Here is a 72,089-nt window from a genome sequence, read left to right as displayed (position 1 = left end):
TGTTTATTGGAAGTGATTTGACTGATTAACAGGCGTTTGGTTTGGTTTGGTTGGGACCCGAAAAGGGTGGCAAAGTCTGAGTTTTAGAGGAGATGTTGCCAAAATTTCATAAAAAATTGGAAGTTTCGTTTGAAGTAATCATTTAAAAAGATTTGGTTTTAAACATTATATGTTTTAAGATTGATTTATTTAAAAAAGGACTTATGTTTTGGATTGGGATCGTTGATTAATGGAATGGAAAGAAAGATGATGAGGATTGCCTTTGAAATGTGATTTTTTAATGAAATTGGAAATGAGATATGGATTGACGAATGATGATGATATTGAGAATGGCTTGGATATTGATGAATGATGAATGTATTATTCATATGGCTTATGAATTTAAATTATCTAAGACACGAGTTTTCCTGGGTAGACGCAGTGGCTTGCCACCACTTGCTCCAGGTTGAGACTCGATACTCTGTTGAACCTACGACGTAAGGGTGACCGGGCACTTATAAATTCCCAGGAATGGTACCCCCATTGAGCGATTTGATATATATATAAGAGAAAAAGTTATGCATAGACTCATGGGGATGCACGTCGGGGGACAGTCAAATGGTTTAGCAAACCGGACTTGTCGGGTTGGCTGTATAACCGACAAATGAGCTCATTAGCCATAGGACATACATGTATCTTATGCATTTGTATGCTTTGCTTGGGTTTGAATTTGTTTTGGTTTGCCTAATTGTTAAACTGTTCTTAACTGCTACCTAAACTATTTGCTGTAACTGTTACCTAAACCTGTGTTTTCCTTGTCTGTTTTGCCTGTGTTTGTCATGGTGTGCTACTTTTGAGAATGAGCCTTGGTGCTGAATTGATGATTGTATTGATTGATTGCGTGGTTGGTTTTTGATTAAGATATTCTTATAATAAAAGAAAGGTTTTGGATTATTGAAAGATTAAATATTGTTTCTTTGAAAACGTTTTGAATGATTAGCTATTGGTTTTTAAAAGATTCATAAGGCAATGATAATCACTAAACTTGAAAACAGTTTTCTTATTAAATATCTTCTTATGACAATTCTGAAACTCCGTGGTGAGACCGTGTGGTTAGGTTCTCACCCCCTACAGCTTTACCTTTTTAGGAATAGGATGAAGGAGCATTATGAAAAGTTATACTGCGTTTTGTTTTATACGATATTGTATTAATTAGATAGTTTTTCTTCCCTCGTCTTTGTTATTACAACTTTATGAGAGGGATAGGAGTTGTATGTTTTATATGTATATTACATTATAAGCTATTATGTAAGAAGTCTTGTATATGAATTTATGTCTGTTTGTTTTTTTTAGATAAAGTATTTATTTTCGGTTTTCAAAGAAATCAGCGATGCGGTGTCAAGTCAAAGGCTCCTATTTTAATATTAAGTATATAAAGTCGTCGTAATACTCCTTGCTATCAGAGTAGCGCAGCCGGAAGCGTGATATTCTGATAGTGAGGGTGTTACATCCAACCTCTTATAGTTGATGTTGTACTCCTCCACCGTCCTTGAATACCCTATGTTGACAACAAGTTTTTGCAAGTACGGGACTTTGAATGCCCTTAAGAAGTTGCTGCCGATGTGCCTTATACAAAACATTCACCATACTCTTGGAGGTTGCCAGTCACCTCCAAACGATTTACTGCTGCCCAGATCGACTTATGTCGGTCTGAGATCATACCCACACCGTCTCTTCTAACAACGTGCATTCGCAGATTCCTGAGAAAGAAGTGCCACGCATCAACTGTCTCCCCTTCCAACAAGGCAAAAGCGTTAGGCACAATATTCTGGTTCTCATCTTGTGCAACAGCAACCAGAAGTGTACCTTTGTATTTTTCGTATAGGTGTGTGCCATCAACCTAAACTAGAGTCTTGCAATGCCTGAACGCCCTAACACATGGATTGAAACTCCAAAATAAGCAATGAAGTATTTTGACACCGTGCGCCTCCTCACTCCCGTTGTATAGTGGTTGTGTTTCTATTTGGACAATTGAACCAAGCATCTTCTGAACCATGACCGAGAGCCACCATGGCAAAGCTTGGTAAGAATCCTCCCAACCACCGAAAACTTTGGCTATGGACTTCTGCTTTGCCAACTAAGCCTTTCAGTAACTGATGGTATAGTTGAACCTTGACTAGACTTCTGCTATTATAGATTTCACCTTGATTGACGGGTCAGTATCGACCAATGGCCTTATAGCCTCAGCAACTGTATCCGAGTCCAACTTGTAATGATCCTGTGAAATCATTCTCATTGTGTATGTGTGCCTACCGTTGTATCTGCGTATCTCCTAATAATCTTTTTTCCGTATCAAGTTGGCTCGGATAAACCAATCGCACCCATGCCCATACATCTTGCATTTTGCATAGAACGTCTGTGGCTCAGACTCATACACATTGTAGTTAACTCCTCTAGAAATAGTGTAACTTCTAATTGATGCGACGATCGACTTTCTAGAACTATATTCCAATCCTAAACTCTCCGTCCTTAGGATCAACAACACCTACAGAAAGCAGAAATCATCATTCATTAATCAATTCAAAATATAAATTAACAAAAACGTATTATTCACTTATCACGTACCTATATTTGCATATTCCAGAAATTCTGCTGCATGCATGGCGTCAAAATCCAAGTTACGCATAAAAGGTGGAAAGTTCATCGGTTGACTAACTGAAGGATGAACCACTACATTCTCCGCTGCTGCCTCAACTCCCACATCACCATCCTCGTCTTCATCGCCAGCTTCATAAGTGGCTTTGAAGTCTCTTCGCTGTCACTATTCATTCCTTCGTACACTGCAGCTCTATCGTCCTCTATATCTAAATCATTTTGAACCCCATCTGCCTCTACATTTTCAAACTCAACATACAGCTCAATCTGTGGCTGTCGCATCTGAGTCTGCCGGTGAATTTGGAGCATATTCTGCATACTTGCTTCGTCAATGATCGGCATGATATCAAACTGTATTAGACCACCAAAAACTACAACTAGATTTCGGTACAGAATACTGCTTACTCTTCTCAACATACCGTTCTCCATGCTTTGACAGAGACCGTTCTAAAGCTCCATTAACGTCATGGTGCATGGAGTCCCAAACGAAAATAGATTCTGACACACAAACCTCACTCCCTCATGAGTATTCCGTATAATCTCACAGTTGCGATACACTACCAATTTTGCGGTACTCTCCATTACACTACCAACACACTTAGAACACTCAAAGAACACTCCTTTTTGCAATGAAAATGGTACCAAACTTTGACTTATATAGAGGAGAGCACTCAACACGCCTTCTACCTGTTGCTTCATCAGCCAATCAGAGTGAGCTACGTGTCAACACACCCTATACGTGCTGACTCAGCACGTCCCCCACGTGCTTCAACTCCAACCAACCAGACTTCGCCACGTGTCAACATGCCCCCTGCGTGCTGACTCAGCACGCTCCCCACGTGCTGCAGACACGGCCAAGCAGACTTTGCCACGTGTCTTCCACGCCCCCACGTGCTGCATGCAACACGCCCCACGCATGTTAGACCTTGTATCTGACGCGTCCACCAAACTGTAAATACACTCACTACACCTTTTTCTAACCAAAACACCAACAATAAATCCATAATCAAATTCTTGAGCCTAATTTTGGTATTTTAATTTATTTTTTAACAAAATTAATAAAAATTTAATGATTAGATATTTTTGTTAAATGAAATTTATTTTTTATGGATATAATTTTAATTTGTTTTAATTTTAATTTTTTATAGTCAATTTTGTCAGCGTCTAAATTATTCATGGTAAAAAATAGCTATTTACTCTTATTATTTTTCCTACATCTACTTTATATTCTTCTTATGTTTAATTATTTTGTTGATTCTTATAATTTTATTAACTTTGTAATTAAATTTTTATATTTTTAATTGAGTTTTTATACTATTTTTAATTTTATAATTAACTTTCTTTTATCAAAAACGTTAAAATTAACATAATATTCTTTCTAAAAATATGTGGTCAAATATCTAATTAAATTTTTAATTATGTGTATCTTCAATCTATGAAAAAATATTCCGTTAAATCTAACATCTTTACACTAACAAGAACCTCATTATAAAATTAAAAATTGTATAAAGACCCAATTGAAAAGAAAAAATATAGACCTAATTGTAAATTTGATAAAATTATAAAGACAAACAAAGTAATTAAATCTTCTTATTATTATCAGTTGTTGTTAACCAACTCGACGCATCTATTTTATCGGGTGCATCTAAAGCGAGCCCAATAATTTTTGTGTGCATTAGATGCACCACTTTTTATGTATCATTAAATTTTATTAAATAAAAATAAAAAAATTATAAAAAAAAATATTGATAGACTTTATAAATATAGAATATATTAGTGCATACATATGTAAATATATTTTGATATATAATATTTAAAAATGGTAAGTATGACCTTTTGCTTTAAAATAAATAAATATATACAAAAATATTTTTTAGTTTTTCAGATTAATTACGATAGAGTATTATTTTTAATTAAAAAATAATTAAATTATTCGTTAGAAAAATTAAAAACATTGTAATGGTTAATTTTGTTAAAAATATATTATTATATATACAATGTTTTATTATATTATTATCATTGTATTATACTATAAAATTTATTATTATTTTAAGATCTACATATTATAATTAACTATAAAATTCAAAATTGTTCTATTATTATTTTAGTTATCTAAAAAGTTTATAACATTAGTTTTTTCATATTGTGCTGATTTAAATCTAGTTTCATATAAACCATAGTGTAATTTTTTATCAGCTATATGTTGTTACACTCAAGGTTTGTATCCAGACAACAAATATTCTGACATTTTTACCTCTAGCCTGCTATCATTGTGTTAATCGAAAAATATTCTAGATTAGGACGAGTTAATTCAAAGTATTAAAGAAACAATGAGAAGGAAAGTAGATGTCGAAAAAGCTACACGTGCAGGCATTGGTTGGAGGTACTTGACACGGACTTGATTTCAAACACCTTATTAAATCGAACGGGCTTAGGCGGACAAGTATTTGAAATGAGTAATCGAATAGTTGTTCAAATAGCAGATCGAGTAGTTACGTAAGTGGGGAAGTTAAAGGCTTTTACCACGTGAGGAATTGATGGGTAACGTTTATTGACAAAAGAACGGGAATGGTTACCTGGGAGTGTGCATACAAGACAGCACTATGTAATTAATAATCGGTTATAGAAGTAGACTATAAATACTAGAAAGGTTTAGGAAATAATGGTTGGAACTTCGCTTCAGAAATTATTCACGCACACTCACATCCCCAGAGACTTTCTGAGTCTGTTTCGAGTCAATTATCTGTAGGATTCCTTCCACATGTCTTTATGTTTTCAATTTAACTTTTTGTAAACTTTACCTTTTCAAGTAAATTTATGTTTCAAGCAATGATTTAACTTTCAAATGCAATTTATATTTCAGTACCTTTAATTTTCATGTCAAAAGCCCTTTGACCCAGTCGAAGGCATCTTTACTGCTTTCTTTTAATTTCAACGCAATCTTCTTGATTTCAGTCAATTTAGCTTTTCGAATTAACTGTTTTAAATTTCTTTCGTCCTCTTACAAATTTTCATTTACTTGTTATTTCAATACCTGTCTAATCGAAGACAATTTGATGCACTTATAGAAAACTGGTACCTGCAAAAGAGGAGTTGTTTTCGCTCCCAAACCATTAGAATCAAACCACCATCGATTTGCTAAAAATTGACAAAACAAATTGGCATGTCCGGTGGGACAGTTTTACATTGAAGTGTGTCAAATATTTTTTCGTGTCACTTGGTGTATGCGATTATGAAGTGGGAAGATCATTCACATGGCTGATGAATTGTCGAATGTGAATGGTGGTTCATCCACCAATAATAGCATACCAGTAACTGTGCAATCAGCGGACGTGACTTCACGTTTGGAAGGTGTAATTGGAAGTGGAAGTATAGCGGTTACTACTGTACAAACTGGGTGTGTCAGACGTAACATTCGTCCACGTGGTACTTTACCACCAACCCAGCCTTCATTAACTATTGGTTGGCCTCCTTATGGTCTTCCTCCTGGTTATGTGGCACCAGTGGATAATTTTATTCCTCCTGTTCAATTTGGGAGTGTAAATGGAGCGAATAATTCTCAAAACCCACAACAACATTCCAAGTATTCTTGTGATTATAATGTGGGCTCTACTTCGAATGCTGCTAATTCTATGGCAGCATATCGATAACAAGTAGAGGAAAGTCATCATGACTTAGTTAATCTGTTGACTCAACAAATGACTGCAATTATAAATCCTATGATGGTTGATCACGAATCGAAAATTCGAACGCCTTGCTAGACAAGTCGAACGAATTGCTCGAATTGTAGATTATGAGGAAGGTGAAAGGCATGATGCCAGAAAAAATAATGAACGATTCGAAAATATTTTTCAAAATGAAAACAATATTTTGAATGGAGGAAATCCTCATATAGTTCCCCGTGGTCAAGATGCTGATGAGGTTCTAGCTAGATTACGTGCTAATCATGGCGGTGAACATTATCAAGTCACAAGAATTGTTGAGGAAGTACTCAATCGAGTTGGCCTGAACGTTGGTTTTATAAATCGATCTCATTTTGTGTCTGCTTTCTCTCAAGTTGTTCAAATGGCTGAAGTGCCAAGATGGGTGAAAAATCAAAGATAATCACAAAATTTATAGGGGAAGTTAGAGAGTCAACCACTGAACATGTTGCTCGATATTTGGTTGAGATTGGAAATTTAGCCAATGATGAGAATTTGAAAATGAAGTTTTTTCCTTCTTCGTTAACGAAGAATACGTTTACTTGGTTTTCAAATCTCAGACCAAATTCGATAACAACATGGTATTAGTTGGAAACTGCTTTTCACGCTCAGTTTTATCTAGGGGAATTAAATGTGGCAGTTACTGATCTAGTTACTTTGAAATGCGAAGATGGTGAAACCATTGACGATTATATGATACGTTTCAAAAATGCTAGAAGTAGATGCTATGTCTCATTACTCGAGAGTGAAGTAGTGAAAATAGCAGTTATAGGGCTAGGTTTTTATATGCGTCGAAAGTTGCTTAACGTGCATATACCTGATCTAGCCCATTTGGATGAAAGGGTTCGTCAGGTTGAGTTGATGAAAAAGGAAAAAGAGAAACATAGGAGTGAGCAGAAGTTAAAGAGTAGGCCTTTTACTCGAAAAGAGAAAGTTGCTTATGTAACTATGGAGTCCTCCGAAGAGGAACTCGATTTTGAGACAGAGATCAATCTGGCCGAACATAAAAAGGGTCCTCCATATGTTTGTTCTTAAAAAGCTTCCTAGTAATGAAAATTCGAATGATTCAAAACTGAAAAGTGGAAGGAAATATAGTTTTGATATCTCAAAATCTGATAAGATTTTTGATGTGCTGCTTAAAGATAAATAATTAATTCTGCCTAAAGGTAGAACTTTACTTTCGGTGAAAGACTTAAAAGGAAAACCGTATTGTAAATTTTACCAAGCAACCAGTCATTCGACTAACAGCTGTGTTCATTTCAAGGACTTAGTTCAGGAAGCTATAATGGAAGGACGGTTAAAGTTTGATGATAGTAAGAAGGAAATGAAGGTGGATGTTGATCCTTTTGATGTGGATGCTAGTTTCGTTGAACCATATTTTGGAGTGAATATGGTTTGTATGTCCTATGACTTCAATGTGGCTTTGGATGATTTTGAGTCACAAGTTCGATCTGTTTATCCTCGAGCAGGAGATGGTTTGCTCAATTTCTTAGTACAGCAGAAGATTAAAGATCGTGACGTGTCTTTATGTCCACGATGTAACGCTGTATTCGATGCTGAAGCTACAGCTATTTTCGAGAAAGAGAGGATGAAGAAAGAGTTGGCGCATAGAGAGGAGCAAGCACGTCAGAGGCAGCCGATTCGGCGTATAGAGGGTCAAAGTTCCAAGACCCCTAAACAAAATGTATTTGCACCTCTAAGTTGGTCTCAGGCTATAGGTGTACATTGGATTCGGAATTGTCAGAAATTTCTGAATCGAGATGCTCTATATCGACGAAACCCTCAGTAGGGGCATCGAGGACCACCTCGAAATCGGTATCCTTATTTCCGTGGTAGAGCCAGAGGATACCCAAGGGGTAGGGGTAAAAGAAATTTCAATCAAAATAAAAAGCCTCAAGCAGATATAAGCAAGGGGGCAACGCCTTCTATTCATTCTCGAATTGTCTTTCCTTCTGATGGAGAGACGTGCCCAAATGGGATTCCATCTCCTGCAAAAATGGAGAAAGACAAGGCAATAGCAAAGAAGTAGATTTGGATGAAGAATACTTTGAGGAAGGGGATGATGAAATGGTTGGAACAATTTCAATTATTCCTACTGAATATTTGGAGGAATATGAAGGTGACCCAGAGGAAGACTATGACATGGAAGCTAAAGAAGCTTTTTCCTTCATCCGATATGAGGATGAACCGGGTTACTTTTTAAGGCCTACTAAAAAGCAGAAATCCCATCTCTGCCCACTCCGTATCACCACTACTTTGAGTGGATCAAAGTAAATAAGGTTCTGATAGATGGAGGAGCAGGAATAAGTCTCCTGCCAGAAAAGATGCTAATGAAGGTGGGAAAACATCCTGATGATCTGGTCCCCACTAACATTACTTTGACAGACTTTAGTGGTTCTTCGACGCCAGCAAAAGGTCTTGTTACTTTGGGAGTGAAGGTTAGTTCATCCGAATGAAATACTATGTTCGTGGTGGTACCATCAAAAGCATGTTATAATGCTTTATTGGGGCGAGACTAGATCCATGGTGTTGGGACTGTACCTTCGACCGTGCATCAAAGCGTTCTTCTTCGGACGGAAGATGGCAAACCTGAGATCATTAAGGCATATTCGAATCTTTATGTCGAGCAACTGCATGTCAATTTCAGGATGTATAATCCAAAACTGAAGCCTTTGACTGTTGACAGGACGTTGAACTCTTACAATTGCGAAGGCTGTTACTTGTCCTCGGAAGGTCTGACGGTGAAGTTACGTTACCCACAATTGAATGTGAGCCCGACTGGCTGGGATTGTCTCTCTTAAGGGTATTGAAGGCTTGCTCAATGGGCCAGGGTCAAGATATTTCAGATTACCTAGTAACTTTATATAATTATTTAAGTAATTCTCATTCTGTAGAAAATAAAGGTGGTTCCTCTGATGAAGTGGAATCATTTAGGAATGCAAACCTTTTAAGTAGTGGTAGTAGATCGGTGCCTTCTATCGAGTTTTGTCATGGTTTTAGTTTTTCTTCTTCATGTAATGCAAGTGATGTTTCAAGACAAACTGCTGATTTAATAGCAGAGGTACATTGTGTTGAAAATCAAGTTGATATTAATTTAGTAAATGATTCAGTATATTCTATTTCTAAAGAATCTATTGATTTCTCTTTTGATTGCATCTATGACTTAGAACCTATGGGTTTCAAAAAGTATTCAGTAAAAGATGATGATTATTTCCAAGGATTTGAGTCTCAAGATCCCTTAGTAAAAATTAATCTAGGACTCCTGATGATGTTCGAATTACATATATTTGTAAAGATCTTGTTGATCTGTTTCGAATTGAACTTTTTTATCTTTTACATGAATTTAAAGATTATTTTGCTTGGGATTATCATGAGATGCCTGGTCTCGATCGTTCTCTTGTAGAACATCAATTATGATTGAAACCAAATGCTCGACCTGTGAAGCAAACCCCTCGTCGTTTTGCTCCGGAAATTAATCAAAAGATTAAAGAGGAAATAGAACGGTTAATAAAAGCGAGGTTCATTCGAACTGCACGCTATGTCGAATGGGTTTCGAATATTGTGCCTGTGATGAAGAAAAATGAAAAGATGAGAGTATGCATTGATTTTCGAGATTTGAACAATGCTACCCCAAAAGATGAGTATTTTATGCCAATTGCAGATATGCTGATTGACTCTGCAGCAGGAAACAAAATTTTAAGTTTTATAGATGGTTATTCAGAATATAACCAAATCTTCATTGCAGAAGATGACGTGTCCAAAACTGCATTTCGTTGTCCTGGAGTGTTAAGCACTTATGAGTAGGTAGTTATGCCCTTTGGTTTGAAAAATGCTGGTGCAAATTATCAGCGGGCAATGAATGCTATATTCCACGAGTATATTGGGAGATTTATGGAGGTTTATATCGATGACGTTATGGTCATGTCGATTTCGGTGAATCAACACATTGATCACCTAAAGAAAGCATTTGTTACCATGAGAAAGAAGGGACTAAAAATGAATCCTCTGAAATGTGCTTTTGGTGTATCAGCTAGGAACTTTCTAGGTTTTATTGTTCATAAAAAAGGAATTGCAATCAATAAAAATAAGGCCGCTACAATATTAGCGTTGTCTGCACCTATATCGAAAAAAGAAGTACAATTCTTCCTAGGAAAGGTGAATTATCTTAGAAGGTTCATTTCGAATCTTTCTGACCGAACTCGAGTGTTTGCACCTTTAGTGAAACTAAAGAATGAATCACAGTTCGAATGGACAAATGAACACCAATTGGCATTTGATTCGATTAAGGCTTATTTATCTAAGGCTCCGATTATGGCGAATGTTCGTCTACATGAGCCCTTAAAATTATACATTACAGCATCTATGAACACAATTGGGTGTAAGTTGGCCCAGGATGATGAGAAGGGGCACTAACGGGCAGTTTATTACCTTAGTCGAGTGTTAACTGATATCGAGACAAGGTATTCCCCGATAGAAAAATTGTGTTTGTCTTTGTACTATACTTGTATGAAGTTAAAATGCTTTATGGTTGCTAAGTCAGTAAAAGTTATAGCACAAACTGATCTCATCAAGTATATGTTAAGTTTTCCAATGTTACGAGGTCGTTTAGGGAAATGGATGCTTGCATTAACGGAGTTTGATTTACAGTATGTCCCGGCCAGAGCTATAAAAGGTCAGGTCATTGCAGATTTTCTTGTTGATAATTCGAATAATCTAAATGGCCAGGGGGCAAATGTAATCGATATAGCAGGCGATTGTTGGAAGTTATATTTTGATGGATCGAAGCACAAAGATGGTGCAGGGGTTGGAATTCTTATTATCTCACCAAAGGGGATTCCATCAAAATTTTTATTTGAGTTAAAATATCCTTGCTCGAATAATGTGGCAGAATACGAAACTTTGGTTTTGGTTCTCGAAATATTAATTAGTAAAGGGGCTTTGGAAGTCCAAATACTATGCGATTCTCAATTGGTTTTAAAGTAGTTATCGAAGGAGTTTAAATGCAATAATGAGAAGTTGTAAAAGTATTTAACAACTGCTTGGGAGTTGTTAACCTTTTTTTGAAAAGTTTCTTTGTTTCACATACCAAGGATTCATAATGAAATTGCTAATGAATTAGCCCAAATTGCTTCGAGATATAAAATCGGCCTAGCAACTTTAAGAAAGTTGGCTAGTATCCATCAAATATTAGTGCCTGTAGATGAAAGAGAGGTTTTGTGTATGGGTGAATGGGAAGATAATGATTGGAGAAAGCCTATTGCTGAGTATTTAAAGAATCCTAGCATTCCAGTTGAGAGGAAGATAAAATTGCAAGCAATAAATTTTGTCTTGATAGCTGATGAATTGTATAAAAAAGGAATCGATAGAAGTTTGTTGAGATGTTTAGGCCAAGATGATAAAAATATTGCCTTGGGTGAAGTCCATGAAGGGATATGTGGTGCCCATCAGGCTGGAAAGAAAATGAAATGGGTGTTATATCGCAATTATGTGTATTGGCCGACTATGATCAAAGATTGTATTGAATATGCAAAGGCATGTCAAGAGTGTCAAAAGCATGGTTCGATACAATAGATCCCAACATTTGAGTTGCATTCGATCATAAAACCATGGCCATTTAGAGGTTGGGCTTTAGATCTAATTGGTTTGATTCACCCTCCTTCATCGAAACATCATAAATTTATCTTGGTTGCAATTGATTATTTCACAAAGTGGGTTGAAGCAGTTCCTCTAATAGAAGTTGGTCAAAATGAAATAATTGACTTTATTAAGGAACATATAATCCATCGATTTGGGATTCCTCAAACATTGAGTACTGATCAAGGAACTATGTTTACTGGTCAGAGAATTAAAAATTTTGCAGTTTCGAGAAATATTAATATGGTTACTTCAACCCCTTATTATGCACAGGCTAATGGGCAAGTGGAAGCAGCGAATAAAATTTTGATAAGTTTGATTAAGAAACAAATCAGAAATAGACCTCGAACTTGGCATGAAACATTGAGTCAAGTGCTATGGGCTTATCGAAATTCACCAAGAGGGTCAACAGGTATGTCACCTTATAAATTGGTGTATGGTCATGATGTTGTGCTTCCATTGGAAATTAATTTGAATACTTTAAGAGTGTCAAGGTAGAACGATTTGCCAGTCGATGATTACTGGAATGCAATGTTTGATGAATTGAATGAATTAGATTCAGAACGAATATTGGCGCTTGAGAACATGATTCGACAAAAAGAGAGTGTTGCTCGAAATTATAATTGTCAAATAAAAGAAAAATGTTTCAGTATAGGTGAGTTGGTTTTGAAAGTTATTTTGCCAATGGAAAAGAAATCGAGAGTGCTTGGCAAATGGTCTCATACCTGGGAAGGCCCTTTCCAAGTGATAGGATTGTATTCGGAAAATGCATATCGAATCAAGGATATTGAATCAGGAAATATAACCACCTCGATTAACGGGAAATACTTAAAGCAATATCATTGTTTGTTAAATCAAAGTCAAAATGCATAAGTTCAAAAGAAAGGGAAACCATTACAAATACTGAAATTTAAAGGGAAGAAGTATGAGGTGCCATGAGTTTTGCCAAGTCTGAGCGTAGCTTCATCCTTTCGTGGTCCAGAGCTGAAAGTGCCTCAGCATGCTTGAATTTTTTGAATATGACCTTGTCAAGTTGTCTCTCATATTCTTCTTATTTGGTCTCAATCAAAACAATTTCTTGAATGAGTTGTTGTTGTTCTTGCTGGGTAGTAGTCAGAGGTATGGCTATATCAGCTTGTCTCTTGCGTATTTTGGCAAGTTTTTCATTGATCTGGGCCAATTTTGTTTCAAGTTTTATTTTTTCCTTGTCATAAAAAGCTTGAATAGAAATAGAATGAAAGATTCTCAGACCAAATTCTTCACGGGAAGTTTTGATTGGTTGAAGGGCTGCAGCACAACCTTCTACTTCAGTTTTGATTTTAGCTTCCTCGTTCTTGATTTCTTGGAGTTTGTTTTAAAAAACTACGCTGTTGTTGGCAAGATGTTTGAATTGTTGGACTATGGCAGAATGTGGAGTGGAAGCTGGGAGTTTGAAGGCAGAGTTCTAGAGATCAAAGAAAAGCTTATTGAGGGCAGTATCATTAACCTAGTCAGCAGGTGAATGGTCCAAGAGTCTGAGGAGGAGTGATAGAAGCTGTTCTTGAGCATCAACATTTAGCTCAGATGGAGGACCCGATGCAGAAGGACCAAAAAATACAGGGGCAGGAATTGGTACTTCATTTTCTTGGATAGCTTGATTCAGAATGGAAACCAGGTTGGCTAGTGTGGCACTTTTAGGTGTGGTAGAAACACCCAAATTTCTAGATCTCACCAGGGGGAGTTTGAAATTCAGCCTGCTAGGGAGAACCGGAGGGCCTTTGGAGAGTTTCTAAGACTCTAGATCGAGGCAAATCTGAATTGGTAGTTTCAGCAACTCGAGAGACAGAGTCAGAGTCTGGGGCCACTTGATTTTCAGCTGAAAGGGCAGCCTGGTTGGTTGGAGAGGTTGGTCCAAGGATTTGAGTATGTGTTGGAGAATATTGTGTAGGGTCTTTTGTCAAATCAACCACTTGTGTTCCAGGTGGAGGTGGAAAAGCAACCTGTAGTGGTTCAACAGACTCTGTAGCTTGGATTGAATCATGAGATGTGGAATGTCCCAGATCATGATGTGGTTGTAAGAGTGGCTGATCAGGTACCACAGGAGATGTGATTGAGTGAGCAGCAGTAGTAGGCTGATATGAAAGGTACACAGTTATAAGTTACGATTTATTCTAACTCAAATGAAATATGTGTAGAAATGATAACGTTACCAGAATGAGTCTTGACTTTCGAATTAATTGAGGACTAGGATCTGAATCAGCTGTATCCTCTGATTGAGAGGAAGCAGCAAGGATGTTCCAGGTGGATTGCTCACTTCCATCAAAGTTCTCACTTGACAGTTGCAACCGTAACTGATGGAAAAATCGAAATCAAGAGTTGTTAAGTAAATGTGATTTTCAGAATATTTCAATCTAAAGTGCATGGGTATGTGTAGAAATAGTTACCCTTCTGGAAGTCCTAGTGGGAGTCCTTCGACTTTTATGTTGTGGTTGTCGTGAGGAGGATGTGGTGTCAACTTTTCTTTTTTTAGATTTTTTGAGAGAACCTTCAGCAGCAGGGGCTATTCGAATGGCAGATTGCTGGATTTTCTCTAAAGTACGACTGTACCTAGAGTAGTAAGTAGTCCACCATTCGAAACAAGACTTGGTGATATATGAGCTGCGATCATAAACGAGGAAATTGAAATGCTCCCTTTATTGTTGATTTTTTTAAGAGGTAGAAATCAAGTTCACTTTGAGAAGTCAGAGTGATGTGGCAAAATGGTTTGTTGTTTCGAGGAAGAGGGGTTGGAACGGCCTGTGAGAAACCCAGTTGCCTGGCTGTGAAATGAGGGGCATATAGGGTTATCTTGAACTTTTTTTTTGTGTTGGGGCAACCCTGTCAGAATTACTTGAACGACCAGAAAATTTGTCCAGTTTCGATTAGCCAGTTCATTTTCCTCAGCATCATGTGGAAAAAGCAAGCGATCGAGCCATGCAAGACCACAATTTCGACACAAAAAGGGGGCAAAATTGAGGTTTTCATTATAAAAGTCTTTACAAGAATGGAATAGAGAAAAGACAGCCCAAAATCGGTCTTCATCCGATTGTGTATTTGGGAAATTTGGTTTGTAATCAGCCAACCGAAAGCCTTCGATGTGTTGTTTATCGGTAGCACCACCTCTAGGCTTTGTCATATACTTCTCGAAAATGGCATTAAGCCATAGTTGGAGAAGCCAGAGAAGGCCACATGTACTTATCAGATAATTGTTTTGGAGACAATTTACAAATTGACCAACCTCTTCATAAATATGCCCTAGAAAAAGCTTGGCCAAATTAAGATTATTTCCTTCATGAAGCAGAGCAGCCAAAGAAAGAAAAAACTTTGACATTTGGACACTTCGGGAGTAGAAAATAATTGTATTTAGCCAATAAAACAGAAAGGCCACATGTTCATCATCTGTAACAGCAGTTCCCTCCTTACCCATGTGATGAGTAATAAATTCACTATAGGAATTGGTAGAGGCAATGTTGTATTGGTGTTTGGGTTGCATATCAGAAGTGCAGTCTGAAGAATTGATTGGGAGCCCTGTAATAGCGGCTACATCCAAAAGAGACATACCAATCATTCCACAAGGGAGGTGGAAATTGTTGGTTGTCCTGTTCTAAAAACAGATTACAGCCCCAATCATCCAAGGAAGTGTTGAAGGTGAGAAGTGGAAAAGCCTTAGGATTTCCTGAATCCCCAGAGCCCCCAAGCAGTGCTCTTTGTAGGGGAAAGGAGTTGAAGCCAGGCCGTGAAGTCGGTCCCTCAAGGGTTAATCTTTGGATTATTCCTGAAAGGTTTCTGATTGATGAAAAAAGAGATGTCAAGAGCTTGGTTGATCAATAAATCCTCTCCCTGAGCACTGGGGAAGAAAGGTAGCTTCTTGTTTGCCCTTTCTAGGGTTTCGACAGGCCCAAGGAAACAATGAACATCTTCACCCACTGTAAAAGGGATCAGGATTCTGTTATCGTTGACTTGGTTTAATACATGAAGAGCTGGTGGAGCCGGTTGTTCTACTGCGAGGCCTTTGCCCTTATCTTGGGCAGCAACATGAGATGAAGAAGCGGCCATTGTAGAATAAAGAAGAAGGAAGTTTGAAAGGTTAAGGGTTACGCAAGAAAGAGGCGAGAGGAATTCAGGAAATAAGGGTTTGAGAAAAATTGAACAAAGGCGGAAGTGTCGAATTTAAAGAAATGTTACTGTAGTCGTTGTTGCAGAAGGAATGCAAAAAGAGGTAACTTTGCGAAGAAGGCGAAGTGGTGGAAAGAGAAAGCGTAGGTCTCGAGAAACGTGTCGAGTGGGTCAGTATTAATGGGAAGTTAAATGGTAATTATTGCTGACTCAAGAATTTGAAGTTTGAATTTGGATTAAGTGTTTTATCTTCCAAAAATGATTTCGAAGACAAACACATTAATCCAAGGGGGCAATTTGTTAATCGAAAAATATTCTCGATTAGGACGAGTTAATTCGAAGTATTGAAGAAATAATGAGAAGAGAAGTAGATGTCGAAAAAGGTACACGTGCAGGCATTGGTTGGAGGTACTTGACACAGACTTGATTTCAAACACCTTATTAAATCGAACGGGTTTAGGCGAACAAGTATTCGAAATGAGTAATCGAATAGTTGTTCGAATAGCAGATCGAGCAGTTACGTAAGTGGAGAAGTTAAAGGCTTTTACCACGTGAGGAATTGATGGGTAACGTTTATTGGCAAAAGAGCGGGAACGGTTACCTGGGAGTGCGCATATAAGACAGCGTTATGTAATTAATAATCGATTATAGAAGTAGACTATAAATACTAGAAAGTTTTAGGGAATAATGGTTCGAACTTCGCTTCAGAAATTACTCACGCACACTCACATCCCCAGAGATTTTCTAAGTCTGCTTTGAGTCAATTATCTGTAGGGTTCCTTCCACATGTCTTTATCTTTTCAATTTAACTTTCTGTAAACTTTACCTTTTCAAAAAAATTTATGTTTCAAGCAATGATTTAACTTTCGAATGTAATTTACATTTCAGTACCTTTAATTTTCATGTCAAAAGCCCTTTGACCCAGTTGAAGGTATCTTTACTGCTTTCTTTTAATTTCAACGCAATCTTCTTGATTTCAGTCAATTTACCTTTTCGAATTAATTGTTTTAAATTTCTTCCGTCCTTTTACAAATTTTCATTTACTTTTTATTTCAATACCTGTATAATCGAAAACACTTTGATGCACTTATAGAAAACTGGTACCTGCAAAAGAGGAGTTGGTTTCGCTCCTAAACCATTAGAATCGAACCACCATCGATTTACTAAAAATCGACAAAACACATTGCAAATTATAAAACCAAACCAATCAAAACCCAGGATGGTTTTTGCCGGTTGGTTAGTTTAGTGTATCCTGAGGAGTTGTTTAATATAAACAAAACCTGATAGTTCAAAGACAAAACAATACTCGCTCTTACGTTAGAAATTGTTAACGAGGTCAACAATCATATCATGAAATACTTATATGAAGAGGAGAAAACATATTTTAGCTTAAATTCTTTGTGTCGAGGAAGGTAACATGGAATCAAAATTAAATGTAATCACTCCCAATATTCTAAATGGTATCAATTTTTTCGGATTATCACTTTACCATTAACACTAAATGTTAGTTAGCCTCCTAATTATAGCAATTAGTTAGTTAGAAGAATAAGTAAGTTCGGAGTTTGTTACATATAATCAGGCAAATAAGTAAGGGATGAAACTTATTTTCACATAATAAAATTTTTCCGCAATTGAATCTCACAGATTCAACCATGGTGCAGAACACCAACTCTTTAACACTAAAAGGAGGATGGTATTCCTGTCATGCTATTAAGAAACATTGATCAATCAAATGTTCTATACAATGGAACGAGATTATAGGTACGTAGGTTAGGTAATTATATTGTTGAATCCATTATATTAACAAAGAAAAAAAGCAGGCTAGGTAGCTGTAATTCCACGCATGAACATGATTCCCAATAACTAAACTTCAGTTAGGTTTTAAAGGAGACCATTTTTATTAGTGGTTTCATTTGCTATGACTATTATATGTTGAACTCTATTTACCAAAATCTGTTTTTACATATGGGCAATCAAAGATGATGGTTAAGATTATTAATTGAAGGATTACTCTTCAATGTCAATAGATTCAACTATCAAGGTCGTGTGCAGGGAAGTCTTCGAAAACCTTGGTTCATTATATACAAGTCCTTGTTTCATGTAAAAATTTAGCACGAAAACGTAGTGTTTCTCGAAATCAATTAAATTAATTCGTATGCATATGCAGGCTTTTTAATTTTCCATAAATTTCTATGCCGTGAATGGATTGATACATAGCAAGCTTTCACACTTATCCTTTTCCTTTTCTAAGAAGGAACACGATACGACACGGAAACAATCAAAATATATATATATATATATATATATATATATATATAGGTTGTGTCTCTGGTAGCTATATCAGTGGTGGCTACAAATGGCTACGTGTTGACCATGTAATAGGATGATGACATCTGGATTGTAAGAGCGCATCATTAATGTTTGATTAACATAATAAACGCGGTAACTTGTGTTTCCTTTACCGCAGTTGGTTTCAAGTTGGGGTTTTTTTTTTCTTTTGGAAGATGCTTGTTGTTTTTTAATTTTTAGGTTTTAATCAGTTTTTTAATTTAAATAATATTATTTAATTAAATTTTAATTAAAATATATTTTTATTTTGTAGATAAATATATTAGTAATTAAAATTAATTTAAATTTTAAATATTAATTTTTTTAAATTTTTTATCCATTTCATAAAATAGATATTTTATTATTTTTTATTCTCTCCGTACGTTTTTTATTTTTTTTAATATCTTATTCGATAAAAATTCATCTAATATTTCTTTTTTTTTTATTATTAGTTGGACTTTTTCATTATTTATATATTTAAACGTTAACACTTTTAAAATTATTAAAATTTATATTCATAAAATTTGTTTTTTTTAATTATAACACATAAAATTATTGAATTATATACAAAATATTTTTGAAACACACCCAAAATTATAGAAAAAATTTAAATTTAAACGTTAAAAGTAAAATTAATTTTTTTATATCCTATTCGATAAAAACGCATCTAATATTTCTTATTTTTTATTATTAGTTGGATTTTTTTATTACTTATTTGAACATTAACATTTTTTGAATTATTAAAATGTATGTTAATAATTTTTTTCAATTATAACACATCTAAAATTATTAAGTTATATATAAAATATTTTAAAACACATCCAAAATCATAAATCTAAAATTTAAATTTAAAAGTTAAAAATAAATTATTTTTTTTTATATCTTATTCGATAAAAATACATCTAATATTTTTTTTATTATTAGTTAGATTTTTTCGTTACTTATTTGAATATTAATATTTTTTAAATTATTGAAAATAAATAATTAAGTTAAATTTTTTAGATCTTATTCAATAAAAATATATTTAACATATTTTTATCATAGTATTAGTTGAAATTTTTATTATTTATTTCAGCACTAGTATTTTTTCATTTTAAAGTCTTTATTAATTTTAAAATTAAAATTTCAAATTTTATTTAATTTGATTTTATAATTTGTATTTAAATTGTAATTTATTATTAATTAAAAATATTAAAACTAAAACATAAATTTTAAAATTTAAAATTTAAATTTTAGTTTTATTTAGTTTGTGTTACGGAACTTACCTAGAACCGGACGGTGGTTGGACTTGTTTGTGAGGCCCAAGCATAGGAGGAGTGTGGTCTCCGACTTGGTTTACGTCTGGGAGCCGCCTCTGAGTTGTGTATGTGAAAGAATGGGGGATGGTACCTGCAAAGACACTCCGATGCCTAAGTCAGCATGGGGTTAAGCAGGTTTAGAATGTATTGGAACTTCTGAGATACCTGAGAAGTGTCAGTGTATTTATAGTGGTGAACCCATAACCACCGTTGGTGTAGTTCCGTTATTTATGGTGGATAACCGTCCCTTTATCTTAGGGAGGTTGAGATATGGCTACAAGAAGTGGGTAGAGAGATTTTAGGGGCAGTTACTCATTTGAATGAGTGTTTATCTGCCAGCTAATCTTCGTCCCGACTTCTTTAGAGCAAGTCGTGGTAGGGACCGACTTCGTAGGGCGAAGGTCGGTATAGGACGAGGCTCAATCCTTTGGATTGGGCTTTTCGTTTGGACCCGGGCTTTATCATTGGGCCAGGGTATGAACAGATTGTATTTTAAATGTGCATTCAATTTTTAAAAAATTCTAAATTTATTGGATGAATTTATTTTAATATTTTTTTAATATTATAATAAAAAGATAAATAAAAGATAATTTTTTTAGATAACTATGTTTTTTTTTAAGTCTTGGCTTGAAGAGATTAAAGATCAGTGTGTGCTAGTGTCATTGAGTTTAGGAAATTAGTTTTTGTTTATAATATTAATTGGCTTGTTTTTTATGATGATTGGTTTTTTGTGATATCTGTTTGGGCCCAAATTTCACAAAAAAAGGAGTGAAACTGCTTAAAATTACCGTATCATTAGCATAATCACCGCTCCCTAAGTTTGGACTCGTGCAGTCAACATTTTTATTCAACCCACTACGTGTCGCTTGATTACAGGCTAACTTAGGATAGCCACGCTAGTCACCCATCCTAACTAGTCACCACAGACAGCACCATATATATATATATATAATTTAAACTATTCTTTAGATAACTTGTAATAATATTTTAATATTTTATTGAAATTAAAATATAAATTAATTTTTTTAATTATTTTTAATATCTTATTTTAATTATATAAATATTTTTTTTGTTTTAACGAATAATAATCTATACTATTTCTAAATTTATTTCAAAAATATACCTCCAAAATATGTTTGATACATGGACACAATAATTCAACAGTGTGGTATTTGAAATGTGTCATAATTCAACAGTGTCTGTAACTTATAGTTTTTAATTGAATGGTTCTATTACTCTCTTTGTTGTATCCTTTTGCGTATTATATAGCAAATAATTTTTCTTATAAACCGATTATATGTCGCATTTCATTTTAAGATCATAATAAACCATCTTCAACCTAACTCCCGAGTCTAATTACACGAATCAAATATATAAGCTGTTCGAAATTATTATTATCCTTTAATCATAATTGGTTTTCATTCGCATCAGCATACCCGTGCAATCAATAGTAAAAAAAAATATATAATAATTTGGTGAACAACAATGAAAAAAGAAGAAATGGTTTGATTTCCTCGTAAAGATATCTAACGATATGTCCCTTTTACTATCAACATCAATGTTGAAAATGCATAAAACATGCAACAACGAACGATAAACAATAAATCAAACATAACAATCATCTGCCACAAAGCAAAAGGGGTTATCACTACTCGGCTGTTGCCACATGGTGCGCGTCTCTTAAATATATAAAGGGCCATCATCCAACACTTGCATTTCTCCGAAAAAGAATAGAGAACTTTAGAGAGAGGCCCTTTGACTTCGTTTATATAGTATGCAAACCAGCTAAATCATTATTTATCTGACTGAAGGCCAGAGACATTGAGAATTTGTCAATTTGAGATAATGAGATCAGGTAGGGTGAACGAGGATCCAAAATTTGAAAAGTGAAAAATTAGACCATTGGTGAGCTAAATAGAAAGTAAATTTTAAGAGGATAATCCAAAAGGATATCCCTGTAAACTACCAAAAAAGGGTAAGTCCTAAATAATATGGAAAAATGAGAAGCAAAAATAATATCAAAATTCCTCTTTGCCCACAATTTACTGCTCATCAAGAATTGTCCCCTTCTCGCTAACATAGATACCATCAAGGAACTTCCGAATATCTTTGTTTTTGACATGGCATTTCTGTTGTAAACCATAAAACACAAGGGGAAAAAACAGAATTACAATCTAAGCAAGGGCAAAAGATGAACAAAGTTAGGAGTCAGAGGGAAAGAACTGAATACCTGGTTAATGAGGGCACAAGAGCGCGAAACAAGCTCAATGTCATTACCATCCACGATCAACTCATCCTTGACCTTTTCAGATCGAACAACAGAAACTCCCTCAAGCATGTCCACTTTCCTCACCTGAGAGTATGGCAACCAAAGACATTTCACTTTAATAACATCATAGCATATCCATTGCAAGATGCCTAGCTTTCTTCAACAGTACTACATAAAACAGCATTACCCAAAACATGTAATACCATTACTGACACTTGTGACCATGACGTATAACAGAATAGCAGAATACACAGAATGCTGAAGAATAAACCAAAAAATGAAAAGACACCAACTTCAACGATAGTGTCAAAAGCATATCAGCAAGTGAAAATTTTTTGAAAGCAGCCCCTGCCTTTGCCGGGGAAAGAGGGAAAGCATCACTAGAACTAATAAGCAATGTATAGTATAGTAATAGTAATATTGCTCCATTGAAAAGTAGTAGGACTTGGCTAATGAGAGAGTGACATTTTGGTTAACATTTGAATAAAATTTAACCAATTCAAAAACAAACACTCCACCAGCAACTTGTTCATTGATTTAAAAACCTTTTAACACATTTGCAAAAGCAATTCACATACATACATTTCTTCACAACAAACAATACATGTTCATGCTTAATAATAATAAATCAAAAGCTTTGATTACAAACAAGTATCTAATATTCTCAAAATTCATCCAAAGGCTTATTTCATAGAACGAAGACCTATCACAATTGATTAACCAACGAAAGTATCAAATAGACCCTGAAATTTCTGTATACCACAGTATCTTAAACCATGATCAAACATGGCAGTGTCATATGCAGAGGGTAATCCAAATTCAAGGCTATCAGCACCTATTATTTAATTATTTGTAGTTAAAAATCAGTCGCAAGTCTCACTAACTCAAGTTTCTAAATTTTTGAAAAATTAAATCAAATGCATTGAATAAAAAAAATGCACGACTTTACAAAACGACATTCATTCTGATATTCGGTGCTCTTAATGCTATCAATAAAATTTATAACTAACATAAATTATACTAACCGCAGGGGAAAAATCCACGTTTTAAGAAAGAAAAGAAACGAACCTTCTTCTCGCCAAGGAAGTTGCGGATCTCGATGGAGGTGTTGTTACTAGCGATGCTAGCATTGATCGGAAAGTGAGCATAGACGAACCTCATCTTGTAACGATAGCCCTTGGTGACGCCGGTGATGAGATTCTCGACGTGGCTGAGGGCGGTTCTGATGGCTGCGGAGGTCTTCCGTGAGCCAAACCAGGCGTCGATCTTGAGCTTCTTGTTTCCATTCTCGTCCTTGATGAGCTGGAAATCAAGGTTGAGGTGCTTGAAATCGCGCACAAGCTTGCCACGTGGACCTTCCACCTCGATCACTTTGGCGTGGACCTTGATGCTCACCCCGTCGGGAATGTTCATCGTTTCCGATGACAAAATCGTCTTCATTGTTTCTCTCCGTAGAGCGTAGGAGGGGGTTAGGGTTACTGTTACGGTTAGGGTTTATAAAACCCTAATTTAGAGATGGTTGCTTATATATGAGGAACAGGAAGGGGAAGAGAAAGAGAGAGGGAAGGTCTGAGAGCAGAAGGACGAGGCTATTGGGCTGTTTAGTAGTCGGGCTTCAACTTCTTGTGACAAGTTTAATTATCCTTTTTAAAAATCACAAAAGAAACACAAGAATTCAAAAAACAATGGATAGACCAAATTGGGTTGGTCTGGTCTGTTGTGGTTATTAGTTTATTAGTTTTTTTAAATAAGTGTCTAGAGTTCAATTTTTTTTATGTATATTGTAATTATTGATTAATGATAAATTTTTAAATAAAATTTAAATTTATAACTAATTAGAGTGTGTTTGGCAAATACGTTCAAAGAGAAAAAGCACGTTTAATCTTTTTGAAGTTTCAATTTTTTGTTTGGCTAATTTTTTATTTGGCAAAAGCAGAAGTGATTTTGTATTCAAAACCACGTTTACAAGGGGACTGGATCCTCTCTGGTGAAAAAAAAAACTAGATGGTGTCAATTGTGATCTCTCATCCTTTATTATTCTCTCTCATATTTAATTTTGGTCCCACTTATAAAGTTAATGGTGAGAGATCACACTTCATTTCCTCAAGTGTTAAAAAAACTGGAGAGAATCCATTTTTCATTTACAAGAAGTAACAATTTCTTGCTTCTGCGTTTCACTAACGGGCTTTTAGCCATTTACACTAAACATCTATTTTTCCTTTACCAATTTTATCTTCTAGACATGTTATTGTATTATTTATTAAATTTTTATTATTTCTCTTTATATGAGTTCTCTTTTTTAATAATTGTGATTTTTGTATATTATATATATTATTATCCTTTTATAATATAATTTATTGATTCCATTAAGGAAAGTAAATTAAACAAAAAATTAATCATAAATAATAATAATAGTAAAAAACTATAAGGTACTAAAAAAAGAATACTAAAAAAATTAAAAATATATTATATAAAACACATTATCAAGAACTTTTATATTTATTTCCATCACTACTAAGGTAAATATTTAATTTTATTATTTTTAATATTCTTTTTTATAATTATAATGCTGGTATATATAATTTTTTATTATAATTTTTTTATAATATAGATTATGATCTCATTAAAAAAAGACAAATTAAATAAAAAATTAATCTAAGGTATTAATAAAATCATAAACGTTGAATTTCAAAATAATATTGAAAATAAGATTATTGAGAATATTAGAACAAAAATATATAATTTATATTTCTTATTTTTAATATAAAATATATTTTTCTAATTTTTATATGTTATTTTTATTTTAATAAATAAATATTAATTTTATTATAAAATTAATTAATAAGATTATTCAAATATCTAAATTAAAATGATAGGATAATATAAAAAAATTATTTAAGTTAATGTCTATTTTAGTAACTTTTCATTTAAAAGTGATTTTAAATAGTGTAATCCAAACAATATTTATTTTACTATAATCCATTTTAATATAAAGATTGCCAACCATAAATCACTTCAATACAAACTTACTTTTCATCAAAATCAAGTTTGTAAAATCAATTGCCAATAAGTTATAGCTCAAATGGCATAGTCTCCCTGTACTCAATTAAGAGGTTGTGAGTTCGAGTCTCCTATCTTTAGTAAAAAAAAAAGTTTGTAAAATTAATTTTATTCAAACTCTCATTTACAAGCGGTAATTCAATCACACACTTAGTCTTTGACTTACCAAGTTAAAAATCTTTAATATGTCAAATTGAGAAATACTATGAAAAAAAAATCCAATTGTAAATTTAATTTCATCAGTTTGGTATAATTAAATTTTGTTTGAAGAATCGAGCTAAAACAAACTGAATCAATTTGGATTGGCTTGATTTTGGATTTTATAATAAAGCTTTTGTAAAATATAAAAAGGTTTAATTATTTTATTAATTTTTATAGTTTTGCAAAATTTTTAATTAGGTTTTTATATTTTTTTTAATTGAGTCTTTACACTAATTTTTTTTTAATTAGGTCTCTATATTTTTTTTTTATTTGGATTCTTACACTAATTTTTTTTAATTAAGTCTCTATACAATTAAATTTATTGTCAAGAAAGACCTAATTAAAAAAATATTTGGTGCAAGAACTAAATTAAAAAAATATATAGAGACCTAATTAAAAATTTTACGAAACTAGAAAATCAACGAAATAATTAAACTATATAAAAATTTAACCTTTAACAGGAAATTTAGTAAAATTATACAAATGTACAACTATTTACCACAAAGTATTCATACAAAAAATGCATTAGCATAATTATATTTTATTATATGTATATATGTCATAAATATATAGTTATTACTATAAATATAAAAAGCATTATGTATAAACAAAAGATAGCCACCAAATTAATCATATAGTATATTATGTATATACATATATATTTTATTTCGTGTATTTTTAATATGTATTTAATATTCTAATCGATCACTAATTTTTATGTATAGTATAGTATAGTTGTATTTATATATAATCATATTCAGTTCAATATTTTGCATGATTTGGTTTCTAAATCCATCTGTTTAACAATGTACTAGTGTCAAAACAAATAATGATCAAATTGTAAAATTTTTGTCACAAAAATTCGTGTCATGAAATTTTAAGTATTCTAAGAATTTAAAATATATGTTAGATAAATACACATAAATTCTCTTTTGTTAGATTTATAATACTATATAATAAAATATTAAGGTGCCAATATTTTTTGTCTTGAGCTAATGTTTTACAATTTTTTATTAAAAATATTGTTTAGCTAGCATTTTTTTTTATTTGCACTAGGATATTTATCAGGTTGGAAGCCGAATGATTAATCTCTCGAGTACTGCAAAGGCAAAGTGGACGACCCTCCCAAGCAAGCAGATTCCATTTCCATCCTCCAGTAGTCCAACACCAAAAGAAAATACAAAAAAAAAAAAAAACAAGCTTTATGCCTTTATTAGGTGAATAATTCTGTGGTTGTCATTTGTTTTTCTTCACCAATTGTGATAAAAACTAAAAACTTAAACCTACCGTTATGATCTAACAGTGTGTGTTATGTTTTGTCAATTATAATCAATTTTCTTTTACAAATAATGCTATATGAATTATGGCCCAATAGAATTTGTTATTTTAATAAAAAAAATTTGTTGAATCCTAAATTTAACTCCCACACAAAATTGAATTTCATAATTTTTTATTAATTAAATGCAAAATTATCTTTTATCTCCTAAGTTTTATATTTTATAATGTTGCAAGTTTGTTTCTTTATCAAATTTACGAGATATATCTTATCTCTCAATCTCTGTTAAAAAATAATCTGAATTTCAATGTCTAATGAAGTAGATTTTTCATCAATTTAAAATCCTAAGTCATACTCTTAGAATTAATTTTGATAGATTTCTTACATCATCCCATAAAATACCTAACTTAAATTAATTTGCCTATGTAGGATTATGTAGATGACAATAATAATGTTGACGGGTTCTACAGAAATTTGGAGAATCCATTGTAAAATATAATGAGTTCTTGAACGATGAGATCTTCATGGATGCTAACTTGGCAAATGTAGAAATTGTTGCTTCTGAACCCAATGAAAGTGCTCATTTTGATTAATTGGATGAATCCTATAAGATTGACGGGTGAGAGGACATAGGAAAGACTGAGTTCTTGAATATTATAGATGTTGATATAAAAAGATATTATTTCAGTGATCTAAGAGTGGCTTTTGATTTCTACAATGCATTTGCCAAGTCAATGGGATTTAATAATCGAAAAAATAAGATGCGAAAGCACAATGAGGCAATCGATCGACAAAATTTTGTTTTTTGTCGCATGGGCTTCCGACGAAAAAATGCAGATAATATGCAGACCAGAAAACAAGAGCCTAGAGCTAAAACTAGATGTGGCTGCAACGCAAAGGTTCAGGTGTCATTTGATGTGTTAGTGGTTGCTAGATTGTTTTAGAATTTTCTTATTTGCACAATCATGACTTTCTTTCTCCAATTGTTACTGGAATGCTTCCTGGTCACAGAAAATATCTGCTGCAGATATTGAGCAAATAAATATATTGAGTTGCACAATCATGACCTTCTTTCTCCAATCATGACATATTTTTGCAGCACTCTCAAGCCAATCTGGTGGTCACCACAATGTTTTCGTTTTGTCCAGGGACTTGTACAATCAAGTCGCACAGCAACATTGACGGTTGAAGGGTGTGCTAGTGCAGCTTTTCAATTTCTGAGAAAGATAAAGTCCATTGACCCAGTCATGGTTAGATATGAGGTTGATAGGTTTCACTAGATAAAGAATTTATTTTGGTGTGATGGAATAAGCCAAATGATTATCAATTGTTTGGTGATGTATTGTCTTTTGACGCTACTTACAAAAAGAGCACATATCATTGTCCATTTCTCATTTTTTCGGGTATCATAACCGCACAGTTGTCTTTGCTTCTACTCTTGTGTGTGATGAGTCAGAGCAAATACATATTTGGTTGTTAAAAAATTTTCTAGAAGCAATAAAGGAAAAAGCTCCAATTTCAGTTATCATAGATGGTGCCCTATCAATGAAATATGCAATAGAAAATATTTTTTTTTAATACACATCATCGCCTATGTGCTTGTCACTTTATTCGCAATGCCACAATAGGTAATCCTAGGTTCACATCGCAGTTTAAGAAGTGTATACTGGGTGATTACAAGGTTGGTGTATTTCGTAATAAATGGGATCGGATGGTTGAAAAGTTTCATGTGCAAGAAAAGCAATGGATAATTGACATGTATGATAATCGGCATAGTTGGACAACGACACATATCCGTGAAAAGTTCTTTGCTAGGTTTAGGACCACTTCTCGATGTGAGAATTTGCACTAAGTTATTGCAAAGTATGTCAAGTTCAGGTATAATTTAAAAGATTTTTTAGAGCACTTTGATGGATGTGTTACCTATATTCGTTTTAAGGATTGTCTAGCAGACTTTGAATGTGCATATGGAGTACCTGTGATGCAAACCCGTTTATTGTCATTGAAAAAATCTGTAACTAATTTATATACAAGAGATGTATTTTTTCTATTTCTCTCTATTATTATAAGGTTTGATTCAATGAAAGTGTTAGATTGCATTGATGTTAGTTTTTATGTGTTATACACGGTAGTTAAATATGGTAGTCCTAATGATACATGTTAAATATGTTTCTATGATTTACCAATGGAGTTTACCTGCTCTTGTATGAGGATGGAGTCATTTGAATTCCTTGCGAATACATTCTATATATTTTAGTTAGACTTGATATTTGTGAATTGCCAAAATATTTAGCTTTAAATAGGTGGACCAAAAATATGAAATAACAAATACAAGATACAAAGGAGTTCACTTGAGATTGTTTAAAGTCTATCCAATACTAGTGATTGTTGGATTATAGATTGGTGGCCACACTGAATGCTGCTGATATTGTTGGTGCAGTTGCTTTTGGTGGTGCAATTCCTGCCACTGATATAGTTTCTCGTGACCCCCCATTTGTAGAAGGGCTAAGGATAATACCAGACAATGATGTAGTATATGACAAAAGCTAGGGCATAATAAAACTACATGTCCAGATTGGAGTAAGTATGATGGGGGTTCACATGAACGACATAGTTAACTATAGATGATGATGCATATGAGACTATGTAGGATGAGAAATAAGATTTCATTTATGAGAAAGATGAAGGTAAAAATGATGTAAATTCTTGTTCTGAATCCAGCAGAGATCAAGTGAGACATTCTTCAACTTTGATATTTTATTTACTAGCTACTTTGGGGTTCTTCATGTGTTCCTCATAAATTTTGTGTTATTTCAGGATATGGAGATAGATGACTCTAATTCTGAATTTGGAAATGAGGATGATGGAGCCAATGAAATTAATTAGTCCTATATTACTTTTGTTGCATTTAATTTTTAAGGAAAAGTATAGATAAACAACTCCTAACTAGCCAACTTTAAACAATTGTAATTAATATTTATTGATTTTATATTTTTTTTAAAATAAAATTTAAATAATTACTAATTAATGACAATTTTGAAAAATCAGGATTACCAATTAATGACAAGTTGGTTGGTAGTTGGCTGGTTGAAGGTTGGTTACCTAACAGAGTTCAATTTTTAATGTGTATTACTTGTTCTAGGTCAATTTACCTTTACTTTAACCTTTAGTTTTCTTTTTTAAATATGGATATCTTCTATTTAAATACACCCCAAATGTGGAGAAGTAATCGTGTCTAATTTGGTGTGCGTTGGATTTGAGTTCTAATTTTTAACTGTGTCTAATTGATTTTTTGTTATTATTAGTTACCTATTTTAGATTACATTGATGAAAGATGAAAGTTGAGAATGAACAGGAAATTTATGTTAAAAATTTGAGGAATTTTTTTATTTTGTCTTTTTTTTTGTATTAGTGTTTTACAAGTCTGAACGCTTGGATCTTATATTACTCTTCATACAATAACAAGGATACTCAAATTCATACACTAGTCATGTTATGTAGATTAGCTAATGATAGACCATATAATGACAAAGTTAAGTCCTTTTAATTCCAATCCACTCATTAGTTATACTATGTAGGTTAGTTGGTGGTAGATCATACATGTTTTTTTTTTTTATGTTAATAACATAGTGCTTTAAACTCTTATGTTCTCATTTTCTTATTTTTTTAATAATGGGAAGATTTTTAACTATTACTTCGATTAGTTATTTAAAAAATTTTGATTTCTTTGTTTCTTACAGCAAGATTGCTATGTTGTATCAGTTTAATTCATGCTAAGCAGAAGAAATATTATAAAACCATGTTTTCTTTTATTTGTCTATGTAACTTTATAATACAAAAATCGAGTAAAAAATCGTTTAAATATAACTAAAATTGTTTAAATCATAACTATATATAATTATCTTATCATACAAGTTCTAGCTAGATAGATGCGTACATGAACAAAATAAACATTTTAGAACTCAAATTCTAATACCAAGTTAATAACTATAGAATATAAATATTTTTTAACTCAAATTTAAATATCTAATTAATTTTTTTCCACAACCATATTCCACCATTGATTTGTGTTTATTTGAATGTCTTGCTTCCTCTCGTTGCTATCAGATAATACAAGCTTTAATGTTCTACTTATGCGGACTTTTTCATCCTTAAGCTACATATTCACCAAATTGGCACTTTAATAATACAATGATTATACGTAGAGCTAGACAACTCAAAGTGTGTACGCTTACCACTCTGAAGACAAATGGGGTGAAGTGAGACTCTATATTCAGTCATTGCATAATCCAACAAGTAAAATTTTTACTATGCCAGATTATTAAAGTTTGATTAAAACCACAAAGAAAAAATGTGCATTAACAAGAGAAGCGAAAGCATACTAACAAGTGGTCTACCTTGATTCCAGTTGCAGTAATCCATTTGCTCGAACTATTTCCCATTTTACAAAATGGTCCTTGCCTGGCATCCCATGTTTGAAATAATCCTTTGATAATATTATTTAAACAAGCACTTGTTCCTATAACCATAGCTGTATGAGACTCAATGAACCTTATTTTAGCATATCATGGCACTTGCTATATTGAGATGCTTACTATTACTTTCATGTCCTAGAGTCCTTTTCCTCACCATATTTTGGTGAGGTTACCTTGTCTACGATTCTAAAGACCATAAGATATCAATGACCAACACTCTCCTTAATTGGAATATATATCTAAAATTTTAAAAATTGTTTGATTTAAATATCATAAACACAACAAATAATATATATTTAAATTAGTTTTTTCTCTAATTTTAACTATTTAAATTTGTTAAAGTCAGTGGATTTTTTTACCCATTTAATATTCTTATTGGGTTGCATGAAATCTTTTTCATAATCTCTAAGCAAGTCATCTAGTGTTTTATCTTTGATGACGTCCTCCTAGAATTTAAAAAATAATGTATACTATAATACACACAAAATATGAGACTAGTCAATTCAAATTGTACCAAGTCCAATTAATCATTTACACAATTGTACAACTTTCACGACACAACATTCATATTGGACTTAATATATGCTACATTGTTACACATATTTTGAACTATTATGCTTAATTATTGAGATTACTACAAATGATGGTGTTAAGCTCCATGGTGTCTTTTTGTTGTTACTCTGTTCATATGTTGTTCTAATGGCCATTAGCTTACATGCAGTTTTAAAGTATAATCTTTTATATTATTGTTTCAATGTGTGAATCACTAAAGAATTAATGAGTTATTGTTGTTAATTTATGAAATTTTAATCGTTAAATGCAAACCTCTTCTGAAATATCATGTCTTGGGCATGCATCTTAGCTACGCTCTAGAGATTCTGTAGTTTCCATGCTTAGTGATCTCTTTTTTACAATGAAGTTCAACAAATTGGAAAAACAAATTTTAGTTCAATATTATCTTTATGTAAGGTTTTTCACCGAGATACTTAAAAAGCAACAACTTACTCCCCGTAAGGTGATGAACAGAAAATATATGCCTTAATTTTCTCATGTTCTTTTCTTAGGTTCAAGTCAGGGACCGGTTTGAAAATGCATGATAACCCTACTAACGATGCAAAATTGTGATTAACTTTTTTTTTCAGATAGGAATGTCCTTTTCGATGTAGCATCTTGGGGATCCAGTTGCGTACTTAGTGTTTAAATGAGGGTGTTGTGATGGTTATTCTTTGGTGTTGTAGACGATGATTCGCATTTGTTTTACGATGGTGGAACAGTGCTTGAAGCATTTTTTATTTAACTGTATTTACTACATTTTTTCCATTCATCGACATTAGGAACGAAAGCATATTACAAGATAAAAAATGATATTTATAAATTGGAAAATGGATAACATGCAAAGTGTTATCGGTGTCTAGAATCTTGTCATGCTTCCTATTGCCATTAAATTTTTCTTAGAATTGGTGTCAGAGGGAGCTTTTTGGGTTGGTTTAACCCTATGCAGTGGCTAAGACATGGTTGTAATAACGTGATTCCTCGAAGTTACCACCTTGTTAATTTTGGAGGTAGCATATCAACTGTATCAACTTCAACAACTTCCTTTGGCTCCTCATCGACATCACTAAGCAAGGTAATCAGGTTTATTTCTTTATATGTGAGCTTAAAAACTTTTTTCTATGCATTGAGTTTCATGGTAGATGCTAATTTTAGTTGTTCTTAGACCCTTTCAGTGGCACCTTTGCTGAACACATCTGGACAAGGTGACCTCATTTTTTGTTTCTTCTCCCGCCTTCCTTTGTTTCCACTACTTGAGTCGCCATTGGCAAGAAAGATAGATTTGACATGAGCAATGGCATTTATCTGCATATGATTTTTTCTAATGTCGTCAACCTTTTTCCGGAGTAGTCGTATCTTAGACAGCAAGATATCCATCAATGTGTTATTCCTCTCTATATTGAAAATGGCTGAAGCAATGATCCTTGTATTCTATTGCATACATGTTCTTTTGTGAGGGTGATTTGCTATTGAGGAGTGTATGTGTCTTCTTGACTTTAGCTACCTTATTTGTTTCCACATAGCTTCACAATATTCACCAAATTGGCAAAGCACATGTGTAGACACTAATGTCATGCCACTGCCAATGAGTGTACATAATTTTGTCTCTTTTGTGAGCCGTAGCAAATAGTACCGCATGCTCTCTTTTTGAAATGTGTCTGCTGCTATTGTACCCGTATACGAGTTGCCCAGGCTGTATTGGCAAAGTTATGGACATATATGTCGTTTGGTTTGTCCTTACAATCATATTAATAGACTTTCACATAAATTTTTGAGTGAGTGATATGAATTTTTTGTTAAAAATCATGTCTTTCTTTAAAAATGTTGTTATATAACTGTGGGCGTAGTGAAATTAAAGAATTTAAATGACTTAGAAAAGTTTATGTGGAAGTTTATAGATTACGGTGTCATTAGCTTAATTAATAGTAAGATTAGACGTTAGATGAAATTACATTAAAAATAAAATTTGTGCTTTAAAAGTAAAATAAACAATTTACGTTTATACTCTTCATCATGTTAATCTAATTTAATTTCTCAATTGAGAACAAAACACTTAAATGAGCACTATGATTTGTCGTGTTAAAATAATTGATATTATCATTCCATTAGAGTAATTGATATCATATATTTGAGAATATATTTAAATCTATTTTAAAGAAACAAATATGGGAATTTTGTTGTTGGAGTAATGGCTTAAAGAAATTTGTAAACAAGAGGCTAGCTTTGCCTTTGTTTATCATTATGTAATCATATACTAGGAAAAGCACAACTCAGGCATCCATCTCACGCATTTATCCTCCCAACTGCATTGTTCAATATCCATACATGATCATGCCTTGTTCAAAATTTTTTCGTACAACCCTATTTTGGCAGCAATATGATTCCATACGACTTCCTATATCCCATATTGTTCCCTATATAACATATGTTTCACGGTTCACTATTGTACACATAAGGAAAAACATATCACAGAAAAAATGCTTCAACGAAATTCCTGAACTTGGAGGCCTTTTACAGCACCAGCTCTGTTTCACAAGTTTACGATAGGTAATAATATTAAGATCCCATCTTTAGTGTTTATTTTAATATGAGTTTTAATTTGTTGGGTCCATCTATGTTGACTTATCTAACTATATTGTTGACCTTATGCTTTTAGTGATACTTTTGCCAAGGTTGAGAGCAACCATGACCATGCTATCCCGAAAAAAATGGTGGATGTTAGACATGCTGACAAAATCAATGGAGTAGACACTATAAGAAAAATATTGAGTACCATCAGATTTATCGTCAGATTTAGTATCCCAGAGTAGCGGTGGATTTGAAGGCATCAAATTTGTCAAGTCAAATTATTACTGGTGGATTTACGTTTTCGACAGTAAATTCACCGGTAATAATTGGAGGGAAACCAAAAAAATAGGCGCGTAAGTTAGTATCAAATTTACCATTGGATGAATTCGCTGGTAAACTCATTTAGTGAAAACACTACGTTTTGGTGACTCACGATGGTTTACCATCCGATTTTTTGATGGTAAACTCTGGGATGTTAGACATGCTGACAAAATCAATGGAGTAGACACTATAAGAAAAATATTGAGTACCATCAGATTTATCGTTAAATTTAGCAACCCAGAGTAGCGGCGGATTTATCGGCAATGATGGCATCAAATTCGTCAAGTCAAATTATTACTGGTGGATTTATGTTTCCGACGGTAAATCCGCCGGTAATAATTGGAGGGAAACAAAAAAATAGGCGCGTAAGTTAGTATCTAATTTACCATTTGATGAATTCGCCGGTAAACTCATTTAGTGAAAATGCTACATTTTGGCGACTCGCAATGGTTTACCATCCAATTTTCTGATGGTAAATCCAACAGTAACTATGCTGTAAATTTGAACTGCGAAACCCTCTTCTCATTCATTCGAATTTGTCTTTGTCTTTCTCTCTAACCCTCTAACCCTCTCACCTCTTACTCTTTCTCTACCTTTCTCATCTCCTCAGCAGCCCCATCCTCTCCAGGAGCCACTCCTCGTCGTTTTCCCTGTCACCGTTGTAGCTGCTAGATTCTGAACGAGTTGCTACCACCGCCGCCAACACCGTTGCTTCTTCCACCATCTATGCTGCTGCTTCTACCGCCGTCTACCCCGCTACCGTCTATGCCGCTTGTTCTTCTCAGCTCTGTTGCTATTCTTCAGGTAATGCTTCTGAACTTATGATTTTCTAAAATTCTAATTAGTTGATATAATTTATAAGGTTTGTTTGTTATTTTTCTACTTCTGGTTATTATTGATTATTTAGTTATGAATTTAGTGTACTAAATTTGTTTGAACTTAGAGTTTTCTAATATTCTAAACTTAGGATACTGGACTTGTTTAGTTTCAATTTTAATTAGAACATGTTTTGACTTGTGTTCCTTATTTAGTTCTGAACTTAAGGTACTGAACCTGTGTTGAGCTTAGATTTTTCTAAAATTCTGAATATAGGGTACTAAATTTGTTTAGTTTCAATTTTAATTAAAACATGTTTGATTTTTGTTCTTTATTTAGTTCTGAACTTATGGTACTGAAGTTGTTTTGAACTTAGGATTTTCTAAAATTTTGAATTTAGGATACTGAACTTGTTTGTTTCAATTTTAATTAGAACATGTTCCGATTTGTGTTCCTTATTTAGTTCTAATTTGTTCTATTTCTAATTAAAACATGTTTTGATTATTGTTGATTTATTCTGAACTCGTGTTTATAATTTCTAAGGTTAAATTTTTGTTTTGAATTTCTGATTATTGTTGATTTGTGTTGATTATTATTGATTTGTTTTCTTTATTTGGTTTTGATTAAAGACTCTGATAATAAGTCACATTAATTTTTAATATGTTTTAAAAGTGAAAATGATAGTAAATTAAAAAAAATCAAATATGAGATCATTTTAAATGACTTATGGATGACTTTTTATTTGCATATAGACAAAATTATACATCTAATAATATATATTCCATATATTAGTTAGTCAAAATAAATCTTCCTAATCATGGGATCATGTTCCTTATCCCATATAAATTTCTCCTGCACAAAGTAATTCAATAACATTAGTTAGTCGAAATAAAATACAGTTAATTCAACAACATTGATTTCTTATCGTCCACTTCTGAAACCATCGCCCCTGGTCTCAACAAGGATCTTCGTGTAGCTCGGCCATGGTTATCGTACATGGACTTAATCACATTGGATATCTCCTGTGTACATGTATTGTTATTTGGTGCAAACCTATCAATGAAAAATTTAAGATTAGCAAACACATAAAAACACATAAAACTTAACAAATTCAAAATATGTTGCGGATAAAAGACATTAAAATAGTACTCGCGCTGTCATGCCATCAGGCCGAATCCTCCTCCATATGACGAGTGGTGGTGGAGAGGCATCCATTAGAGGATTCTGGCATCACGGTCTCTGTCACTAGAGTTGGAGGAGACATAGCAAAAAGAGCAACGTAGTTGGGATTTGGGACCATGATGAATAGCTAGTCCGATAGACCTGCCTATGACGTCACAAGGGTCGACGGGGTAGTCGGGGTAGAGGGCGATGACTGAGAAGTCCCTGTGGTACTAGTTGAAACCTTCCCTCTACCACGACCACGAGACCGACTCGTGACACCTCTGCTACCTGTCGTCATGTCTGCAAAGAGAATACCAATTAACACTAATAAGCATATACAACACAAATTCTTCAACATTTTTATTATTTCAAAAAACTTTTGACATAACCACCCTAAAATTGGACATATATCCACCTTTACAGTTCCCATCCAATCAACCTCAATCCACAACATCAGTCAAAACTCAATTAAATTCACCAAATCTAAAAATATTAATACACATACAAAAGATAACAACAATTTATGGTGAATTAATGAATTTGTATAAAAGTAAAGTTTTAAAGTGTGATATGTAGTGATTGAAAGTAAGTTCACAAACAAACCAATGTGGCATTATATCACTACATACAAAAAACTCAATTATTACAAGAGACATATTATCAAACACTTGACATTCAAAAACATCAAACATATCAAATAGCACAACCAAATATTCATTCAACTCTAATTAACAAGAAGTCAATATTAACAATATACTAGCTACAGTAATTCATAATATTTCCAGCAGAATATCCAAACAAACAATTTTAATCGATCAATTCATTCATAATTCCAAATACTTTTCAACAACTTAAAACCTAACACTTTAAATCTAACCTATCTTAATAACCTAAATCCTCTAAAATAAAAAATTATTCTAACTCGAGCATAATACTAATTAACAACTAAAACCTATAATAATACTAAGGATAACTAAAATAAAGATTGAATTTAATATTAAAATAAAGAAGAACCTGGAATGCAGGAGTAGTGAAAAGAACAAAGAAGGGGGCGGTGGCAGTAACGACGGTAGTAGCAACGACAGTAATGACAGTAGCAGCAACGACAGCGGCGGTGGGAGAATGTTGGAGGGCCGGCACTGTTGGTGGCGGCTGGCAGAGGTGGGTGGCGGGGTGAGAGTGAGAGGGGCCGCCAAAAAGGATGTCGAGGAAGAAGGTTAGAGAGAGAGTGGGCTGCAAAGGGTAAAGGGAGAGGAGGCGGCAAAAGTGGGCTACAGAAGGGCTGCTGGCAGCGGCGAGGCTGATGAAGCGGTGGACAGATGTTAGAGAAAGAGTGGGAGAAGAGAAGGCAAAGAGAGAGGAGGATTCGAAATGAAGGAGGAGAGGGTTCGCGCTTCGAATTTTATGGCTCGTTACCGTCAAATTTTTTGGCGGATAAATATGGCGGTAATATTTTGCGAGTGACCAAAATGCTGCGTCGCACTAAATTGAGTTACTGTCAGATCTATCCGACGATAACTCTGATGGTAATGAATCTGTGCCAAGTTTCCTATTTTTCCTCCGATTGTTACTAGAAACTTTACTGTCAAAATAGCTAATCCGATGGTAAATGTTTGACACGATAAAATAGTTTCACTTTTCGCCTGTAAATTTGACAAAAAAATCCGACGGTAACACACAACGCTAAATCCAACGGAAATCCGATAGTACTCAGCAATTTTCTTATAGTGATCCAAATGTTTAGATTTGCTTCAATTATTTTGGGATATCAATTGGGATTGGAAATTATTTTAGTATTTCTAAAACTCAAAAAAAGTGTCTCTCTTTATTTTGAGTCATTTGTCACATAAACTAATTTTTTTCTTGTCAAATTAAAAGTTTCTATCATTAATATTATCTTAGTTAGGTCTCTCTTTCTCCTTAATTTCTAAAGTGCAACTAGTTAAAGTAATCTAAGAGTGAAAAAAGACAAGAGGGGTGAGCTCAAAAGAGAAAAAAAAAGTCATAGATCGAGTGCAAACATGAGTGACCTAATCCGAAAGGTACACGTGAGAAGATTGTTGTGAGGTCTTCATTATTCTTTTTACAAGTTTCTAAATCAGATTCAATGAGGATTGAGGATGATAATAGTGATGATGAAAGAATCTCATATTATCTGAGAAAGGTTTTCAAGATGTAAATCCCTGCCTTTCAAGGAAAGAATGATGTTGAAGCATATTTTGAATGGGAAAGAAAGGTAGAGTTTCATGTTGCATCCTGTTAGAGGAAAAAAAAGGTTAGATTGGTAGAAGCCAAATGTTCTGACGATGCTCGTATTTGGTGGAATGAGTTTGAATGGTCTAGAGGAAGGTACGGAAATAGACCAATTTTCATATGGGAGAAGATAAAAAAATCATGAAGAACCAGTTTGTGTCATTATCATACCAGAAGGAGTTTCTTAAAAAGTTTCATAGGTTGAAATAAGGATCAAAATATGTAAAGAAATACCATAAGGAGTTGTTGAATTTGATAAGCATGACTAATGTTGAAAAGGGTCTTAAAGTTCTTATAGGGCACTTTCTTATTGGACTAAACAAAAATATTGCAGATAAAATCAAACTTTACCATCATGCAACAATGGAGAATTTAGTCACTTTGACCACTCAGGTGGAAAAGCAGCAACAACTTATAGCAACTTGACTTTATTCAGACTCCAATTTTATGAGGATTTCTAAAGAAGTAAAGTTTGAGGATAAAACAAAATTCAAAAAGGATTTCAACAAGAATCATATAAATCAACTTAAGAAAAAGAGTTCTTTTAATCCTATCTTTAATTCTTCTTCAAAATTAGTTATGGAAAAATTTGTTGAGTATGCTGTAAATAGATATGTGTGTTGGAGGAACCAATAGAGCCAAATTTTTAAAAGGGATCCTTGGGGTGTGAGCAATTTAAAAAAATAAGAGAGAGAAAAAAGAATTTGAGAGAAGAAGAAACTGAGAAAAAAATGAGTATTTAAGTGAAAAGAATCATTGTTTGAGTCAAAAAGAGAGTTTTGAGATAAAAAAAAAAAAAGAGAATATTGAGAAAGAGAAGTCAATGAGAGAACAAGAAACTGAGAGCAATAAACACACTTGTGAAAAATATCTAGAAAATTCTAGCTAAGATAAGAGTGCATTAGTATCATTGAATTTCAAAGAGTGTTTAATTTCTCATATATTTAACCATGAATTGCTTAGTGTTTTTATGTTAGATTTTTAAAGTTTTGCATATTTATTAATACATTTTGAGGGTATTAATGTGGATGAAAAAAGAGAAATGTAACTAATTTCATTCTTTTGTGAGCGTTATATGAAATATCTCTCAAGTATTCAACATATGACAAGATATTATATGCTTTGCATTTGATAATTCAAGGGATCTTAAACAAAAGGCATGCAAAGTGAACTAAGTTGTTAGATTATTTTTCATATGTGATTAAACAAGATAATGAGAATGTGCTTGCTCATGAGTTGTCCAAAATATATGATTTAATAACTACTCTTACTCCTAACTTGTTAGTATTTGCATATTTGAAGAATGTGTATGTAACTAAATTTGATTTTTGCGCTATATATGTTGCTTGTGGGCATATTAAGTTAAAGTGTCATAGTGTAATAAAAAGAATTTCAGATATGTTATCTACATATTTTTGTTGGCCACTTAGATGTAAAAGTGTTGGAGAAATTTATTCTGATTACATTGCATGTAAACAAGTTGAATCTCAAACTTTGTCAAATATATTGTGCAATCCTTTACTTATTCACTACAAGAAAAATGCTGAGTATCGTTGGATTTAGCGTTGCAAATTAGCATCGGCTTTACCAGCAGATTTACCAACGATTTTTGGTGTGGGGTTCGTCATGTCAAATCATTACTGGCCGATTTCTATTTTCGACGGTAAATTTTCTGCTAATAATTAGAGAAAAATGAGGAAAATAGGCGCGAACTTTAGCATCGAATTTACCATAGGAAAAATCCGACGGTAGCCACTTTAGTGAAACGTTGCGTTTAGGCGACCCGCACTACGTTACCGTCAAATTTATGTTACGGTAATCGTGTCCTAAATTTGAACTGCGAACCCTCTTCCCCTTCATTTCGAATTTTGCTCTCTCTCTCTCTCTCTCTCTCTCTCTCTCTCTCTCTCTCTCTCTAACCTCTCGCCTCTCACTTCTCTCTAACCCTCTCATCTCTTCTCTCCATGAACATCCTCCTCTCTGCCAGCCCCTCTGAAGGCACCATCTCACCATTCTGCTGCCATTGCTGCTGCAAACGCCTTTGCTGCCGCTGTTGCAAATGCTTCTACCGCCGCTTCTGTTTTTCGTTCTCGGCGCCAGCGTAAGGTCAGAAGCTCCTGCTATTCTTACTTATTATTATTATTTATTATAAAATAGGATTTGTGTTTATTATTGTTGATTTGTGTTGATTATTCATTTGGGTTGCTTAGTGAAGTTTTCATTATATATTTTTTTCATTATTGTTAATTTGTTCTTAATCTTTTATTTGAAAATTATTTTTTGGTGGCTTAATTTCCTTTTCAAGTTACTTGTGCTTCAATTAGATGATAATTTAGAATCAATTAGAGAATTTATAAAAATTGGTTTGACGATGAACAAATTAAAATAAATGATATGATTTAGGGTTTGTTTGTTTTACAAATTTTGAATGCTTTGAAAGTTTAGCAAATATGAGTATTGGAGTTGCTTAATAACAATGCTTGAAGCCTCTTGGTGGGTGGATTAGGATTTGGACCCTTGTATGTTCCCTTAATAACTATTGAAAAAATTAAAACAGAACAGAATTTAAAGTTACATAACTTTTTCATATAATGTGATATGAATCTGAAACTTATTTGAAATCAAACTTGGAGGTGTCTAGTATAACTCTACCAAAATTTAAGAGCGATAAATTAGAATTAAATTTTTCATGATTTTTGTAAAAACTTTGCTGCCTATTATTTTTCAGAAATTGCTAGGACAGGGACAAAACTTTGAAAAATTGTACAATTTCAATTTTAAAGCAATTGTAATGAAACTTGATTTAAATTAAAGCTTAGGAGAATGTATTTCTTTAACTAAGTTTAACGTAGTTTATTTTGATTCAGCATTTTGAATGATTAGTGAATATGTTTACCATATTTTTAATTGGTATATGCTCTTCACAGACATGACAACTAGTAGAGGTGTTGTAAATTAGCCTAGTTGTCGTGGTCGTGGTTATGGTAGAGGGAGAATTTTTGCCAGTATCGCTGTAAATTCTGGATCCTCTCCCTCTACTCTAACTACCCCAGTGACGTCACAGGTTGTAGCTTCATGACGACGCTGCCGCCTCCATCCGCTCAGCAGCCCACTATCTCGGTGACGCCGCCTCCAACGACGGATGCTGCCTCCAACGACGGATGCCGCATCGCTGGAATCCTCTCACAAAAGCCAGCCAGCTAATACCCCTCCACCACCTCCCATCGTACGGGTGACGATTTGGCCTAATGGAGGAATGGCGTAAGTACTACTTTAAGTGTTTTATAAGTTAGAATTGATTTTTTCATAATTTTTTGTAAAAACCTTGCTGCATGCTATTTTTCAGAAATTGCTAGGACAAGGGCAGAACTTTGAAAAATTGTATAAAATTTAATTTTAAAGCGATTGCAATGAAACTTGATTTAAATTAAATCTTTGGATAATATATTTCTTTAACTAATTTTAACATAGTTTATTTTGATTAAGCATTTTGAATGATTAGAGAATATGTTTACCACATTTTTTATTGGTATATGCTCTTCGCAGACATGACAACTAGTAGAGGTGTTATGGATCAGCCTAGTGGTCGTGGTCGTGGTTGTGGTAGAAAGAGGATTTATGCTGGTATCATTGGGAATTCTGGATCCTCTTCCTCTACTCTGACTACGCCGATGACGTAATAGGTTATCGGTGCATCGGACCAGCCGTTCATCATAATCCCGAACCCCAACTACATCCCTGTGTCTACAGCTACGACGTTGCCTCCATCCGCTTAGCAGCCCACTGTCTCGATGATGCCACCTCTAGCGACGGATGCCACGACGCCGAAGTCCTCTCACGGAAACAAGCCAGCTGATGCCCCTCCACCACCTCCCATCGTACGGTTGACGATTTGGCTTGATGGCAAAATGGTGTAAGTACAACTTTAAGTCTTTTATATGCTGAAAGTGTTTGATAACTCGTGATTACTGATTGTTGATTATTGATTCTAGTTTTAGTAGTTTTAGGGTTGTATGTTTGAACTGCTGAAGTGTCTGCTATATCGTGATTAGTAATTCTTGATAATTGATACTAGTTTTAGTAAATTTAGGGTTATAGGTTTGAATTGCTGAAAGTGTTTGATATATCTTGTTTATTGATTATTGATTATTGATTATAGTTTAGTGCATTCCAGTTATAAATGAAACTCTACCGAAATTTCTAAAAAATCTTTATATATTATGGTTATTTGCTTTTGAAGTTTTAATTCATATTGTCATATTGGTTTGTTTGTAAATTGTTGATAGGTTTGTGTCAAACAACAACGTATGTACTCAGGAGATTACCAAGGTCATTGAGTTAATGAAAGATTATCCATGGCCGAGCTACAAGAAGATACCCTCTAAGACTAGAGAGCGATGATTTTAGAAGTGGGAGGTAAAAATTTAATATAGTCAAACCTTCTTGACTAGTTTATATCTTTTATTTTGTTTAATACGATATATTTTGATTAACTAATTTAAAAGTTTTTTTGTGCAGTTGAACTTTATATAGGACAAGGAGCACGATCTCATCATCAGGAAGATATAAGACCATCGTATGGGTAGGCGACTGTAACAGATGTTGGAGGATGTACGTGAGAGGTGCGACCACCTTACTTCTTGGTTCTACCCGAAAATCAAGAAGGCTCTATACGTTCATTGGGAGACCGATGAGGGGTTCAAGCATTGGTGTCTCACAAACAGAGCTAACAGCGGTATCGGCCAGGTTGTCCAAGTATACTAGTAGCTCAGCGACCTTCATGAAGACTAAGGTCAGGCTGGTATATAACTTTTCTAATTTTAATATTAACTTAGTTATATTCTTTGATATGTCATTAGTAGGCATCTTAACATATTGTTTTAATTCAACATGTAAAGTTGAAGTCGTTAGATCACGATGCGATATTGGCGGAGACCTTTAACTATACCTACACTTTAAAAGAGAACAAAGAGAGATTTGCTGGTCAGCGGTCTGCAGATTATTATGTGAGTACATATCTGATCTTTTGATATAAAATTTTCAATTAACTATACAGTTGTCATTCTAATCATAATAACATGTGTTATACAGGAGTCCTACATATAGAGATTGGAGGCCACAACTCAACAATCTCAGCAAAGTGGGAAGGACGCTAGTGGCTCTACTGCTTCAATCGTCGATCCCGATGCAGTTTAGCGTAAGACCGCCTCAGCACCGTACAAGAGCTGCATATATGGGTTGGGTCATTCTTCACTAGTAGCCTCCACACCTCCACGTCTGCCTTTGCCACCAATAGAGCCGTCGATTTTGAGGAAGGCATTGATTTGAGGCTGCATGTGCAGGAGCTCACCTGGAGCCTTCACGAATAGGCTCAGGAATTGAACGAGACTCAGGAGAGGTATCAAAAGATCCTCACATGAATGACAGACACGGATGAGCTCAGGCTGGAGTGGAGGGAGCAGTTGGAGCGACTTCAGCGGATGGAATAGCAGATGACGGTGTACTAGACTCAGATGCGCGCTAGTGGCAATGACACTGCTGGTGGCAAAGGCGCTGCTGGTGGCAGTAGTTCTGTGGTGGGACACAGACATCACATCCTTCTTCGCGCCTCAGCAAGACCACGGAAATGACGACGATAACGACTACCAGAGTCTTTATAGTTTAGGGCTTTGTTTTACTATTTCATTGTATTTGATTTATTTGACTTTTAATTTATTTGAACATTTGATATTTAATAATATTACATAATTGGTTTCTATTATTTATATTTGACCACTAATAATGTGAAAAATAAATTTAAATAAAAAATTAAAATTAAATTTTTTTTTACCAAAATTATGTCACAATATTTTAAAAAATTCACATTACTGTCGGATTTACTGAAGGTATAATCCGATGATAATAATGCAAAAAATAGTATATTGTGGTACCAAAATTATTATCGAAAAAATTCGCTGGTAACCAAAAGATTTTTCGGACAGGTAATCTACTGCAGAATCTGACGGTGATTACTGTCGAACAAAAAATTTGATGGTAACTGATTACCGACAAAGTTTATACCGTTGGTTTTATTCATTTTTTTCGATGGTAATTTTAACAGTACTCAGATTTTTTTGTAGTGATTTCTACTCATAGATGGATTGATATTGTTATAAATCTTCTGCTTGTTTTTCCTTGGTTTTAAAAACATAATTATAGCATTGTTCTTGACTTCTTGTTGTAGACAAAATTAGTATGATAGTATTTTAAATTGCATATCAAAATATTAAACATTCCACACACATTGTTAAGTTGTTTTCCAAACATATTAATTATGTTCTAACTTATGCTAGTTATTTGGGTGATCATATCTTGCATGTTTAGAGTGATTTGGATACTTATTTGTTAAACATTGAGCTTTCTTATAATGATGCAATTAATAACTCTGAATTTATGGATGCTTTTTACTAGTTTGTATTTGATGCCTTTAACTTTGAGTGATGTTACTTTAGGTGGTGAAAGTAAGAGGCAAACGACTAAATTTAAAGAAAAGGCTCATAACATAGTTAACAAGAAGGACATGGCCAAAATTCAATGAGTAAAGAAGAGCCATCAAAATATGATTTTTGAACTAGAAAATTGGGTTTGGATTCATTGAAGAAAAGAAGAATTTTTTGAAAAACTATACTTGGTGCTAAAGAAGATGGTACATTCTAAGTGTTGGAGTATATCAACAACAATACCAACAAGATAAATTTAATGGGTGAGTGTTATACTTTAGTCGTGATTGATGTATTTAATTTTTCTCCTTTTGATATATATGCAAATTCGAGAATGAATTATTTTTAGGAGGTAGAGAATAATATGTGCTCAGGAGGGCATTTTTGTTATTCTAAAGTCAGAACAGAATGATAATTTTGTTATGTTCAAGAATTCAAATACTAAAAAACTTACACTATGTCAATCTTAGACATTAAAGAGACTAAGAGTTCGTCTCAAAAAGAGTTGTCTTGAAATGGCGGCACTCATAAGTTTCATTGGACAAAATGAGAACAATAAGAAATTCAAAAGTTCCTTTTAAGTTCATTGAAAAGAATAAAATTCGAATTTATTTTATTATAATTAAATTTTATTTTGTTGTTAGAATTTGTCAAAAAATTTTAGGCACTTAAAATTTAAATCAAAACTGGTATATTCTAATAAGATTAAATCTAATTTAAATTGATTATCATATTTTTAGGATTTTATATTTAACTCAAAAATTTAGTTAGAGTCAATTTTAAAATCATATCTTTTATTTAATTTCAGATTTTATTGTTTTATGCTAGGAAGATTTGGCCCATTTTAGATTGATCAATTAAGGATCTATTTAAACAAAGTTTGTAATCTACCCAAAAAAAATTGTAAGATATTTTAAGTAGCTTTTGATGAATAAATTTTATAGATACTATTATACACGTTTTTCTATATGTATTCAAGTGAGGTGAGTAAATTACTTTGGTTGTTACAGAAAAAAATAAAAAATTCAACCTAAAATAATTCTTAGTGTTAGTTCTTTCAATTTTGTCCTTTGATTTAGATTATCAAAGATAGATTCTTTAAAAATCTAGTAAAAACATCCTTTCGATAATTTAAATTGCTAAGAACATATTATTTAGAGGTCTAATAAAAAAATTCATTTCTATCTTTTTATTTCCGTTTTGTCTTCTTTTGTTTCTCGCCTATGTCCTTATCACCTTCTTCTCAATAATTAATTTTAAAAAGCAAAATGCTACTCAATTAATATTTATTTAGCCAACACCTTAACCTATATATTATATAATTCAATTTTAACAACATAAAAATTTAATTTGTAATACTTCAGTTAATTTTTCTTAATTACTTTATATATTCACTTTTCACATATTATCTCAACTAACATCAAATTCCTAAATAATTACTAATTGATTTCATTTATGTTGACTTTTTTGTTTCTATTTCTTCATTATTATAAATGTTTTTCTTTTTTATTCAAATTTTCGTAACACTATTTTACCTTCATTTCTTTTTCTTTCATCTATATTTATCCATCAATATTCATTTTAAAATCAACTATTTTAAAAATTAGACACACATCATCATGTGTCACATATGATGTTTCACCTCTAATCTTATATTCCTTAATTAATTTTTATTGTATATCGTTTAAATTTTTAGTTCCTTCTTTTTTTTTTTAAAAAAAAAAGGCCAATTGACTTTATTGTAATTTTTTAATTAGTGTGATTGATTTTTTCTTTAAATAAATTTATAGAAATAATTTATTCAAATATTTATACCAATATGTATTACATATTATTAAGTTTTTTTTCTCAATTTTTACTTATTAAATTCTCTATTTTTGATATTAATACCTCATTATATTTTAGTTACTTTTGTAATTAATTCTTTTTATAAATAAAATCTTTAGTTCATTATATATTCAATTTATATGTGATTGATTTTTTAATAGAATAATAAATTAAATATCATTATGGATAATTAATTCTTTTCTAATTAATATTGTTATATTTAAATTACACCACATATATAATTATTCCTTCTTTTTTATTTAAATGTTAACGATTCTAATTATTTAATACATAATTTTTTTTAAAATATTGTCTATATTAGAATGATTAGAATTATTAATTCACATAAATATAAAAAAGAATCATAATAATTATTAAAATATATGTTTTAGTCAGGATTTAATCATTAAAAGTATATACTAAAAACTTATTTTATATATTTGTGTGAAAATAATTAATCATTAATGAGAATAGATATTTAATTACTAAAATTATGTGTTAATATAAAAAAGATATGAATTATAATTATTAAAAAAATTATTGATAATAATCACTACAAGAAATTACTGGAATAGCGACCGATTTAGCAACCGATTCTGGAGGTCACTAAAACCTTGGTCGCTAATTAGAAAATAGCGACCAACTTCGGTCGCTTAATTTTCTAACAAGGCTACCAAACCTTTACCAAAGAGTATCGGTCGCTAACATAATCGGTCGCTAAATGGTGACCAAATTTTCCGTTGCTAAATCGGTCGCTGAGTAAATCAGTCGCTAAATGGTGACCAACTTTTCGGTCACTAAATCAGTCGCCAATGCCTGATTTAAAAATCTAAAATCGATCGCTAAATTGGTCACTAATTCCTGAACTAAATATAAATTGGTCACTAAATCGGTCGTTGTTCCTAATTTTATAATTATAAATTTTTACTAATTTCACATTTACCACTATTAAAACTTAATTTTTATAAATAATTATATTTCCACAAAATTTAAAAAGAATCAAGCATAGATTAATTTTTCAAATAAATACCAAACCATTAACAATGTCTACATAGAATATAGAATTTAAAATATTGAAAATTCTTAAATATATCAAATTTTATGATCCACAATCTAGACTAAAACAAGGTAAAAATAATTCATGAACAATATAACTATGCTCTCTATTTAATATCTACTTAGACCAAGCAACTGTATCTATCTCAACTTGTACACTCTGGTATAATTAGAGCCTCTTTCAAAGGCACCACGTCAAAAATTGGTATGCTTTTTTGCTTTCCTCCCTCATTCTCTCTAATAAATCAATGGCTGCAAGAAGGAAATATTCATAATAGAGTTAATACAGTTCGAATGCAAATTAACAACAAATTCAGCACACAACATTCTTACACATGCTGCTCTTTTTTTTTTATTTGATTTTTTTCCATATATATTTGTAATTTAATAAATCTAATCTATGATGAAAAATTAATGACTTTAAATACTATGCATTTTACTTTCTAAAGTGCAACCAGCAATTTAAAATTAAAGATCCAAATCCAATATTCTAATACCAACAGGGCATAACAATTACTTTGATCATACTTTAAAGTAATCAAGCTAGAGTGCCTTTATTACCCTATGATCCCAAGAAGGCCAATTTTGAAAAGTATGGAGAAACCGAGTGGAGGAACCACTCTTGATCTGCAAACAGAAATGAACAAAACATGAAGATAGATATATTATATCATGTTGATGTGAGAGCATAATAATTAACCATATGATCAATTTGGAACAAGAACAATTTAATAAGTTCTAACCTTTTGGAGATGAAAGGTGCAGGAATAAGAACAATAGTAGCAATAGCATAAGCATATGCAACAAACACATGGTTGCTCATGCCTTTATTGGTGGCTGCTTTGAACAAAGTGAGTAACCCCATATCATTGCACTCTATGCCAATAAGCAACAAGATTGGAAGCAGATTCTTGCAGAAGGGAAATCTTCTTGCCATATTTATTATGTATCTCTTTATGACTTTGATTTCCTCTGATTTTTAGTCTCCGAATGAAGAGCACAGCAAAAACGTTCAGTTGATCAGTGAGAACAACCATCATGTTGTCAAATATTTGAATCAACCTTCTTTAGGAAAACAAGACAACTGATCATCACGTTGTCAAATATTTCTCTTTTATTCTTAAACAACCATTTTCAGGAGGACATGCTTATAGTACAAGATGAAATATTTGGCCCTGTGATGTCACTAATGAAATTCAAGTAAGTTACACAAGTTACTGCTTTATGTTTTCTTTGTACACTATTACTATTACAATAATGGATGGAAAATTGAAACAGGACTATTGAAGAGGCAATTATGAGGGCTAATAACACCAAGTATGGGCTAGCAGCAGGAATTGTGACAAAGAATTTGGATATTGCAAACACAGTGTCCAGGTCCATTCGTGCAGGCATTGTTTGGATCAACTGCTATTTCATATTTAGGAGTGACATTCCTTATGGAGGGTATAAGCATAGTGGATTTGGAAGAGAATATGAAATGCAAGCACTCCACCAGTACCTGCAACAGAAATCTGTTGTAACTCCAATTTACAACTCTCTTTGGCTTTGAATTCAATGTCTCCTCTATTAAATAAAATGGATCAGATGAAACTTTTTGAAGCTATGTATACCTTTCCTAACACATAAAATTCCCACTTTATGAAACTTATTGTTCCATCTTTGGTCTCGTGGTGGCTCACTAAATGCATGTCTTCATTAATTCAACTGTTAGTACTTGAATTATATTAGTTTATTACAATGTTATTCTTAGGAAAACAAACAATTTAGTTAATGAAATTTTCATATGCAAATTAATGTAATCTCCAAATTTTAAAATCAAAATTATCTTCTAACCTGGAGAGAGTTTCCTATTTACTTCAGTGAAAGTTTTTAAGAAGTCAATGTTGCTACTCTTTATTTTTGAAATGTCAATCCCTAGTTTATGTAAAAACTTATTCCAATAATTAATCATAGTTACATAGAAACTGAATCAAATTCCAAATAAGCAGACTGATCTGCAAATCTATAATCACAAGGTTATGCATTACGGTTGGCTCATCAAGAAAGATCATATATGCAAAAATGAATAAGGTAGAAATCATTTACAATTTATTATTTTGTTTAGATAAGGAAGCAAGAAATCAATAACACTATTTGTCACACTTTAAAAGCTAAAGAAAATCAAAAACATCAATAAAATTCACACTTTGCTTGTCAAATTACACAGTACGAGAACAAGAAGCAAACTTACAAAATAGGGATTGGCTTAATAACTCCATAGAATAACTCAACAACCCCAGTTGATCCTCCCCAAACCTTCACCATACACAAGAATAAGGCCAACAAAATCATAAATTAAAGCTTCAATAAAATACTAAGTATAAAGTTTGCGTATTTTTGGTGTAGCAAAAGAGAAGGGTGAACCTGCATGTTGACGGATCCTTTGAGAGTAAGGCGAACTCCATAGTGGAAAATTGAAGACTGCGTTTTGATGATGATTTTGCCTTCCAGTGCTTCCTAAAGTCAAATTTCCAATCAATAATCGATTAAGAACATCTGTGAGAGAGAGAGAGAGAGGGGACAGAGAAAGCATATAAAAAAACAAGTTAATCTCCCAAAATCAACAGTTATAAGTTTGGAAACTCTAAATTAATATTAGTGATGACTAAACATTATTAATATAATTAATATAAAATTATTAATTTGATCTTCATATTATAGTTACTAATTAATAATTTTGTTATACAAAATTTGCTGTTGGGCCAAATAGCAAGCCCAATATTCAGTATTGGTTATCCAAATGTTAAATGATGTGGCTGAATTGCTACTTTACTTATTGGGCCAAATTTCAATAATTACCATTAGCCCAAAACATTTTTTGGTTTGAAACCAACTTGCTTGATCCGAAACCAAAGAGAGATGGAAGAAAGCTTTGCATGCTTAGTTCGGTCACTCACTTCTTCTCAATTGATGTATTCCAAATTTAATTCAACTAACATTAAATGCATCGGATCCATGAGAGAGAAATGGCAATTGATTTGATTGCTGCCAGTGTTCTGAAAACCGAACCAGACCAGCCGGTTCAACCGGATTAATCGGGAACCGGTCATTTAGTCAGTTCGGTTGGAGTATAAAACCGTTCAGCAAAAAATCGGGCTAAGAACCGGTCGAATCGACGGTTAACCGGTGAACTGTCGGAACCGGCCGGGTTTTTTCAGGGTTACCGGTTTATATATATATATAAAACCTAACCCACCAGATACCCAACCTAGCCCACCCCCACCCCCACCCCTCCCCCTTCTCTCCCTCTCTGAGAAACCCTAAACCCAGCCGCGATCCCTCTTCCACCGTCGCACTCTTCTCACCCCACCCCACCCCTCCCCTCCCCTCCCCTTTCTCTCCGTCTCTGAAAAATCCTAAACCCAGCCACCATCACTATCCCACCGTCGCACTGTTCTCATCGTTCTTCTCCCTGTCGCCGTCAGTCGGTCGTCGTCTGTTCGGATCGTTACTCTTCTTGTCGCCGTCGGCCGCTCATCGTCTCTTCGGAGACCTCTCTCTGTCGCTCTCTTCAAGGTCAACCTCTATTACCGTCACTTTCACTTCTCCTCGACGTTGAGTCTGAGCTGTTGGCATCGCCGTCGCGAAGGACTGCTCCATCATCGTCGCTGCTCGATTTTTTGGTGTCCGTCTCTCTCTTGGAGTTTTCTCTCTGTTTGAGGGTCAGAGCTCAACGTCCTTTCTCACTGCATTGTTTATTATTGATGCTGAAATTTTTTTATTCTGAGTTGATTCTGCTGATTTGTCTGCTTTGTTGATTCTGGTTGCTGGATTTGAGTTATTGATGGTGTTTTGTTGATTATGGGTTGCTGGATTTGAGGGAAAATATTGTTTATATTGGAATCTGATTTTCTATTCATGATTTTTTCCTGAGGTTATTGTTTGTTGAGGAACCCGCGCTTCTCGATGGAACTTGGGTGTTGCTGTAAGTCTGAGCTGAATTTTATTCAACTATGCTTTTTTCCTAAAACTGAATTGTTGCACCACTCACTTATCAATATTGTGTCAATTGATCAGATCTTTGAGGCTGATGGATCAAGCAGCCATGTGGAACTCACTTATTTGAGGAATTATGCATCCATCATATGAGATTACCCCCACTTCTTTCCTAATTAGCTACTCACATGCAGAACATCAAATATTTATGGCCTCTAGTGACATCACAAGGCATGCACATTTCATATGATTATACAAAATTCAGAATTTGACCTGGGTGCAAGTTGGAACATCAATCATTGGTCTAATTCTAATAATAGCTGACCTTGTTCTCTCTAACCCTTTCTTGATCCTCTTCACATTATTCAACATGTTTGTTAATGCATATTTAGTTATGAATAATTGCAGCTCAAGTGAACTATGCTTCTTGTTGAGTAATAAAACTTTGATTTTGATTTTGATTGATATGATTGTTGAATGTTGTTGTGTAAATGAAAGCAATTTGGGTCATGCCTTGGAGAAATGGTTGTTTTTTTGTTATGAATTTTGGATAATTTATGAAGTAAAATTGTGAAATTTTAAATTTTATTAAGTTAAAAATTATTGAATTTATATATTCAAAATTATATATAGGTTTTTTAATAATTTTATTTAATATTTAATTAAACCGGTTGAACCCCAGTCGAACCAGTGAACCATTAAACCAGTGACCTCACCGGTTTATTGACCGGTCCGGTTCTCGTAACCTTGATTGCTGCCTTAATGGTACACGCTACTCAGCAAAAGAGAAGAAACAAACTTAATTAATTTCATTCTCTTTCCTAATTCAAAGCTTTTCACATTTCTATCTCTTCTCTCTCAACCCTCTTCTTCATTCGGTCACTTCACAGAGAAAGCATGGAAGCTTTTGCAAGCTATCAGAGTAATGAAGAAGAAGATAGAAGCAAGCTAAAGACCATTGTAATGATGGCAAGAAAAAGAAAATAAAAAGTATGCTGTAGCTGAGATCTTCACCAAAAAGGGATAAGATTTGGTGAAGTAAGCTCATGCTCTCCATACCAAAAATAGAAGAAGATGATCTCGGTCAGAGGAAGAAGATCTCAGAGGCATGGCTCGTCTTTGCTTTGTGTTCACCTATCACAGAAGGTAGCTAAGGAGGCTACATGAAGGAGGAAGCAAAAGTAGAGCAGGAGGAGCTGTCATGCATCAAAAACGCATCAAGGGCTAGGGATCCTTCTTGGAGTGCAAGTCAATATGGATGGCACAGATTGGTGAAGATTGGTGCAAAAGGAAAATACAGAGGTAATTGCATGTTGGGTTTTACATTCAGTTTTCTCTCCTCTCTCTCTCTCTGGCCGAACCGGTTCTGGTTTGAAGAAGAAGAAGTTTAGCTTGGTCCAACAGTTTCAATCGTGGAGGCTTCCCCTTCTATAAATAAGGGAGAACAGCCAGGGCTTGAAGCAAGGAAAAGAGTGAAAGCACAGTGTTTCTATAGCTACCTAAGCTAACAGAAGTTCTTCTCCTTCAATGTTTTCTGTTTTGTAATTTTTTGTTTAATTTTGTCTGTCTTGAGTCTCATGGAAAAAGGCAAACAGTGAAGTTTGTAAGAAAAAGCCATAGAGCGAAAAAACGCAGAGTGCACAAAATTAAAAGAAAAATCCATAGATGTCCTTAGAGGTCCTTTGTACATCTGTGTTGTGTTTCATGATACTGTGGGAATTCCCTTACAAGTTGGGTTAGCACTTAGCAATTGAAAGCTTGGCAGTGACCAAGTCAAGTTCAGGATTGGGGATTAGATTCTGGACTTGTCCCGGATAGGAAGGGTAGTTCCTAAGGAGAATTGGTGTTTGTAATCAAAGATGATTATAGTGAAATTCCATTATTGTTGTGATGGAGACTGGATGTAGGCTACATTGCACTTAGCAGCTGAATTAGGATATATCTTGGTGTGATTCTCTCTCTCTTCTACTCCATTTCTATTTCTGCTGCATAGGAGACAAAACTGAAAATTATCTCCTGACTGGTCATGAGACAAATCAAAAAAGTCTCTTGACTAGGCACGAGACAAAAACAAGAAATATCTCCTCAAGTGTTCTAAAGGACAGAAAAAGTTACTAAGTGAAAAAGGGGCTAAGATTCAACCACCCTTTCTCTTAGCCACCGATAAACCATCAATTGGTATCAGAGCTTGGTCTCAAAGAGATCAAGCTTTGCAGCTTGGAGAAAAGATCCAGATGGCAAAAAACAGTGGCTCAAACCTGGTGTCTTACAACCTGACAGAAGGACAGTCAAGCAACAAACCTCCTCTTTTCAATGGAAAAACTATACCTATTGGAAGGAAAGAATGAAGATCTTTGTACAAGCAGTGGACTACAGACTTTGGAAGATTATCTTGGAGGGTCCTCAATTTCCAACCACCACAAGTGCTGAAGGAGTGATCTCTCTTAAACCAGAAGCAAGCTGGACCAAAGAAGACAGAAAGAAGGTGGAGCTCAATGCCAAAGCTGTCAACTTGCTCAACTGCGCTATCAGCTTCGAGGAATACCGACGGGTATCACGATGCACAACGGCAAAGGAAATATGGGACAAACTTCAAATCACTCATGAAGGAACCACCTTAGTAAAGAAAACCAGGATAGACATGTTGAACAGAGAATATGAGATGTTCGCAATGAAGGAAGGAGAATCAATAGATGAAATGTTTGAAAGATTCAACATTATCAAATTTGGCTTGGATGCTATGGGAATTACGTATCCTTATTCTGTGCTTGTGAGGAGAGTTCTAAGATGTCTTACTAAAGTGTGGGAAACAAAAGCATTAATCATATCTGAGAGTAGTGGTCTAGATTCCATGACATATGATGACTTGAGAGGAAACTTACTTCCTTTCGAAAACACTTATTTGAAAAAGGATTCAAAAAAGAAAGAAATTGCTTTTACATCTGTTACTAACCCCCTGGATGATGAATCCAGTGATAATTCCTTTGAAAATGAATTTGCGTTGTTTGCCAAAAAATTCAGGAAAAATTGTGAAGTTCAAGGAGAGAAACAAGGGAAGCAGCTCTAGGAAACAAAGGAAAGATCTCAGCAAGGTGATATGTTACAACTGCAAAGAAACTGGGCATTTCAAATCAGATTGCCCTAAGTTGAAGAAAGAGGAGAAGCCAAAGAAGGGAAAGAAGAAAGGTCTGATGGCCTCTTGGGAGGACCTGGAAAACGATTCAGAAGATGATGAAGAATCTGAAACCAAGTCTCAACCATGTCTTATGGCAGACCACGTTGAACAGGTAGTCATTCATAACCCTGACACTGAAGCTCTTCATCTTATGATAGACCACCTTTCTGAAAAAATTAAATGCTTCTTGCTTGATAACCAAGAACTTGAACAACAAATCACCATTCTTAGAGCAGAAAATGGTTTTCTCAAAGATAAATTAAGGGAGGCTGAAGCTGCTGTTGAACTTGTTGAAGAAAACAAGCAGATGAAAGCCCAACTTAAAAGCTATGAAAGTGATCATTCTGTTATTGCATATGTAGACTGTTTTAAAAGAAATGAAGAGTTGCTTAAAAAGGTCAATAAGCTTAAAGAAGACTTTGCCAAGTTCACTCAAAGTTCTGAAAATCTAAATCAAATCTTGGCTAGTCAAAAACCTCTTTATGATAAAGCTGGTTTGGGCTTCTTCAAATCTGTTGAGAAACCTTATTTTGAAAATATTGCTTCATCTTCTAATGATACAAGGTTTCAAAATCCAACAAGCTTTAACAAAACAGCAACTCCAAGATTTTGTAGACTATGGTAACCGAAATGGTCACTTTCCCATTCAATGCTTCTTTGGTGAAAGAATGATTGGTGACAAAGTTTACAAAGTTATTTTTTATTATAATGGATTGGGACATAGGAGATGGTTTAACGTGAAAGGATCCAAGAAGATTTGGATACCTAAGGTCACTTGAGCTTATTTTGTAGGTATGTCTAGCATCCAAGCGGAAAAATAATATGTGATACATGGACAGCGGATGCTCTAGGCATATGACCTGAAAGACAACCTTCTTCATAAATCTTGATGAGTATGATGGAGGGTTTGTTACTTTCGGTGATGATGGAAAAGAAAAAATAGTGGCCATTGGAAAAGTTGGTAAAAGTTTCTCATCTTGTATAAATGATATTCTTCTTGTAAATGGTTTGAAACACAATTTACTTAGTGTAAGCCAATTGTGTGATCTAGGATATGAAGTTATTTTTAGAAAGTTTGTGTGCTTAGTTATTTGTGAAAAATCTGGGGATATTTTGTTTGAACCTAAGAGGTGCAATAATGTGTATGGATTGACTCTTGAGGACTTGAAAGATAAAAAAGTGACATGTTTTACTTCTCTTGAATCTGAAAAATGGCTATGGCATAGAAAATTGGGTCATGCTAGCATTTACCAAATTTCTAAGCTAGTCAAGAAAAATTTGGTTAGAGGAATTCCAAATATCAAATTCGATAAGGATCTTACTTGTGATGCTTGCCAAGTAGGCAAACAAGTAAAATCCTCCTTTAAACATAAAGATGGAATTTCAACCAAAAGGCCATTAGAGATGTTACACATTGATCTTTGTGGTCCAACAAGAACTCAAAGTTTAGGAGGTAAACACTATGGTCTAGTGGTGGTGGATGATTACTCTAGATTCGGTTGGGTACTTTTTCTTGCTCATAAAAATGATGCTTTCCATGCTTTCTCAACCCTTTACAAAAAAATTCAGAATGAAAATGATTTAAAAATTTCCCATTTGAGAAATGATCACAGAAAAGAATTTGAAAACCAAGACTTTGAAAAATTCTGTGATGATTTTGGAATTGCTCATAACTTTTCATGCCCTAGAACCCCTCAACAAAATGGGGTGGTTGAGAGAAGGAATAGAAGCCTTCAAGAGATGACTAGGGCCATGCTATGTGAAAATGAGATTCCAAAATTTCTATGGGCTGAAGCTGTAAATACAGCTTGTTACATTTTGAATAGGACCATTATTAGAAAAAGGGTTGAAGAAAACTCCTTATGAGCTATGGAAAGGAACCCCTCCTAATCTTAAGTATTTCCATATTTTTGGATGCAAATGCTTTGTACTTAACAATAAAGAAAACCTTGGTAAATTTGATCCAAAATCCTATGAGGGGATGTTTGTTGGATACTCCACCACTAGCAAGGCCTATAGAATTTACCTCAAAGAACATAGGACTATAGAGGAATCCATACATGTTTCTTTTTGTGATTCTAACTTAATTCCCAATGCTGTGATAGAAGATGATACAGATTATGAAGATGCTATCAACAAGGAAACCAGTGAAGAAAATCCCAAGTCTGCTCAAAATGAAGAATCTGTCAGTCCATTTTGTCTCCTGATCCATCAAGAGAATCTAAAACAGAACAACCCACTGAAACTCATCAAAGCTCAACATCACTCCAGATGCCAAGAGAATGGAATTCTATGAGGGGTTACCCTCATGACTTTATCATTGGTGATCCCTCTCAAGGTGTAACAACAAGATCCTCAACCAAAAAGCAATCCGAACCAAGCAATTTTGCCCACTTGTCACAAATGGAGCCCAACAATGTAAAACAAGCTCTTGAAGATCCATCATGGGTCAAAGCCATACAAGAATAGCTTGCTCAATTTGACAAGAATGAGGTTTGGACACTAGTACTTCATCCGGATGGTAAGAAAGTAACGAGTACTAAGTGGGTTTTCAAAAATAAATTAGGTGAGGATGGAAAAGTTGTTCGTAACAAGGCTATATTAGTGGTCCAAGGTTATGATCAAGAAGAGGGTATAGATTTTGATGAGTCTTTTGCTCCGGTAGCAAGAATGGAAGCAATTAGGTTACTTCTTGCCTATGCTGCCCATAAGGGTTTTAAAATGTATCAAATGGATGTCAAATGTGCTTTCCTTAATGGCTTTATTGATAGAGAAGTATTTGTGGCACAACTCCCCGGTTTTGAAGATAAAGAATTTCCAAACCATATTTTCAAACTCTCAAAGGCTCTTTGTGGCCTTAGACAAGCTCCAAGAGCTTGGTATGAAAGGCTTAGTACCTTCTTGTTGGAAAATCAATTTCAAAGGGGTACCACCAACACTACTTTATTTATTAAAGTATCTAATGATGATATTCTCCTAGTTCAAGTTTATGTGGATGACATTGTGTTTGGATCGGCCAATGAATTCTTGTGTGAAGAGTTTGGAAAACTCATGATTAGTGAGTTTGAAATGAGTTTAATAGGAGAGCTAACATTCTTTCTTGGCCTCCAAATTAAACAAACTCCTAGTGATACTTTCATTCACCAAGGAAAGTACGCAAAAGAACTAATCAAGAAATTTGGCCTAGAAAATTCCAAACCAATGGGAACAGCAATGCATCCAAACACTAAACTTGAAAAGGATGATGATGGCAAAGATGTGGATGAAACACGATATAGAGGAATGATAGGATCTCTTATGTACCTTACCTCCTCTAGACCGGGTATTGTTCAAAGTGTGGGTGTATGTTCAAGATTTCAATCTCACCCAAAAGAATCCCATCTTTCGGCTATTAAACGCATCATTAGATACATTAAGGGAACTAGTGATTATGGCTTATGGTATCCAAAATCTGATGATTTTTGTGCAGTGGGATTTTGTGATGCAGACTATGCGGGAGATAGGGTGGATAGAAGGAGCACATCCGGCATGTGTTGCTTTCTTGGAAGCTCACTCAACATGTGGTCAAGCAAAAAACAAGCCACAGTAGCTCTATCCACAGCCGAAACTGAATATATTTCTGCATCTGCATGTTGTTCACAACTAATTTGGTTAAAAACTCAGTTGGAAGATTACAAATTAAAAATCAATAGTATACCCTTATTTTGTGATAATATGAGTGCTATAAACATTTCTAAGAACCCTGTTCTGCACTCAAGAACTAAGCACATTGAAATCAAATATCATTTTATTAGAGAACATGTGCAAAAGGGTACTATTGATATTCAATTTGTAAAATCTGAAGACCAACTTACTGACATTTTTACAAAACCCCTATGTGAAGACAGATTCTGCACTTTAAAAAACAGTTTGGGAATGATAGAATTAAGTTCTGTTGAAAATTTGTGAACTTTTTGATTCTGTTTGGTTTTATCTCGTAGGAAAGCAGGAGACAAATTTCAGGATGTGTTGAACGGGCCATGGTACAGGGGGAGACTGCGCTGACATTAATTATCTTGGGCCCCACCAAATCATTTTGACCTTACTTTGATCCATTTTTGAGTTCCTCATTTTTTAAATAATACATTTGGGAAGTTATCATTTCAAATCTTGTAGGAAGAAGTGATTGTCAAATCAAATCTTTATCCTTCCATCATCCCTTGATTCTAGGAGCTAACATTTCAGTTTACTTTTAAACCTTTCCTTGGTTAATAACCGCGCTCATTAATGAGTATTAACTCCCTCAATTCTCTCTCCACTCAACATTAAATGCTTTCCTAACCTCCCTCCTCACACCACACTCTTCGGCCTCTCTTCACCTTCCCCTCTCCACTTCTCCATTTTAATATCATGAAAAAGAAAGCTGCTCCAAGGAAAAGTGAACGAATTCTTCTCTCTAAAAAATCTTCCACCCCTCAAACCCATACTCATATACACATTCATTCTACGTCCTCTTCATCTCCTACCTTTCAATCTATTGAAACCATGCGCAGAAAGGTCATTGCTCAGAAGACTTCATCAAGAAAAAAGAAAGAACCCATGGTTGAAGAGGACGATGAGTTTCATACGTCCTTACCTCAGTCTCCACCAAAGAAAGCAACCCCTGGCCGCAGTTCTTACAAGGCAAAAGGTTACGCGTTCCGTGATACTAGGGAGCCCCCGAATCTGGAATCCCTGGATTTCAAGAACAAGTACAACAAAAGCCATTCTCATTTTGATCCAAGGAGGTTTAATTCTTGTGCGTCCTATGAGTTCCACAAAGACATGTTGAATAAACGTCATCTATGTGCTTCATACTTGGTGAACCTGGATTCTCTGGCTGCCAAAGGGATCAACTTTACCACTCTTTTTGAGAATATGATGTGGACTCCCCTGTTCAAAATCTAGAAACCAGTATACCCAGCCTTGGTTCGAGAATTTTATGCCAATATGAGGCTGATTAATGGTGCAATTCACTCCTATGTGAAGCGGGTTTACGTGACTCTGAGCAGAGAAACAATAAGCGCTGCCCTAGGCTATGTTGATGAAGGGCCAGCAGCTTATATGTCAGAAAAATGGGATTCCCAAGTTAGAGTCACCTATCAGATTGCTCTGCAACAAATCTGTGAGAACCTATCTGGATTGGATGGCACGGTCCCAACCCACAAAGCCCTTGGTCCAGAAAGAGCTTTGCTGCACAGGATCATTACTCACATACTAGCTCCACAGAGTGGCTCACACAATAGAGTAACCGTTTCTGATTCCCTTGTGCTTTTTGCTGTTATTACTTCATCTCCTATTTCCTTTGCATATCTCATGGTTAGGCACATGTGGGATTGTGTTAGAAGCACCAAAAAGGCTAACATTCCCTATGGCATATTTCTTACCTGCATCTTTGAGCACTTTAATGTTGATCTAACTAATGAAGAGGTTGAGAACAAAGTTTCATCAATTAAGGGAGGAGGAGTTTCAGGTACAATGAAAGGAACTAAATGGAAACGATCAATGCCTTCTGACAGTGATCTTGAGAGTCGCCCAGCCGAGCCATCCAAGGTGGCAGAATCAATCAAGGAAGTCCTCACTGAGTTTTCTAATATGTCCAATCTGATGGTGCAATCATACAAGGCCGCTCGTAAGCTAGCATTCGAAAATGAAAAAGCTTGGACAAAATGCCAAGAAAGAGTGGGACTGATGCTTCAGAATTTTGAAGAAGAATTCGGTGCTGCCAATGATAATGATGCAGATGACTCTGAGTACAATTTATCTGATGATTGATCACTATGTTTCTTGTTGATTTCTGGCTCTGTTTGGCTTATTTTGATACTTTGTAGGCTGTTTGGATACTTCAGACCTGTGACACTTTGTTAAACTCTTGGTTATTTTGGTGCTGGTTATATTTTGGATATTTTGCATACCATTTTTTTGTAGGTCCCCCTTGATGACAAAAGGGGAAGGAAAAGCAGAAAAATTGAAAAGTTGAAAGAAACAGTGGCTGAAATCTTTTGGTGATTCATGATCACCCCTGTGCACAAACTGATGATATGTTTTGATCGCTGGTTTTTAGAACTTAGATGTTTTTTATCTGTGTTGTTAATTTGGTTGCTGTGATAAATCCCCTTATGTTCAGCTGAGTTGATGCATCATGCTCTGTTTTAGTTGAAATGATTACTGATCTTAGGAACTAATTTTTTTATATATACTCTGATAGGTGAATGAATGCTGAATTAAAGATGTTTTCCCAGCTATAAAACTGATAATTATTTTGCTCTGATACATTGGCTGGAAAATGTTGTTCTTTTAATCAAATATCTTGACAAGCAGATTTTTGGAAATTATCAAGTGTTTTACTCTTTATGTACTCTGTACTCAAAACATTTTTTGTGGATTGAGCAGAAAGTCATTTTTATGATAACAAGTCAAGTTGTGTTTATCATGCCATTTCTGCTCATAAATCAAGCCATTCAACATCTCAAGAATACATATGTTGAATAACATAGTTGCCTTAGGCTTGATAATATTTGTTACAGGTAAAGCTTCCCTTGGTAAAAAGGCACATATTAAGAGGGAGCCATGTAACAATTTGGAAGGGGAAGGAATCATAATATTCAAAAGGAGTACTCTAAACTTTGATTTCTTTCCATTTCAATTTTTTAATAATGTTTGTCATCAAGGGGGAGATTGATGAGTTTAGAAAACTCTAAATTAATATTAGTAATGACTAAACATTATTAATATAATTAATTACAAAATTATTAATTTGATCTTCATATTATATTTACTAATTAATAATTTTATTATGCAGAATTTGCTACTGGGCCAAATAGCAAGCCCAATATTCAGCATTGGTTATCCAAATGTTACATGATGTGGCTGAATTGTTACTTTACTTATTGGGCCAAATTTCAATTATTACCATTAGCCCAAAACATTTTTTGGTTTGAAACCAACTTGCTTGATTCGAAACCAAAGAGAGATGGAAGAAAGCTTTGCATGCTTAGTTCGGTCACTCACTTCTTCTCATTTGATGGATTCTAAATTTAATTCAACTAACATTAAATGCATTGGAACTATGAGAGAGAAATGACAATTGATTTGATTGATGCCTTAATGGTACACGCTACTCAGCAAAGGGAAGAAACAAACTTAATTGATTTCATTCTCTTTCCTAATTCAAAGCTTTTCAAATTTCTCTCTCTTCTCTCTCATCTCTCTTCTTCATTCGGTCACTTCACAGAGAAAGCATGGAAGCTTTTGCAAGCTATCAGAGTAATGAAGAAGAAGCTAGAAGCAAGCTAAAGACCATTGTAATAATGACAAGAAAAAGAAAACAAAAAGTATGTTGTGGCTGAGATCTTCACCAAAAAGGGGTAAGATTTGGTGAAGTAAGCTCATGCTCTCCATACCAAAAATGGAAGAAGATGATCTCGATCAGAGGAAGAAGATCTCAGAGGCATGGCTCGTCTCTGCTTTGTGTTCACCCATCACAGAAGGTAGCTAAGGAGGCTACGTGAAGGAGGAAGCAAAAGTAGAGCAGGAGGAGTTGTCATGCATCAAGAACGCATCAAGGGTTAGGGATCTTTCTTGGAGTGCAAGTCAAGATGGATGGCCTGGATTGGTGAAGATTGGTGCAAAAGGAAAACACAGAGGTAATTGCATGTTGGGTTTTACATTCAGTTTCCTCTCCTCTCTCTCTGGCCGAACTGGTTCTGGTTTGAAGAAGAAGAAGTTTAGCTTGGTTCAACAGTTTCAACTGTGGAGGCTTCCCCTTCTATAAATAAGGGAGAACAGTCGGGGCTTGAAGTAAGGAAAAGAGTGAAAGCACAGTGTTTCTATAGCTACCTAAGCTAACAGAAGTTCTTCTCCTTCAATATTTTCTGTTTTGTAATTTTCTATTTAATTTTATCTGTCTTGAGTCTCATGGAAAAAGGCCAACAGTGAGGTTTGTAAGAAAAAGCCGCAGAGCGGAAAAGGTAGAGTGCACAAAATTAAAAGAAAAAGCCATAGATGTCCTTAGAAGTCCTTTGTACATCTGTGTTGTGTTTCATGATTCTGTGAGAATCTCCTTGCAAGTTGGGTTAGCACTTAGCAGTTGAAAGCTTGGCAGTGACCAAGTCAAGTTCAGGATTGGGGATTAGATTCTGGACTTGTCCCGGATAGGAAGGGTAGTTCCTAGGGAGAATTGTTGTTTGTAATCAAAGATGATTATAGTGAAATTCCATCATTGTTGTGATGGAGACTGGATGTAGGCTGCATTGCACTTAGCAATTGAACCAGGATATATCTTGGTGTGATTCTCTCTCTCTTCTACTCTATTTCTGTTTCTGCTGCATAGGAGGCAAAACTAAAAATTATCTCCTGACTGGTCACGAGACAAATCGAAAAAGTCTCTTGACTAGGCACGAGACAAAAACAAGAAATATCTCCTCAAGTGTTCTAAAGGACAGCAAGAGTTACTAAGTGAAAAAGGGGCTAAGATTCAACCCCCTTTTCTTAGTCACTGATAAACCATCAAACAAAAAAAAAGAATCAAGGCAGAGAAAGCAACGGATCAACAAGAAAATTCAATGAACCACATCGCTAAAACCCCTAACCAAGGAGAAAAAAACTAAACCTAATAGAATGGATCAGAATCGGTGATTAGGAGGTTATCTGCTTGAAGATGACGATTAGGAGGTTACCTGTTTGAAGACGACGAAGACGGCACCGAGATATCAGAAGACAAAAGACGGCGCCGAGATTGCAGAAGAAGACAGTGACGAGACCTCAGAAGACGGTGCCGAGACCGAAGAAGATGACATTAATGGGACCTCAGGAGACGGCGGCGAGACACAGAAGACGGCGGCGAAGAAGGCAACAATGGCACTCGGAGAAGATGAGAATGGTATCTGATTGGAGAAGAGGAGAGTGTGGGTGAGTTAGGGTTAGTGAGGTTAACTAAGATAATATTTTTTTTAAATTAGCGACCAATTTTGTGATCGATTAGTTTATAAAATCGGTCGCTAACTTAAAAATTAGCAACAGATTCAGTGACCATAACTTTAGCGACTGAATTAGCAACTAACCAAGTTTCATTCTATTTACCTATTGATCGGTTGCAAAATCGGTCGCTAAATTAAAAAATAGCGACCGATTTTGTGACTAAGAGTCCCAAGAACATTCCTTTCTTTGTTTTGGTTGCTAATTCGATCGCTAAATTAAAAAATAGCGACCGATTTTAGCAACCATTTTTATTCTAGTTGTATAAAACTAATCGGTCGCTAATTCGATGGCTATTAGTGACTGATTCTATTAGTCACTAAAATCAGTCGCTAACTTATTAGCAACCAATTTAGCGACCAGTACGTTAGCAACCGAATTAGCGACCATACACTTGTTCACCCTTTCACTATCAGTTGCAAAATCAGTCGCTAAAATAAAAAATAGTGACCGATTATGTGACCGAACAGTCCCAAAGACATTACTTTCTATTTTGGTTGCTAATTCGGTCGCTAAATGAAAAATAGTGACCGATTTTAGTGATCAGCTTTATTCTGGTTGTATTAAAATCTTATCGGTCGCTAATTCGGTTGCTAGTAGTGACCGATGTTGTTGGTCACTAAAATCGATCGCTGAATGTAATTTAGCAATCGATTTAGCGACCAATATTTTTTTGTTTCTAGAAATTCTATATCGGTCGCTGTTAGCAACCAGTTTTTTCGGTTGCTAAAATCGATCACTATTCTGATACTTTCTTGTTGTGAATTAACAGTATTATAATTATTAAATATTAATTTACATTAATTAAATAGAAGATATTTTTTTAAAAGTGATTAGAAAAAGAGAAGTATCCATACTGATCAGAATGTATTATATCAATATATTTGATACTTGTTACGATGGGTAACCGGAGATTAGTGGGTTGGACTCGTTGGGTTGGCCCAATCGTCTGAAGGAGGGATCCCTTTGACTAGATTCGCGTCTGGGAGCCTCCGTCCGACTTATGTGCACGCGAGAGAACGGGGGGTGGTACCTGCAAAGACACTCCGATGCCTAAGTCAGCTAGGGTCTAAGCAAGTTTAGTTAATATTGGAACTTAGAGATACCTAAGGGATGTCAGTGTATTTATAGTGGTGAACCGATAACCACCATTCGAGTAGTTCCACCTTTTAAGGAGGATAACCGTCCCTTTATCTTAGGGAAGTTGAGATATGGCTCCTGGAAGTGGGTTGAGAGATTTTAGGGGCAATTATTTATTTGAATGAGTGTTATCTGCCAGCTAATCCTCGATCCCGACTTCCTTAGGGTGGAGCTTCTGTCTAATCCGACCTCTTATGAGGAGGTCGGTTACGTGGGGAGCCCAATCTATGGATTGGGCCTTTTTATCTTATTTGGTCCTAGGCCTTAGTGTTGGGCCAGGGTATGAACAGTGCCCCTACTAGAGTCCAAGCCCTTTTATTTATGAGTTGGGCTCAAGTATTTAACTCGGGCTTGTAGCCGACTTAGTGAGGGACTGACGTGATTTTTCAAGAACCGACGTGATTCAAAATTCCTCAACCGTCGCGTCTCTTCAGGGGTTTAGCATTTACACGCGGGGAGCAGTTACATTGGTAACGGCGCATCTCTTAAATTATTTCATCATTTTACTATTATGCCCCTAGCGTGTTTATAAATACTTTTCCCTCTATTTCCCTGTTTCGTTTTTGAAAACTTTCTCACTTGCACCCTCTGTTCGAAAGAAAAACTCCTTCCTTCTTCGAGTGCTTTGGCTGTTCATCGCATCTATCTTCTTCGCAAGCAAAAGGTCAGTTCCTGGGCGTTCTCCTCTTTTACAAATGCTTTTATTTGCATGTTTTTCGTTTAGAGGAGCATTGACTGTAGGCCTAGTGACTCTATTTGATTGAGAAACTTACTTTAGGCCCGTTAGAGACCCTGTTTTTGATTCTTTTCCCTTTTTTCTTTGTAGGATTCATGGCCCTTTTAGAAAAAGATGTCTTCTTTAGAGTCTCTTTCACTGTGGGTGGATGGCACCGTTCTTGGGGAGAGCACCCTGGTAGATACCGACTACCATACTGACCTACGTACTCATCATAGGATCTGTGCTTTTGATGAGGATGAGCCAAAATATGAATTGATTGCCCCAAGTCCAGAAGACCGAGTCTATTTTGGGAGGGCTTCTGATACAGACCCCCATTTCTTTTTTATGTACGATAGCCTTTATACCCGCCTGGGTGCTTTTCTTCCTTTTTCCGACTTTGAGATAGCTGTTTTATCTCATTGCCGTGTTGCCCCTACTCAGCTTTACCCCAACTCTTGGGGTTTCATGAAAATTTACCAATTCATTAGCCGCGCCTTAGATTTTTCGACTTCTTTGAAGATTTTCTTCTTTCTTTTTCACATGATCAAGCCCTTCAGTGGGCAAAATAATAAATAGCAGTGGGTATCTTTCCGGGCCATTCAAGGTCAGAGAGTTTTTACTCTTTTTGATGAATCTTTTCATGACTTCAAAAATTTCTTTTTTAAAGTTCAAGCCGTGGAGGGTCACCACCCTTTTTCTTGGATGAAAATTCTTCTCCCCATTTTTCCGTGTACTGGTTAGAGGCCTCTCCTGCAGAGAAATATAACATGGATGATTTGGACGAGGTAGAGGAGGCTATTGTGGGGTTCTTCCGAGAAGTTTGGGGAAGAGCCCCTTATCTTGATACAAAAAAGTTTCTTCAGGGGTCTCCGACCTTTGTACAGACTCAATTAGGTAGCTTTATTGTTGCTTTTCTATTGTTTCCCGACTTGATTTTACTACTTCCGACTTGATTTCTTTTTGAGCTGTTATCTCCGACTTGTAGGCTGATTCTTTTATTACTTTATGGTTTTTGTAGAAATGGTGAAGAAGAATTCCAGCTCCTCCTATCAGAGGGTCCAAGATGCCAAGATGAGATCTTTTGCCAGAGTGAGTGCTGCCAGGACTACTGGCACTCTTCCTCCTCCTCCTCCTCACAACTTGGGGACCCCCTCCCGACCTATTGTGATATCCTCTTCTGCTTCTTCTCTTCCTTCTCCTCCGCCCCTATCTTTCCCTGAACCAGAAAAAAAGAAGCGCAAGACTTCAGAGTCTGGCTCTTCTTTTGATGGTGAGGCTAAATTTAATGGGCCTCAATTTGTTCGGAATCATGTCTATCCTCAAACTCGAATAAGTATGGATGATGCTTCCGTTCGAAACCATCTTAACATTTTGGTCCAGGGGAGCGTCCGTGCGGATGGAGTATGCACCAAACTTCTTGATATTTTTAAAAAGACACCCCTCAGCTCTTTGGGTTCTTCCCAAAAGGTTGAGAAGCTAGAGGGGAGAATTTTCTTATATCAAGAAGAAGAGAAGAGGCTTAAGGAGGAGGTCGCTGAGTTGAAGAAGGAGAAGGATCGTCTCCAGAAGAGGGAAAAGAGGTTGATGGGCCAGTGCGCCATGGCGGAGGGTCTGAAGGAGAAGGCGGAGCAGAACTACATTAGGCTTTTTGGGGAGAATTTGGACTTAAAGAAGGAGTTGGCGGGATGTCGGGAGGTCTTCCAGGAGCTGGAGGACTCTGTAGCTGAAGGTTCCGAGGAGGCATGGAGGATCTTCAAGGAACAGGTCGGGGTTATTGCTCCCGACCTGGATCTTTCTCCACTGGACCCCGACAAGATCGTGGTTGATGGGGCCATTGTTTATCCTCCCCGACCTGAGATGGATTCTGACCTGAAAACTCGGGGACAGAGAATAATAGAATATCCTCCATGACCAGAGGATGTTCCGAGTTTTTCAGGGGTTCCTTCTCAGGGTCTTGATCAACCTGCTCTGTCCTTCCCTGGTGCTGCTCCGGCTTCTCGCCCTGTGGATCTTCCTGGTGGTGATGGCCCTTGTCCTGGCGGTGGTGATCTTCCTTCCTCTTAACTGATTATGGCTATATGGGGACCCGGCCTGTGGGTCCCCTATTTTTTAAACAATTTTATATTTGTTTCATTGTGGTGGTTGGTACTTAACATTTCCTAGCCCTTTATGGCCGTAAACAAAATATTTAAAAATACCCTTTTTTGGATAAGGGTTTTAGGATATCTTTGCGTGCATGCTTTCTGTTCAGGTTTTTTGGAAAACCCTTTTGATCTTTCTTGCTTTTTTGAAAATCTTTTATCTTGGCTGGCTGTCTTTTGTCTAAGCTATTTTGAATTTGCTCAAAGACTTGGGACAGCCTCTGCCTTTGATTTTTGATAGATTTTCTTATCTCTTTTTGGCATTCGTCGTACTTAATTTTTGTTTTATTGAGTTTCTGTAACTTAGGTTATTTTTGCGATGCATTTCCTTTTTTTTCTCGGTTTTTTCGACTTGTAAGTCGGCTAATTTTCTGAGTTTTTTCATGATCTACTTTTATAACCTCTTTACACTGACTTGTACCTCGTCATTTTATCCTGACGACCATCTAGGTCGGTTCAAGGGATTTTCACATTTTGTCGAGCTTAAGTCGGCCCGTTTCATAGGAAGAGTGAGAATAACGAAAAAAGGAATTTATAAAGAGATATGAGAAAAAGATCTTTATTTATTTGCAAAGGTACTTTTTGCTACTGAGGGTTTTAATAATTTGTTGCCCCTTAGCCCCACTTTGATGCCTCGTTAAAAATCCCCCTTCAGAAAAATCCTTTCTTGGGGAAAAAACCATGAAGTTGGGAAAAGAGTACATCAGGGAGTGGAGTTTGCTCTTAACAATAGTACCTTTTCATATTACAAGCATGCCATGACCTAGGTAGCTCGGTGCCGTTTAAGTCGGTCACCTTATAGTAGCCTTTTCCTAAGATTTCACTAATTTTGTATGGTCTTTTCCAATTGGCGGCGAGCTTTCCATCCCCAGATTTGTTGACTCCAATGTCGCTTCTAATCAAAATCAGGTCGTCTGGGGTGAAACTTCTTCGGATGACCTTTTTATTATATCTATTTGTCATCCTCTATTTCAACGATGCCTCTCTTATGTGGGCTTGTTCTCGGACCTCAAGGAGTAGCTCAAATTCTTCTTTATGCCCCTATATGTTTCCCACCTCATCGTAGAAGCTCACCCTTGGACTTTGCTCATTGATTTCAACTGATATCATGGCTTCTACTCTATAATCAAGTCGGAAGGGTGTTTCCCCTATGGCAAACTGAGGTGTAGTCCGATAAGCCCATAGTACTTGTGGAAGTTCTTCAGTCCAGGCTCCCTTTGCATCTTGCAACCTTTTCTTCAACCCTGCCAGTATGACTTTGTTGGCTGCTTTGACTTGTCCATTTGCTTGTGGATGTTCTACCGAGGTAAACTGATGCTTGATTTTTATACTGGCTACTAGGTTTCTGAAGGTTGAGTTGGTAAACTAAGTGCCATTATCAGTGGTAATAGAGTGAGGTACTCCATACCTTGTGATAATGTTTTTGTAGAGAAACTTCTGACTTCTCTGTGCGGTGATGGTGGCCAATGGTTTTGCCTCGATCCACTTCGTGAAGTAGTCCACCCCCACTATTAGATATTTTACTTGTCCAGGCGCCTGGGGAAATGGTCCTAACAAGTCCAATCCCCATTTTGCGAAAGGCCATGGAGAAGTTATACTAATGAGCTCCACAGGGGGAGCGACGTGGAAGTTTGCATGCATTTGGCATGGCTGGCACTTCTTCACGAATTCTGTGGCATTCTTTTGCAAGGTCGGCCAATAGAACCCAGCTCGGATGACTTTTCTGGTTAGCGATCTTGCTCTGAGATGGTTTCCACAGATACCATTGTGGACCTCTTCTAAGACTTCTATTGTCTTTGAGGTTGGGACGCACTTTAATAATGGTGTTGATATTCCCCTTTTATAGAGAATATTTTTCACCAAAGTGTAGTTTTGTGCTTCCCTCCGGATTTTCTTGGCCTCTTTTTCCTCCTTTGGTAGGATGTCGAATTTTAGGAATTCGATTAGAGGGTTCATCCATCCGAGGTCTAATCCAGAGACTTCAAGGACATCTTTTTTGGCCTCTGTTTTTGCTACAGAGGGCTCTTGGAGAGTTTCTTGGATCAGGCTTCTATTATTCCCCCTGGCTTGGTACTTGCTAGCTTGGAGAGGGCGTCTACTCTACTGTTGAGATCCTGAGTTATATGCTTGACCTCGGTTTCTGTGAAGTGCCTAAGATGCTCCAAAGTTTTGTCCAAGTATCTCTTCATATTGGGGTCTTTAGCCTGATACTCTCTATTTATTTGGGAGGTCACCACCTGAGAGTCACTGAATATCACTACTTTTGCTGCACCAACTTCTTCTACCAGCTTTAATCCTGCAATCAAGGCTTCATATTCTGCCTGATTGTTGGAAGCTGGGAATTCAAATTTGAGGGAGACATCTATTTGCGTTCCCCCTTTGTTGACCAGTATTATGCATGTACCGCTTTCTATTTTGTTTGAGGATCCGTCCACATATAGCTCCCATGTAGCGGATTCTTCCTCTTGATCTCCTGCATATTCTGCTACAAAGTCGGTGAGGCATTGGGCTTTGATTGCCGTCTGAGTTTCATATTTCAGGTCGAACTCGGAGAGCTCTATTGCCAATTGAACCATTCTGCCCACAATGTCCGTCTTCTGAAGGATTTGCTTCGTGGGCTGGTTTGTTTGTACCCTGACTGTATGGGCTTGAAAATAAGACCGTAACCTTCGTGAGGCTACCACTAAGGAGTATGCGAACTTCTCCAGTTTTTGATACCTCAGTTCAGAGCCTTGTAGAACTTTACTGGTGAAGTATACAGGATGCTCTCCGACCTCGTCTTCCCGTATTAGAGCTGATGCTACAGCTTTGTCTGCTACGGATAAATATAGGATGAGTTCTTCCCCGACTATAGGTCGAGTCAAAATTGGAGGTTGGCTTAAGAACCTTTTGAACTCCTAGAATGCTTCTTTGCACTCAAGAGTCCATCCGAACTGGCATCTTTTCCTTAGTAGAGAGAAGAGTGGTAGGGATCTTAGTGCTGATCCTACCAAGAACCTGGAGAGAGCAGCAAGTCGGCCATTCAACTGTTGGACCTCCCTTAGGCAAGTCAGGTTTTTCATTTCTAGGATTGCTTTGCACTTGTCAGGGTTTACTTCAATCCCCCTTTGTATCAGCATAAATCCCAGAAATTTTCCAGCCTCTACCGCGAAGGTGCACTTTGCGGGATTCAACCTCATCTCATGCAACCTTATGGTGTTGAAGACTTGCGAGAGATCTGTCAAGAGGTCGGTCTCCTCCTTGGTTTTTACCAGCATGTCGTCCACGTAGACTTCTATTAAATTCCCAAGGTGAGGAGTAAATACCTTATTCATCAGCCTTTGGTATGTGGCTCCAGCATTTTTTAACCCAAAAGGCATGACCATATAGCAATCGCTTGCCCTAGGCGTGATGAATGATGTTTTTTCCTGGTCCGACTTGTACATCGGGATTTGATTATATCCTGAGTATGCATCCATAAACGACAAGTACTGGTACCCTGAGCTAGAGTCTACTAGGGTATTAATACTGGGAAGTGGATATGGGTCTTTAGGACACGCCTTGTTCAGGTTGGTGTAATCGATGCACATCCTCCACTTGCCGTTTTGTTTTTTGACTAGCACCACACATTTGCCAGCCACGCCGGATATTTGACTTCTTTGATGAAGCCGGCTTCTAAGAGGGCTTGTACTTGCTCTTCCACCACTTGAGCTCATTCTGGTCTAAGCTTCCGTCTTCGCTGCTGTACAGGTCGCAATCCGGGGTATACTAAAAGCTTGAGGGACATGAGTTCGGGATCTATCCCTGGCATGTCGGAAGCTTTCCAGGCGAAGAGGTCAGAATTCTCTTGTAGAAGCTTTATCAGCCTGTGTTTCAGGTCTTTCCCTAGGCTGGCCCCTATATTGGTATTTTTTTTTC

At 35.1% G+C, this 72,089-nt stretch overlaps 5 protein-coding genes and 2 pseudogenes across 9 annotated transcripts in view; 3 read left to right on the top strand and 4 right to left on the bottom strand.

Moving 5' to 3' along the window:
• Positions 1 to 2,480: 2,480 nt before the first annotated feature.
• Positions 2,481 to 3,216, bottom strand: LOC148550742 (uncharacterized; annotated as a pseudogene).
• A 7,643-nt stretch (positions 3,217 to 10,859) lies between these two features.
• Positions 10,860 to 12,842, top strand: LOC148550741 (uncharacterized). The gene is made up of 4 exons (XM_088494605.1): positions 10,860 to 11,314; positions 11,426 to 11,867; positions 12,243 to 12,381; positions 12,481 to 12,842. The coding sequence occupies exons 1-4, from the start codon at positions 10,860 to 10,862 to the stop codon at positions 12,840 to 12,842; spliced, it is 1,398 nt and encodes a 465-aa protein (XP_088350731.1).
• Positions 12,843 to 21,250: 8,408 nt separating this feature from the next.
• LOC107609679 (large ribosomal subunit protein uL6) lies at positions 21,251 to 23,667 on the bottom strand. Its single transcript, XM_016311693.3, has 3 exons — positions 23,067 to 23,667; positions 21,960 to 22,082; positions 21,251 to 21,858 (listed from the first exon to the last, which is right to left on the bottom strand). The coding sequence occupies exons 1-3, from the start codon at positions 23,436 to 23,438 to the stop codon at positions 21,772 to 21,774; spliced, it is 582 nt and encodes a 193-aa protein (XP_016167179.1). The 5' UTR covers positions 23,439 to 23,667; the 3' UTR covers positions 21,251 to 21,771.
• Positions 23,668 to 47,996: 24,329 nt separating this feature from the next.
• Positions 47,997 to 50,657, bottom strand: LOC107610151 (WAT1-related protein At3g28050). Of its 5 annotated transcripts, XM_088493808.1 has the most exons (6): positions 50,453 to 50,657; positions 50,280 to 50,344; positions 49,660 to 49,753; positions 48,790 to 49,547; positions 48,608 to 48,673; positions 47,997 to 48,298 (listed from the first exon to the last, which is right to left on the bottom strand). In XM_088493808.1, exons 4-6 carry the CDS (start codon positions 48,981 to 48,983, stop codon positions 48,292 to 48,294), a joined length of 267 nt encoding a protein of 88 aa, XP_088349934.1. In that variant the 5' UTR covers positions 48,984 to 49,547; positions 49,660 to 49,753; positions 50,280 to 50,344; positions 50,453 to 50,657; the 3' UTR covers positions 47,997 to 48,291. The 5 variants fall into 5 exon arrangements, with proteins under 5 accessions (XP_088349934.1, XP_088349933.1, XP_088349932.1 ...); XM_088493807.1 differs by lacking the exon at positions 49,660 to 49,753 and having other exon boundaries at positions 48,790 to 49,560; XM_088493806.1 differs by lacking the exon at positions 49,660 to 49,753.
• On the top strand, positions 49,191 to 49,598 carry LOC148550740 (aldehyde dehydrogenase 1-like). Its single transcript, XM_088493810.1, has 2 exons — positions 49,191 to 49,246; positions 49,325 to 49,598. The coding sequence occupies exons 1-2, from the start codon at positions 49,191 to 49,193 to the stop codon at positions 49,596 to 49,598; spliced, it is 330 nt and encodes a 109-aa protein (XP_088349936.1).
• Positions 50,658 to 58,412: 7,755 nt separating the features above from the next.
• LOC148550739 (secreted RxLR effector protein 161 pseudogene) lies at positions 58,413 to 59,147 on the top strand (annotated as a pseudogene).
• A 12,921-nt stretch (positions 59,148 to 72,068) lies between these two features.
• LOC148550738 (uncharacterized) overlaps positions 72,069 to 72,089 on the bottom strand; it is a 996-nt gene continuing 975 nt past the window's right edge. Inside the window, exon 1 of the mRNA XM_088494604.1 lies at positions 72,069 to 72,089. This exon is cut by the window's right edge and continues 975 nt beyond it. Within this exon, the coding sequence (XP_088350730.1) occupies positions 72,069 to 72,089 (21 nt within the window).

The sequence above is a fragment of the Arachis ipaensis genome, chromosome B7, assembly GCF_059453495.1.
Source record: "Arachis ipaensis isolate K30076 ecotype BB chromosome B7, ASM5945349v1, whole genome shotgun sequence".
NCBI lineage: Eukaryota > Viridiplantae > Streptophyta > Magnoliopsida > Fabales > Fabaceae > Arachis > Arachis ipaensis.
Note: the sequence above shows the minus strand (reverse complement) of the source record. Positions and strands in the feature narration are given on the sequence as shown.

Coding starts and splice junctions, on each gene's coding strand:
- LOC107610151 (XM_088493808.1), bottom strand. CDS start 48,983: ATGGCAAGAAGATTTCCCTTCTGCAAGAATCTGCTTCCAATCTTGTTG. Junction 48,674..48,789: donor GCACCTTTCATCTCCAAAAG/GTTAGAACTTAT, acceptor TTCTGTTTGCAG/ATCAAGAGTGGTTCCTCCAC.
- LOC148550741 (XM_088494605.1), top strand. CDS start 10,860: ATGGTTGCTAAGTCAGTAAAAGTTATAGCACAAACTGATCTCATCAAG. Junction 11,868..12,242: donor ATTGTATTGAATATGCAAAG/GCATGTCAAGAG, acceptor TATTATGCACAG/GCTAATGGGCAAGTGGAAGC. Junction 12,382..12,480: donor TTCACCAAGAGGGTCAACAG/GTATGTCACCTT, acceptor ACGATTTGCCAG/TCGATGATTACTGGAATGCA.
- LOC107609679 (XM_016311693.3), bottom strand. CDS start 23,438: ATGAAGACGATTTTGTCATCGGAAACGATGAACATTCCCGACGGGGTG. Junction 22,083..23,066: donor ACTTCCTTGGCGAGAAGAAG/GTTCGTTTCTTT, acceptor CCATACTCTCAG/GTGAGGAAAGTGGACATGCT. Junction 21,859..21,959: donor CTTGTGCCCTCATTAACCAG/GTATTCAGTTCT, acceptor GGTTTACAACAG/AAATGCCATGTCAAAAACAA.
- LOC148550740 (XM_088493810.1), top strand. CDS start 49,191: ATGCTTATAGTACAAGATGAAATATTTGGCCCTGTGATGTCACTAATG. Junction 49,247..49,324: donor ATGTCACTAATGAAATTCAA/GTAAGTTACACA, acceptor AAATTGAAACAG/GACTATTGAAGAGGCAATTA.